Source organism: Galeopterus variegatus, unplaced genomic scaffold (genome assembly GCF_000696425.1).
Source record: "Galeopterus variegatus unplaced genomic scaffold, G_variegatus-3.0.2 Scaffold6372, whole genome shotgun sequence".
NCBI classification, from domain to species: Eukaryota; Metazoa; Chordata; class Mammalia; order Dermoptera; family Cynocephalidae; genus Galeopterus; species Galeopterus variegatus.
The window spans coordinates 59,943-132,031 of NW_007732483.1; the positions used below are offsets into that span (position 1 = coordinate 59,943).

At 43.4% G+C, this 72,089-nt stretch overlaps 1 protein-coding gene and 1 pseudogene across 2 annotated transcripts; both read right to left on the reverse strand.

Moving 5' to 3' along the window:
- Nucleotides 1-13,143: 13,143 nt before the first annotated feature.
- On the reverse strand, nucleotides 13,144-43,886 carry SLC14A1 (solute carrier family 14 (urea transporter), member 1 (Kidd blood group)). 2 transcript variants are annotated; one of them, XM_008590794.1, is made up of 10 exons: nucleotides 43,784-43,883; nucleotides 43,043-43,106; nucleotides 37,087-37,243; nucleotides 35,538-35,727; nucleotides 33,010-33,138; nucleotides 30,961-31,153; nucleotides 28,177-28,324; nucleotides 27,812-27,946; nucleotides 16,848-16,897; nucleotides 13,144-15,197 (listed from the first exon to the last, which is right to left on the reverse strand). In XM_008590794.1, the coding sequence occupies exons 3-10, from the start codon at nucleotides 37,220-37,222 to the stop codon at nucleotides 15,024-15,026; spliced, it is 1,155 nt and encodes a 384-aa protein (XP_008589016.1). In that variant the 5' UTR covers nucleotides 37,223-37,243; nucleotides 43,043-43,106; nucleotides 43,784-43,883; the 3' UTR covers nucleotides 13,144-15,023. The 2 variants fall into 2 exon arrangements, with proteins under 2 accessions (XP_008589016.1, XP_008589017.1); XM_008590795.1 differs by lacking the exon at nucleotides 43,043-43,106 and having other exon boundaries at nucleotides 43,784-43,886.
- Nucleotides 36,308-37,035, reverse strand: LOC103606202 (annotated as a pseudogene).
- Nucleotides 43,887-72,089: the final 28,203 nt, after the last annotated feature.

A 72,089-nucleotide genomic window follows, 5' to 3' on the forward strand; every position in this document is an offset into this window, starting at 1 on the left:
TGGGTCCTGTATTCTTTTCCTTGTTTCTTCCTGTTGTCTAGGTGAGCTTTCTTGTATCTCATTCAGTTTCCTTAGAATTATCACTCGAAATTCCTTGTCAGGCATTTCAAGGGCTTCTTGTTCTATAGGATCTAGAGCTTGAGAGTTATTACCCTTTGGTGGTGTACTTTCTTGATTTTTCATATTTCTGGTATCTTTCCTTTGATGTTCAGGCATTGTGGCAGGGGGTGTTACAGTCTACTAGTTTGACACAATTGTCTGGCTAGGATGTTGCCAGGGTTGCCACTTTGGTATGGCTACCTCAGTGTCTGCTCAGTTGGCCACTAGTACCTTGTGTGCATGGTTGCCTCGGGTCTTGGGACTCTCTGGGGAGCGACCTCTCTGGTCAGCATGCACTTGGCCGGGCTGCTGGGCCACATGCCAGCACTGCAGGGCGTGTGGTCTCTGCAGAGTTTCCACCTCCCCTGCTGGACGTCGCCCTGTTCCGCATGCACTCGGCTGGGCCAGGGGTGGAGTCGTGTGGCAGATGCGAGGCCTACCTGCTGGGTCGCAGGCCGGCACCACAGGGTGTGTGGTCTCTGCGGAGCTTCCACCTTCCCTGCTGGACATCTCCCTGTTCCACGTGCACTCGGCTGGGCTGGGGGTGGAGTCAGGTGGCGGATGTGAGGCCTACCTGCTTGGTCGTGGGCCGGGCCCCATAGGGCGTGTGGTCTCCGTTGTCTGGAATGCAGGTGTAATACCTGACCAAAAGGTGGCCTTGAGGATGGACTCAATGTACTAAGGATGGCAAAGCACAAAAGAGGAGCCTGGGTCCCTGGAGATATTATACAGCTTCCATTTCCATCCCAGACTAACTCCTTCCAGATGTCTGGGATGGCTAAATTGGTGAGGGGTATGCTGTGAATGCTCTCCGGTAGAGTTGCCATCCAGTCAGCGAGTTTCAGCTTGTTTTTACCCTGAGACTGCCCTCTAAGAATTTAAAGGTAACATTGGGAAGAGAAATACCACAGGCAGAGTTTTCATAAACCGTTCTATTATACTATTTTGGAGGTGCCACCAGAAATAGTGTAGATGGAGCACATGTTGACATCTTCAGTGTGAATGTCAGAAGAAATATTTAGGTGGTCAGTGGATGCTTTAGAGTGGAAGTGGGGCTTGAAGCCTACTTTGGAGGGCTAGGTAGACACTAGCTGGGTGGACAGGAGGAGAGGAGCCTTTCCAGGTTGGATGTGGAGTAGGAGAGAAGTGAGGTGAGGAATGGCATGACCAAGGTGGGTGGAGGGGAGGTTCACGTAGGTGGGAGGTATGTGTTGGCATGTGAAACCTCATCTCCAGCAGATACAGTCCTACCTTTGTATTTAGGGTGACTAGCCACCCTGATAAGACCAGAGGATGTGACACTCTCCTCCCTATCAGGCTTTGCCTGAGGTCTAGGACAGAGATTGAGTAATACAGTCCTGTATAAATTGTATAAATACAATTTTTCTGCCTCCTTCAGAGCCACTGAAGAGATAGTAACCCTTGGGTGGACACATGAGGTCCAAACTGAAAAACAGGAAGCTATCTGGGGTTTTATAGGCAGCCACGTAATGGAAGAGTAATGTTTGTCTTCTAGGGTAATCTTTCTGATTAAAAAGACCTGTTCAAACATAGTTAATGGTTTATTCAAACTCCAGTTAGGCAGGACTGAAGGAAATCACAGTTTCAATAGGTTCTTAGTTAATAATCAGAGCAGGGCTGGAAGAGAAGGATGGGATGTGGTGAGGGGAGCAGAAGAAAGAGGACTCCCAGGGGAGGTCTGATGTTTATGAACTGCTCTGAACAATACTTTATATACTAATGTTTTATTTATCCTAACAGATCTTTTATTCCCATAAATGTAATGGAACCTGTAATATCATGGCTTAAAAGGAAAAAAATGTCAATTTTCAAGTCAGAACATAGCAAGTGTTACTGCTATGGGAAGTGGGAGCATGTAGGCATCTTCTCACGTCCGGTGTAAAGTAGGTGGTCTTCTGGTTTGTGTAGTAGGCCAGGTACAGAAGATGGAGAAGAAACAGCAGGGAGACTGCTGGGTGTTTGGGCTTTGTCTTTGTAAGCCTCCTCTGCAGATGCTGTATTGATTTTTCTCCTTCTAGTCTTTACCTTGGAGAAAATGGAAGATGGAGAAGAAACAGCAGGGAGACTGCTGGGTGTTTGGGCTTTGTCTTTCTAAGCCTCCTCTGCAGATGCTGTATTGATTTTTCTCCTTCTAGTCTTTACCTTGGAGAAAATTCTTTTTTAAAAATACAAACACACCTGGAACACACCTTAATAGGGAGAGGGACAGTATGACAGGAAGGTGAAGAAAAGAGACGAGAGGGATAGGACAAGAGGGATTGTGAGGTTTGGGGCATCTTGGAGGTGGGAGGTCTGGGAGGGGTCTGCAGGAAGACACATGGTTATGGTGGATGTCTTAGTTTGATTTCTGCTGCTATAACAGAGTAACGTAGACTGGGTAATTATAAACAATAGAAGTTTTTTAGGCTTATGGTTCTGGAGGCTGGGAAATCCAAGAGCATGACACTGGCATCTGGCCAGGGCCTTCATGTTGTGCCATAACATGGTAGAAAGGTAGAAGGGAGCACTCAAGAGACAGGGAGAGCATAAGGGGTGGACACCTGTTTATAATGACCCACATGCATGATGACTAACCCACTCCTGTGATACCACATTAATCCATTCATGAGGGCTCTATTCTCATGACCCAGTCACTTCTTATTAAGCCTCACCTCCTGACACTGTTGCACTGGGGATTAAGTTTCCAACACATGGATTTGATGGGCACATTTAAACCATAGCAATAGAGGATCTTGAAGAGTACTGGTAGTTGGGAAAGGGCATTGACAAGAAACTTGGAGGGCACTGGACACAAACTTTGCCTAATGTGTGTCAGTAATAATAATACAACAAAGCATTAAGTGTCAACTGTGAGGATGAGGCTGTCTGAGACCTGGTGAGCATATCCCAGCTTTCTGTGGCTGCCTAACTCCAAAACTTGGTGACTTAAATCAACAACCACTTTGTTTATATCTGATGATTTTGTGGGTCAAAAATGAGGGTGGGGATCTGTGGGGTGATTCTTTTGTTTCACATGGAGTCTACAAAGGTCACTCAATGGCACTCTGCTGTTATTTTAAGGGGAAGAAGAGAAAAAAGTCAACCAATAAACACTTGTTGAGCATCTACTTAGCATGGTGGTTGAAGGCACAAGGTCTGGAGTCAGAATGTTATCATCTTTTCTCACCTACATGGCCTTGCAAGAGCCATTTAGCCTCTCAAAGTGTCAGTTTTTACATCTGTAGGACAGAAAAACCTCCTCATGGGGATATTATAAAGTTCAAATGAGATCATACAGGTGAGTGCTCATTAAACCTAAGTTGGTGCTGCTGTTTTGTTTTTATTTCTCTGGGAAAGATATCTTCCTCCAGGTGTGGGGGCATGAAGATGTGGCAGACGCAGTCCTATTCTCAAGCAGCTCAGTGAGACAACCACAGATAGATAATACAACAATGCTGTGACAAGTGCTGGCTTAATAGAGGAGCTTAGTGGAAGGGAGATGACTGTGATCCTAGAAGACTTCATGGCAGGTGAGCACATTTCAGATAGATGAGTCGGAGAAGGGCATTCAAGGCTGCAGGGAAGCAAACGAGACAAGGAGGGAAAGCTGAAGGGATGTAGTGGGGATATCAACTAGGTTCTTGCAGAGAAGTGGGGTTCGCTAAGCCTGGAAAGCAAGTGGAACAGACTAGAAGTTCTGAAATTCCATCCTAAGCCCTATATCCTGTTTGCCAGTTGCTTTTCATACTTTTCCTCTGAAATATTCTTTTTTTTTTTTTGTCTTTTTCGTGACCAGTAAGGGGATCGCAACCCTTGGTGTAGTGTTGCCCACACCGCGCTCAGCCAGCGAGCGCACCGGCCATCCCTATATAGGATCCGAACCCGCGGCAGGAGCGCCGCTGCACACCCAGCGCAGCACCCTCCCGAGTGTGCCACGGGGCCGGCCCCCTCTGAAATATTCTAAACAGGAGTTGGATGGAGTCCAAAGTAGCAGGCAAAACGTTTTGTGGAAGGCTCATGCTTTATGTCAGAAATTCATGCCATTTTTGTGTTTTGATCACCATCTTGTTTATTTTAAATTTCTTACTGTTGAGTAAAAGGGAAGAGCTGATGTGGGATCCTTTAGCTTCCCTTCCTCCAGGCACATCATCTCACACTACTGGGGGCTCCTGGTGTGAGACATAGGGCCATGTGGGGTTTGAATGGGCACAGAGTGGAATGAGAGCAATGTTTATAAGTAGTCATGGGAGGCGGGGACATGGAGACTGGTAGCAGTTGCTGGAGGAGAGGGCCCAGAAGCCTGAGATGAAGGGCTCACTAGAAGTGGCCAGAAGACACCTCAATGTTTACAAACCTAATTCCAAGTCTAGGTACCGTCACTTACTAGCTGGGTGACTTAGTGAAAGTGTAACCTTTCTCAACCCCAGAGCCCTTCCTTACTGGTACAATGAAACTTTATAACAGTGCCTACCTTGGGGTGTTCATGGGATTTGATTAAAGGTGATAAAGTACATAAAGTGTCTAATCGTTTTTGCACCTAACAGAGACTTAGGAAGTGTGAGCCTTCCCAATCTTTTTTTCCTGTTTTCTCTCTGCACCTCGCTGCCTCCCACCTCCAGCATGATGGAATGGCATTGGGGATACAGGGAAGGAAGGAATGGCTGTGTGTCCTTTTTCAAACCCTACCATAAATGTCTTGTGTTTCTAAGAGTAATTTAGCCTCAATTCTAGTTACCAAATCTGTAGGATGGGAAAACTTCCTCATGGGGTGGTTGTGAGGTTCAAATGAGATCACATGTGGGTACTCAATAAATACAAATCATTTAAATTATCCCAAGTGTCTCTCATCTTTAAAACAATCACCCTCCCTTTTCTCATCCTGTTCCGGTTGCTGCTTTCTTTTGAACTTTTTAAAGATTAGCCTCACCCAAGGTTTTCTGACTCACTGACCCCATTTCTTACCTTTCATCCTCTCTTAAATCCAAGACTCTCTGGATTTTCCTCCCACCTGTCTGAGTTCTGCCTCCCAAGGTCATCAGGGATCTCCTTGTTGTGGAATCTCATGGACAACTCTTGGAAGCAGTAGCCACTATTAACACTACCTTCTTGAAATCCGTTCTTTCTTTGGATCCTGTGGTACCCACTTTTCTTGTTTTCCTCCTTACTCTCCTCTCTCAGAGTTTGTTTCTTCTGTTGCAGCTTAAAGGCTAATTTTTGCTGGGGTCTATGCTCATCTTCTCACTCCTCATTCTCTCCTGGGGTCATTTTACTGACTCATGTTTTGAATTACCATCTGCCGCCAAATCACTTCTCCTAAGTCCCAGACCATTATGGTCACTGCGTCCAGGGATCCTCTACTTGGATTCCTCTGTACCAAACTTGTAGCTTCCTTCTTTTCTGTGTTTCACTTTTCAGTGAATTTCACCTCAGTTTGCCCAAGATGGTTATCTTTGACTACTCCCTTAGTCTTATTCTGCATGTGAAATCAATTACTGTCTTAATTTCATTGCCCAAAGTGCTTTAGAATCTTTTACTTTTATCCACCGCAGTGCCATTCTCTTGGGTCAGACCTCCGTCATCTCTTACCTAGCTTGCTGCCCTGGGCTTCTTACTGGTCTCTCTACTTGGAGTAGTATTCAGGCCATTGTCTGCGTGCAGCTGGAGTTTCTCCCCAGCCTTGGACTTTCCAGTGGTTCTCCATTGCCCTCAGGACAAAGATCACACTCCTTTACATGTTCACAGTGCAAGACACTCCTGCTGTGGCCTGTCACTACTTCCAGCCTTGCCTCTCACTACTCTTTGCTAGGCTCCAGCCAAACTGAACTGCCTGCAGTTCATGCACTACATGGATACCTTGCTTCCAGACCTTAGTGTTTGTTGGTTCTCCTGATCAGTATCCTCCAACTCTTCCAACTTGTTTTGTGACTAACACCTATTAAGCCTTCAGGGCTCAGCTTCACTGATGTCTCCTTTGGTAAGCCTTCCCTGAACCTGAACTCTTACAGCACCCTGTAAGTGTCTCTATGTTCTAGATCTGTCAAACTTGGGACCTCATTGTACTTTATTTTCATGGCAACGAGATATGAGACTGAAGAAACTCAAGAGGCAGAGACCTGTAAAATGCTTTCATTTTCTATCTATTCACTGTCAAATCTAATCTGAGTTAAACTCAGAGCATTAGGTACATTGCTTCCATTTGGTTCATGGTTCTTCAATGAACTGAGCTGTCTTGAGCCCAAGAGCTGTCATAGCTTGCTTAATGGTGGGGAAGATGTAGAGAGGTCTTCTTCATGTCCTTTAGCCAATCCCTGAGGATGTTACTCTAGCAAACAGGAGTAGGAGATGCTGACTCCTTTTTCTCTCTCTTTCTCTCTGGCAGAAATTATGGGCTCACAGTGACACAGAATCATGACATTTTCCCCCATGCAGTGTGGTCTGAGGGCTTAGAAAATCCATCTTTTTTTTGTTTGTTTAAAGTACCATTTACAATGTTGTTATTCCTCTTCTATACCAGCAACAGAACATGAATTTCCAGCCTTGAAGCACTTGAGTTAGTAATGCTTTTTTTTTTTTTGAAGAAATGATGCCTTCTTATTCTTCTTATTTTCTATGGCTCTGTCAGCTCTCATTTTATACCTGGATGTGTGGTGTCTCCTGAAACATTGCAAAAACTTTGCAAATAAACTTTCTCTTTTTTTCTTCAAATTTACTTATTTTAAAAAATGGACAAATAAAATTGTATTTATCATATACAATGTAATGTTTTGAAATATATATACATTATGGAATGGTTAAGTCTAGCTAATTGACAAATGCATTACTTCAGAATTATCATTTTTATGGTGGGAACATGGTTGGGAGGATATACAAACAGAATGAGAAAATATTGTAGAGGGCCATGGGTTTAAGAAAGTTTAGCTCAAATGTTAAGTGTTGGTTGATTAGTTGAGACTCTAAGTTGAAAGAACCGGTTATGCTTTCTACATTAGCTTAAGCAGAAAAGGTGAGGAAGCTCACAGAATCAGAGGAATACCTGCAGGAATCAGGGAATCCCTGGGGACCACAGGGACTGGGCCCAGGGACTTGAGGCTTTTAGAACACACTTTCTCTTTCTCTCTCTGCTTCTCTTAACCCATTACCTCCTTCTTTCCCACTCCAGGTGGTGTTTCTACACAGTGGGGAACACGGTTACTGACATCCTTGGACTCATGTTCCAATAGCTGGGCCACCAAGAAAGAAAGTTCTTCCCCACCAGCTCTGGCCAGAAGAATGAGATGGGCAGCTGCCATCAAGGACCACCCTGTATGAGTCACTGTGGCTGAGGAAAGTACAGTGAGTGCTCTGGCCTGGCTCTTGGCCTCTATCTGTGGTCAGGGCTTCAAGGTCTGTAACCAAATGGGTAAGGGTGGGAGGTGGGCAGAGACTGGCCAAAGACAACAGCCATCTTGCCGCCCAGCTCACACACCCACTTCTGCCCATGTACACAATTCAAAATGTTCCTGCTTAAAATAATACTGCACTGCTTTTACCTCCTTCTTCCAGAGACAACAGAGCTCACTGAATACCACTTATCCTTCTCCATTAGACCTGGATGTACACCCTGTGACCTCACGAAGGGACAAATGTGTCACCCCAAAGCACCCAATAGAGAACCATGATGGAGGAGAAACAAGGTAACGATAAAGACTCCATTTAAACAAGGGGGAAGGGAACAGCAGGTGACGGCCACTGGCCCAGAGGATGCCATATCCTGCTCATCAGGAGCAGTGAGGAAGCAGGCAGACATGTTTACTGACTCACTGCCCTGGCCGTGGGGTGTCCTCAGTCAGCCAGTGTGGCTTCCCTGCTGCAGCGGTCTCCCCGCATGGTTCACCGTGGTCACCCTGAGGAGCTCCAAGGAGGATTTTGCTGCTGAGGTTGTCCTGCCTTGAGGCCTACTCCCTCCTGGCATGAGCTCTGGGGCTTGGGGTGGACAATCATAAGTTCCTGCTTGCTCAGCCTAGCGTTTCTCTGGCAATACAGCTTTATAAAACCCTCATTGATTTCACTTGTTTGAATCTGGTCCCCAGGCTGGCAGCTCGGTCTCCTGGCTCATCCCTGCATCTCCACTTAATGGCTTTGTTGGCCTTTGCCTTAGATCTGGGGACCAGAGCTGACTTCCTGTCAGGCCCTCCCCTAACATTTGTAGGGCAGGAGCAAGAGCACATAAAAAGGTCCTTGGTCCACCCCACCTTCTCTTCTCAGCTCTGTCCTGCTCGGTGGGGCCCCATGCATGTGTGTGACAATGCGGTGGGCACACCAAAGCTCTGTTCTCCCCACCCTCCTCAGTTGCTCCAGACTCCAGGGCTTTCTGAATCTTCTGAACTTGCAGTTGCTTTTATGTAGGAGGGCCCATTAGAATCATCTGTAGTACCTTTAAAGATATGGATTCAGGAGGTTCTAGATAAGATGGAAACAACTTTTCAAAGGCCCTTATCTATAATTTTGATAAATGCCCCTGGTTGTGAAGCATTGTAGACCATTTATCAGGGGTGCCTGGGAATAGAATTTGCAAAATGGAGCCCATGGAAGAAATCCAGCTCCCAAATGTGCTTTGTCTGGCTAGTATTGTGTTAAAAAAAATCTGAATGTGAATGTGCAATCGGAATGTGAATGAGGATATACAATCTTCAGTTTGCTACAATCTCCACTATTCCCTATTGCCTTATACCCAGTTGCTTCATTTTTTCATTGCTTTTGACTGCTGAGCACTTGTGCATCCAGGTGAGAGTCATCTGTACTTGGGCACATTGGGAGGCGGCCCACTTGTCCCCAGGGTGCCACCCTAGCTCTGAATGTTTTAGATGCTCCTCTTCAGGTACTGCCTTCAGAAAAACTTCACACCACACACAAGAAAATCAGCCTCCTCACAATGTAAATGTGTCATGATTATTTAAAAAAAATGACCTACTCAAGGTGCATGAAATATAGCATTCCTGGAAAGGTATGAAATTTAATCTGAAATTGACATTTGGAGTCTTTGAACTGATGGATTTGAATCACCAAGCTCTGCCTCCACAATGTAACAGAGAAAAGGCTTCTTATCCATGCATTCTTTCAGAGAAGGATGAATTCTCTGATAGTTTGAGTTCCATCAGCTTGGTGCCATCTGAGTTGCCATGGAGACTTTGTAAACCACTAAAAGCTGGGGGATAGGGCACTGTCGAGGCCAGTGCTGCCTAATAGAAATATAATGTGAGCCAAAAAAGCAAGTTATACATGTAATTTTAAACTTTATAGTGCCCATATTAAAAAAAGTAAAAAAAAATTGTGAAATTACTTTTAATAATATATTTTATTTAATTCAATGTATCCAAAGGATTGTCATTTCAAAATTTAACCAATATAAAAATCATTAAAATATTCTACACTTTTTTATCCTAAGTGTTTGAAATCCACTGTGAACTTTACTTATAGGGTACATCTGCATTTGGACTAGCTTCATTTCAAGTGCTACGCGTGGCTAGTTGCTACCGTATTTGAAAGAACAGATCTAGGCTCTTATTCAGAGGCCAACATGTGGGTCTCACAATGCAGAAAGGCCTCCTTGTTGTGTTTGCCAGTTTCATGATCTGCTTGTGTGTGTGCTTGTTGGCCCAAGTTGCACTTGCACTTGGGCTACTGGCTCAGGTCCTAGTTGCCATTCTTTGCTGTGGTCTGAGGGGCTTAATTTTAGCCAGGTTTCCTGGAACTGTGCTGAATTTCCCCTGCACTTCACTTCTTCCCCTTGAAATCTTTGCCTGTCATTGCAATATAATTCAAGCTTTGATGGGCTAGGATCCAATGGTTCCAACCCAAACAGGAAACTTGCTTTCTCACTGTTTATTTGGAACCATAAACCAGAAAATGTTGAACACTTGTTTTTAGTGCTTCATTGAACTGGAACTGAATTAAAACTCAGTTATTTCCAGCAGGGCCTTGCAATGTGGTATGATTTATAGGCTTCAAACTGAGATCAAGAGAACTAATTAGAACACGAATGGACCCCAAGCTTCCCTTGCCTGTTATTATCACGTCTCATCCTTTGCTTAGAATCTTGTTAGAGGCTATCCAACTCTGTATAAGGCTGGAGTATACTAATGTACTCTGGGACTATTCCAGCAGGTATTCCTGAAAGCATCCCTGTGAAAAAGGTCTTGTCTTGGTTGAGATCTCTGTCCCAAACCTTTTTGTGAACCCCACAATAGACAGTCTTGCCTATCACAACAGGACTCTCTCTAGTCTGGGCACGTTGGTACTAATGTGGTGGTACAATATGCCAGTGCAGTAGACATGTTGGCTGCCTGTCCAGTAGCGGATTCCTTCTGTTTTGTTCCAATATGAAAGAGCTCATCTGTCACAGCAGAAGCTGACAGTACCAGATGCGTGCTTTCCCAGGCTCCTTTGCATCCAGAAATAGCCAAATAATTCAGTTCTGCCAAAAAGACATAAGTAAAGGTATTTTGGGGGAGCTTCTGAGAAAGATTTCCCTCCATGATAAAAAAAAAAAAAACCAAAAAATGAGAGAGAGACAGGAGAAGATGGCTCTCTTGCAAATTTAGTTGACTCCCTTCTTCTTTATGTGGTTGTGATGTTTGCAGCTGGGGCAGCCATTTCAGGACTGTGAGGCAGAAGTCTGGGGATGACAGTGGTGCCTTCTGGGGATGCTGAGAATGATGAGGAGGATAGAAGGAAATGGCACCCTTGGTGACATCGTTGAGCAGCTGCACCAAAACAGGAATGAACTTGTTTAAACTGCTTTTAGTCAGGTATTCTGTTACTTGTAGCCAAGAGCATCCTAACTGGCATGGATGCCTGGTATTTAATGATATATTCTTGTCATCTGTTTCCTACATGGAAGAGGTCACTGGAATGCTCTTTCTGCAGCCTTGTCACCCAGCTCTCTCTCACTCATCCTCATCACCACACTGTGTATTATAGTCACTCATATATTTGTCAGTTCACATCAAAAAGTTCTCATGAGACCATGACTGTCTGGTTGACTGTTGTCGTCCCAGCCCCTGTTAAGTAATAAGTAGTTATTCAGTAAATATTTGCCAATGAATGAATGAAGAGGACTGTCAGGGAGGTCGACTCCTCAGGATCTGGCTGTTGCCTAGAGGTGACAGAATGAGGTTAAGGACAGCACCCTGTCTCTGGCTTGTCTGCTTGGGTAGAGGGTGTTTCCTTTCCCCATGAGTCAGCATGGGAAGGAGAGCAGAAGGGCTGAAGAAGATGGGTTTGTCCTGGGTGTGTTGTGCTTTTGGCACAGTGCCTGTGGGCAGTTGAACATAAGGTCTGCACAGAGCGGGAGAAGGATGGGCCAGGCCGGCAGAGTGTGCAGCGTGAGGATAGATGCGACTCCTCGCGCTCCGTCTGATCGTGCAGCACAACTGTCTACGGTGTTGTCCAAGTTGCAAATCGGGAAGTCGTCCTCGAAACCTCCTTCCCCCTCATCCCCCTTAAGCCCCCTTCTCCTTCACTCTCACATCAACCCATCACCAACTTCTGATGATTCCACCTTCTGTCTCTGACACCCATGATCATCTCTCTGTCTCCCCTGTGACCTCTGGAGTCCAAGCCACCTCCACCACTTCTTTCCTGCACTACTGCGGTGCCCTCATTCATTTCCTGAATCCACTTCAATGCCCTTTCACTCGCCGTGCTCCAGCCACACCGTGTCCATTTTCTCCGGCCGTCATCCACACGCTTCCTTCCACTCCTCCCTCCACACCTCCACCTTCCTCCACCTCCCTGCTGCCTTTTCTTTAGGTCTCTGTCTAAATGTCACTGCCTCAGGGGACCTTCCCTGACCACCCCTCACCTCATCCACCTTAGAAGTTTAACTTTGTTGGAGCACCATGGGGTTTAATTTGGCTTCTGGTGACCTATACAGGCAAATAAAACTGTCTTATTATCGAAATCAGAATTATTAATTAAAATGAGAAATGTAAATATCGAGGACCACAAACTCATGTGTGGACAAGTATGGTTTTTTCCTCTGAAAGGCAAGTCTACACAGGAAGCCAAATAGCTTGTGAGTACAGGCTCAGACAAGGGGCATTAGTTGCTTGATCTAAATGTTTCAGTTTACTAAACCATGATACCCCAGGGCCATTTCCACCACAGAGATCTCCTTTGACATCTGTTCCTGTCATTCCCCCAACCTAGGGCTGAAGACCCTCTGCCTGTGTTTGCCTCCAACTCTTAAGCATCAGTGATTGACCTGCTACTTGGCTGGATGGACACAAGTTTGCTTTAGATAGGTTAACACCTACCAGGTTAATACTCAACAAGGTTAGGTCAGTTTGGGGAGCAATTTTTCTCTTTTATGTGACTTTGCATATGTCTGCTTTGATTGTTTGTATTTATTTTACAGTTTAATTTTAAGAACTGGAAAAGCAGACTCTACTTATGTTTCTTTCTTTAAAAGTCTATTGTTTATTCATTTATTAAGCCTTAGATTCCTTCAGGACGTGCATTGCTGATTGTTTTAGCAAATGGAACTCTGTAGCCCTGAAGCCACAAGTCCTTCTAATGGTCTTTGGGGCTGTACATGCAGGTTCAAGAAGGAAATGAAACTCTAAAGATTGTGCAGCCTTTTGGAAGAAACTCATTAGATAGGAAGAAGGCTGAAAACATTTGTACACGTCAACTATCAACATAATCAATTATCCATTGTTCTGTATTTACTAATCACAAAAATATTCTTGCACGTTTGTCTCTAATAAACCCCCTTGGAAATTCCTGATCTCCTGTGGAAATTACCTTTTGTGTCTGAGCATCTGTAACTGTCCTCAGTAATTCATTCTCATCCCTGAGTTGGGAGAACAATGTGTAGTTGAGAAGAGACCCAAGGGGATGGGCCTGTCAATCTGAAGTTGAACAAGGTATGCTCAACTACATATCTGGTGGATTACCAAGTAAAAGTAAGGAATAAGGATTCTAGCACATTGAAATATAAGCAATACATTCTTATGCATGTGACTGTTCATAAATATGATGTAAAACCACATTACACAAAACTGAGCTGTGAGTATAATTTATTCCTATACTTACAAAGAAATTTGTTATACAAACAATAGGAAAAAATACAAGTGTTCCCTAAGAAAATTCAATTTTAGGATAACACTTAGTAACAAAGTGTTGAGAGAATTAATACCATTTAAATTAGACAATGTTCCTATTTACAAGTCTGTGTGGGCACAAAGGGAGAAGACCCTGTAGTTAGCACACCAGAGCTCCATTCTGAAGATAAGCTTGGTCCACTGTAGAGGCCTCTGACTTACTCAGCCATGGCCCAGATTCTTTGCTGCTGGTGACCTTTGGTTATGTTTGCTTTATTTGTTTCCCCTAACTCTTATTTCAGAAATCCCTAACAAGGAAGATTTCAGCTCAAATACTGAAAATTTAGTTTTTCCACAGGAATATCCACAAATCTACGACAGCTGCAAATTCATGATTTCAAAAGGCTTTGGTCACAGGGTTTTTAAATTGCAACGTTTTAAATGTTTGTTTGTTTTCCTGAGAAAAGGAAGATGTGAACTTTGACTAAAATATTTGTAGGTTTACTTCCCTATGTGTGTTGATTCATTCAGCAAACTGTATAATGTGCACTGAGCACTGTAAAACCAAAAAGGAAATCATCTTTAGAATTCCAGTTTCACTTTTCCAGTCCACAAAACACTGCACCGATATGTACTGAAGTGGAAGGTAATAACTTTCCACCACCATCTTCAGCAAGTTTGGTCATAGAACCTCTATAGAACTGATGATTGGTAAATTAAAAAGAGGAAAACAGGAGAATTCCTTACCTGTGTTTCTGTTTGGTGGTTCAAGTACCATTGGATTCTGTGCAGAACATAATGAGTTGTTTTTTTTTTTAAGTAAGAAATTCAACAACTTCTAAAAATAACACCCATCAGCAATTTAACCTTAACCTCTAGTCTTTATAAGACATTCTCAGATGAATTAAAAATGTGACTTTAAAGGGTCCTTAGGGGTTGGTGACAATTTTATGCATTTGCGGCATTTACAAAATCAATTTAGGGGTTATAGTAAAAATAGCTGTGCTGAGTCTTTTATATATATGTAAGTTTTCTTTACTATCTAGGAATTGGTTAAGCTAGAATCTTCTCTTACTGTGTCTCATTAAAAACAAATCCTTTATCATAAGAAAAAATAATAATCTCTATCTAAAAAATCCTTTGCCATCTCTAAGAAAAGTGGCAACACAGAATAATTATGACTGACAAAATCCCTTTCTCTCTCCTGAAGCTCTGTTTACCTGAAAAAACCCTATCATCTCCCAGAAGAGAGTGCCACACACACAGTGAACAGCGTGGAGGCCATTCTCCTGAGGAAGTGGGGACCGAGCTCAGCCATCAGCCTGCGCCTCTGCAGTGTTGACCACAGCTGTAATGTGTAACTTGCATTGATTTGAAAAAGCCAAACTGCTTATCTGAGAATTCTGGGTTGACTTCAATTTGATCACTGTGAATTCTTTATGGCTTAGTTGGTTTATAGAGCTTAATTTTTAATATTGTTAATATCCTCTAGCCAGCCAAACACCAAGAATATCAATAAATGTCAATAATTAGTTCTGGCTTCATTTCTTCTTCCTGTTGAAGCATTTTGACTGTATGTACATTACAGTCTTAGCACTAACCCCCCAATGGGGTTTAAAATTCCACACTAAAGTACATCACCTAGATGAGGCTATCATATACTTGAGGATATTCCTGGAGTCAAAAAGAAAAATACAAAATGAGCATAAGAATAGATCGCTGACAGATTAGTACAAAAGTTGCTACTAGTGAAAAACAATAGTTTGCCAAGACCCTGGAAGTCAGCTGGCACGGTGAGTCAGAAATGACGTGCAGCCACAGCTGTGGATGGGGTCTCTCTCACAAAGGGCTTTCAACTGTCCTTTTCTTGGCTTGTAGGTAGAAGATGCGGTTTTCTTCAGGATAAGTGACTTTATTGAGGGGCATCCTGTAGATGTTGGGGTTTTGTGTGGTCAGCAAGAGGAACAGTAATGTGGCCAAACAGAAGGACCAGGTACAAGGTGGCAATCTGACCTGGAAAGGAGAGACACATGCTCCTTTGAGATCCAACCTGAAAGAAGTCCACTTTATTCTGTTCCCATTCAGCCCGGGGGATGAGTCAGCATGGGCATTGCTCTGCATGCTGCTTATGTCCACGGAGACTGAATCTAAGAGCTCAGGGCATGTAGCATTGAAATGCTTTCATCCATTCTTAGGGTGCTTAGTTATGTTTCTATCTTATATGTCTTTTCCTCCCTTATACATTCAGACGTCCTTCACCAGATGTGCAAAGATGACACTTGCCCAAGGAGATGATGCTTAGCAAAACACTGTGGCCCCTAACCGTTCATCACACCCACAAGGCCTTCTCTGTTAGCCCAGCCCACAGTGACCTCTCTGATCTTGACTTCCACCCAGTCTCAGTCTTGGACTCTACTTGCTTTACTTCTTTCTATTCTGTCTCCTGAAAAGACTCTAAGTTCCTTGACTCTGAGGAATATCTTTGTGCTGTCCATGGCAACCCACAAATTCTGAGCATACACCATTGGTTAGCTCTGGCCCTATGCATGGGCCCCCTGGGCTGTGACGGAGTGTAGGGATACACTAACATTACTGCACATCAGAATCATCTGGGGGAGTTAAAAAAAAACATAGGTGCTCTAGCATCATACCAGATCCACTCTATGAGAAATGCCAGGGTATCAGGCCTAAAGATCTGTATTTTTCAAAATCTCCCTAACTGACTCTGTTGTGTAGCCTGCCGAATTCTGGTCCATGGACCAAAGCCTATGAACCTTCTTTGTTGGGATGTGAAGGGCCCAACAATTGTCTAATGTACTCCCCATCAAGCATGTCTGTAATGGTGGGACTTTGGCTTTCCACAATTAAGATATTGTGTATCTAAAAGGACCCTCCCAGACAAACTCTCTAGGCTGCTGCTGAGAGGGCTAGATACTGCCTAGCTCATTAGCAGCCACGACCACATCAACATGGAGTGAGCTATGAGAAACTGGCCCTGCATCACCTGCAGTGGTGGGAGAGAAGAAGAAAAACATTCAGGGCATTGGGAAGTGGTGGATCCCGAAAGAGTTAGGGGTACTGGGCTCCTGAGGGGAGGGGAAGGAAAAGGTCAAAGGGAAGGAAGACATGCTGGAGAGGAAGCAGGAGGAGTGGTAAGAAGCACATAATGGGCAAAGGTTTGGCCTACTTAATAATAAGTCTTACTGATAACTGGCTTGAGATTTAAAAAAAGACAAGAGGTATGAAAACCATTGACTGGATTTAAAAAAGCAAAAACCTGTGGGTCTTTAGCCGATTATCCTTTTCCTCCCTTTCCTCATTTCTCAATGACTACATAGTCCTGGCTTTCTCTTTAAGTAAAAGATATTCTAAAGTCAACTTCTTATTATATAAATAGACTATGAACTTGATAATATGTTTTAAAACCTAAGTTTCATTCTTTAAACCAAACAATCTGATATTGGTAGTGAGTATAGTTGGGACTGAAGTTTACTGTGGTGCTGGAAGGTGAGAGGCCAGAGAACCCAGCAGAAGACAGAGCATTGGTTATCATGGTCATGGGTCATGGACACCACCCAGGTATCCAGATTTCAGGAGGGGTTTCCATATCATTGAAAGCTGGTCAATTATGCTGATGATCAAGTGAAATCAAAGCAAACTCACCCCAGCCATTAGGTGTGTCATGCTGGCTCCAAGGTAGGCAGTGAACAGGGCTACAAAAAGAAGAGAGAGAACAATGCTTGGTAGTTGTACTTTTAATCACAGGAAAGACCACCTTCCAATATAAATCACTTGGAATGTACACTTCTGCATTCCACCAGCAAGCCCAGTACCTTGTATGAGCTTAAGAGTCAGCAGCTCTGGGTTCAAATCCTGGTTCCACCACTTAGTAGCTTAGTAGACTCTGTTCTAAGCCTCCATTTCCTCATCTGTGCAATGAAAGTAATAGGAATCTCTCTCACAGGGTTAGTGTCAGCATGACAGGAAATAATGCTTGTGTTTAGCATGCAGTAAGTGGTCAGTAAGGGTGGTTTTTTTCCCCTTATCTAATAAAGGTAGTTTTTTTTGTGGTTACTATTTTGATGTTATTACTAATACTTAAGGGAAAGGCCTTTCATGGCAAACTTCTCTTTTGTTTTATCCAAGCATCACTGGATTAAGATGAAACTATGTTTCTTGAGGTAGAATGATTTCTATACAATCTCACTGCATCTAGGACTCTCATATTAATGGTTAAAATTCAGTTACGAAAAATCATGGTTTATAAAAATAGGAAGGTAACACCTCAGAAAACAGCAGAAACTGAACACAAACTTGGAATTCCTCCCCACGATAACATTTTTCTAAATACCATTAAGGTTGGCATACGATGAATAAACATCCTATGTTTTTATTTACTTTTTTTTTTTTTTAAAGATGACCGGTAAGGGGATCTTAACCCTTGACTTGGTGTTGTCAGCACCACGCTCACCCAAGTGAGCCACAGGCCGGCCCTATGGTTTTTATTTACTTTTTTTTTTTTTTAAAGATGACCGGTAAGGGGATCTTAACCCTTGACTTGGTGTTGTCAGCACCACGCTCACCCAAGTGAGCCACAGGCCGGCCCTATGGTTTTTATTTACTTTGAGTGAGCAAACATATCAGAGTGGGTAATTTGAGTATGTGCGACTTTCAACATAAAGCAACAAAAACACAGATCAAAATTAGTTAATCATCAATTCCTCAGTTTTGGTTGAAGAAGAGGCTCAAGGAGGCTCAGGGAAGCCCTTAGGTTTCACAGGGGCAGCCTGAAGAATGACGTTCATATGATGGCCACACAGCCGCTTGGGCCACTAGCAGTCACTGGGAGACACACTCCCTATCTAGTCTTTTTGTCCTGCGAGAAATCACATGCGCCACCCTGGGGTGTAGGGGTGTGGCAGGAAATGGTGTGAGGGACTCTGATCCTCGTATATTTCACTGTAGATTTCTGTCCTTTTATCAGTATTTTTTCTTTTTATCCTGATGTTTATTATTCAATAGTATACCGAATTCTTTCACATCTGAATTGTGTGGTGCTGGTGGGAAGGACTGGTCTTTGGAAACGTCCTGGTTTCAAATCCCAGCTCTGCCATTTTATTTGTTGTATAACAAATCTCTGAATTTCTCTGATTCGAATTTCATCACTTGTTAAAAGGCAGCTTGAAGATGTGCTCTACAGGGAAGCCCAATCTCAAATGACATCATGTATTTCCATAAACAGCAGCTATAAACTCATCCCTTTCGTCACGGGGTGGAGATACTGCTCTGAACAGGAGGGCACTCTTGGCTTGGGCTGGATAGGTTTCTCTCCTTGGTTTCATCAATTCTGTTCATTTAAAATAATTAATTAATTAATTAATTCAACAACTACTCACTGGCCCCCTGCAAAGCACCAGGGACACTGTGTCCCTGCTCTCTTGATTGAGTACCAGCTCTTCCCTGAGCATTGAGTACCTCCCTGAGCATGTGAGACCTGATTGCCATTTCTCCCTTTTTAATACCTTTGATACTTCTCAGGCTTGCTTTGGGCACTTTTACATCTCATAGTGTTATGCTCTCCATAGTAGAAGTGAGACTATTTAATGTGCACTCATCAATTAAGACTTGCTGAGAAGGACTGGGAAAGCCTTACGGTAGGGGGGAAATTCCGCACACTACAGTCAATTTGTAGGTAATGACCCTGACAGCATTCTTGGTAGCCGAGGGAGAGAAAAAGCGCTTGAGTACAGAAGGGAAGACTGGATTTCAGCTCTTGATGGACAATGTCCATTTCAAAGGGCTGCCATGTGAGTCCTACTATGATAATCTAATCATTAAAAAGAGATACAGAATGTTTATGGCTTCCACTGCTAAAGTAACAAAATTGAGAAATTCCCTGGCCATGCAGTTTCTGATTTAGAGGCAGAGATGACAGCACTGCCAGGTTCTATCAGAGTTTCCCAAGTCCTCTTCTCGATAAAGACATCATTAAAGAACTAGTAAAAGAACTTCTCTATAATAAATGTCAGGGTTTTTTTTTTGCCTTGGCTGACAAGGTTAGTCTTTTGTTTGGCAGTGTCAGGGTGATGCGGACAAGCTGAAAATTGCCATGGCACTTTACATTGAGATTTGCTTTATGAAAGGGGCTGGAGGTCTGTCTCAAAAATTCATGTGCAGAGATTAAAAGGATTGATAGTACTCAGTGTGGACCAAATGGACACCCTTACATGCTGTTGGTAGCAATGGAAATTGATATGGCTTTTTGGGATATGAATTTGGCATCTACTGAAATTAAAATAGGCATTCAATTTAACCTATCAATTCAGCTTCTATAAGTACATTTTACAGAAATATTAGTGCAAAGTATACAAGGATATTTGTACCAAGAATGTTCATTGTAATACTGTATAAAGTGGCTCCAAACTAGAAGCCATCTGAACTTCTTCCAGCAAGATGACGCTTGTCATATAAAGTATCCACATAGTGTCTATCTCCACTGCCTTGAGCAGCAGAGGTTCTGCATGCTGTGATGTAGAGCCCCTTTTGCTCACTCCCCGGACACACTGGGAGAGACGCCAGCTGAGCCCTGGGCTTCCACTGTCTACTCAGAGTCTCGTCGCCCAAACAGCTGACATCCTTAGGGAAATGCCATAACAGAAAGACAAGAAACTGAACAACCTATAGTAAATAATGTTTAATTAATGAACCAGAAATGAAAAACTCCAAAGATGATGTTATCAGCACCATGGATAGAGTAAAAAAAAATGATAGGTTGATCAACTGAACTGGAGGGCCTTTTGAAGAAATAAAGAGATGGAAAATATTAAGAAAAAATGAAAAGTTATGAAAAATTAAGATAAAAGTATTGTATTTAAATACTAGAAATTTCAGAAGGAAAGGGAATATAATTGGAGAGAAAACATTTGAAAAATTAAAAACTGATAATATCCTAGAATTAAAGGAATATGTGAGGGCTTACACTGACAGTGCCTAGTAGCATAGAAACGGAAAAAAACACACACACAAACAAAACACATCTAGACAGACAACAGTGAGAAACATATATATATATATATCTCATATGCACAGAGAAAATTCTGAGTCCAGAGAGAAAAATAAAATCACCTCTAACAAGAATCAGATTCTCTTCAGACATCTTAATAGCAATTCTGGCATAAGAAGAAAACAATGTAGTTTTTTTTTTTTTTTTAAATTATTTTTTTGTCTTTTGTCTTTTTCCGTGTCCGGCAACGGATCGCAACCCTCAGTGTTGCGCCCGTACCGGACCGGGGACCGGCAATGGGATCGCAACCCTCGGTGCTGCTCCCGCGCCTCACTCAGCCAGTGAGCGGGAACTGGTCTGTATGTGGGATCCGAACCCTCGGGTGGGAGCGCCGCCACGCTTCCCAAGCGGCGCACTTATCCAGTGCACCACCGGGCCGGCCCAAACAATGTAGTTTTTGAAGACAATTTTCAAAGTACTGAAAGAAAAAGAATTAAATCTAGAGTTTTGTAGCAGCTAGCCTAAAATTTAAATAAGGGTGAAATGAAGGTGTTCTCAGGCATACGGGATCTTAGAAGGTTTACCTTATAAAACCCTCTTTGAAGACACTTTTTTTTTAAAGCTGAGTTTTTACCAAGTCCCATTTAGATTTGGAGTTATTCAGATGCAAGAGAGCTAAGGTTGAAAACACTCTTTAAAGAAGAAATCCAGCAAGAAGACACACAAACGAAGAAGGATAGTACGAGCTGTGGGGTGTAAGGGTGAATAAGTGAGTTAATAAAGCTTCGAAGTTGCCTAATAAGCAAGTAACAAAAAATAAAAACGTACACTTACAACAAATCCAAAATGAAAATTTCGTATTAACATGATTTCAGCAGTTGTTAGGAAATGGGCCTTCCCAGATGAAGCAGGCTAAGGTGCCATGTCATATTTGGAGAGAAGACACAGGTACTGATAAGCTCAATAAATTGAGGGGGAAAATAAGCAAGATTGATTCATAATAAGTTGTGCAAAGCCACCAGAAAATCCTTTTTCCAGACCCTTAAGTCGTAGTGATCACCAAGTGCTAGACACAACTGGTGTTTTATATGCTTTACACATACAATGACTAATTCAATCCTCAGAACAATCCTGTCAGCTAGGTACTGTAACCTCCATTTTTTTTAAGATGAGGAAACTGAGTCACAAAAAGGTTAAGTAATTTGCTTAAGTTCATAAAGCTAATAAGTAGCAGAGTTGGGATTTGAATGCATGTGCTCTGCAGGGTCTGAGCTCGTAGCTAGTTTAACACACGGCTTTAACTGTTATGCTGCACTAGTAAAGAAAATTCTATCTAGCCAAAGGAAGGTAAGTGTGGTAGGCAGAATAATGCCCTTTCCCACGTCCACATCTTAATCCTCAGAAACTGAATATGTCATCTCACATGGCAGAAGGGACTTTGCTCCTGTGATTAAGTTAAAGACCTTGAGATGGGGAGATTATTCTAAATTACTCACTTTCTGCTTTATATTTTTTATATTGATTGAATTTTTGTTTTGTTTTATTTTGTACCATAAACTTGCACTACTTCTACAAGAAAGAAAATAATGACAAAGAAATGATAATTTTTTTACAAAGATGGTTATGCCAATTACCCTGATTTGATCATCACATATTGAATGCATGTATTGAAATATAATTCTGTATCCCATAAATATGTACAATTGATATATGTCAAGTAAAAAATAAATAAATTTATTAAAAAAATAACGGAGATATTCCCACTTTGGGGAAACACATGTACAAACATCTTTGGCTTCAATTCTCTCCATGGTCTGTCAAAACCTCATCAACATCTGGGCCCCAAATAGTTTCTGCTTAATCTTGGAGGATGTCCTCAGGCTGTCCCTATGCTGTCCTGTACCCTTTTCCACCAAACAGAATTCTTCCTCTCATTTTTTAGGACTTGTGGAAAAGCTGCCCTCTCCAAGAGTGCTTCTTGATGATTCTGAACTGAACGTTCACCCCAGAGAATACTGTACTATAGATTTCTCCTTGTTCTGCTACAAAAATCGTATGGTCTCCCTTGGGCTCCCTCCTTTACCTGGCTTCTACTGTCCACTGTAACTCTTTGTGCACAGGAACTGTAGGGGATCTAAAGCTTCTAAGCCCCATACTCCTCTAGTACTCTCTGGGTCTTATCATGAGTGTTTAATACATATTTGCTGCTACTGCCTACATGGAAAAATAAAGAAATGCAACCTAAATGAAGGTTTGAAACCCCAAACCAACCTCAGAATAAGGCTGGAAGATCATAGGATAAAAGGTTCTAACTCAGCTGAACTCAGGTGGCCATAATGGTCTGTCTTTGCCCCAAGGTTGAGAACAAATATGGAGAATGAACAAAAAGTCTTGACAGGACCATTAGGTGAAATAGCTGAGTAACTGTGAAGAAATTGACAAAAATGACATCTAAATGACAACACCATGGCAACCTGAGTTTTGTTGACCTTGTTACAGCATTAAATCACAATGGAATGAGCCTTTAGAACACCCAGGTCCCATTCTTCCTCCTGCCAATGCAGGAATCCATTCTAATTCCTGGTGGTCCAGCATTTCAGCAGCTGCTTAGATACCTTGTATCAGTTAATCTGGTGAAAAACTGACTCCGGACATATATTTCCACTAGATTAGAAGTAATTTCTCACATTCCACTATCCTTTCACCCATTTGTCCCCAAGGGAATGTCATTCCCTCCACTCTAGAACATTATCTTAAATGCTTTAACTGGTATTGAGTTAGGGATGCCAGAGGCAATAGGTGAATAAGCCACCTCTTATAATCAGCCTGGGAAACCCATTAGATTTTCAGATCCAAATCATATGAGGTCTGTTTTTACCTAAGGGGTTGCCTTAGGACAAAAATGCAACAAAAGGGCAGAGCAGTGTAGTGAGAGTAAGTCTGGAGGTTGTTGGTAAATGTGGATTCTAGGTTTGGATATACACTCAAGTGACTGAGCGCCCTTCAGCACATCCCTTAACCTGTCTGGCCTCAATTCCCCAACAATAAAATGAGAAGGTGGAGATGAGGTCTCCAGAACACCATCTAGTCTTGACAGGCTGAGTATGGCTCGAATACTGGGGGTCAGAAAGGGTTAATACAGCAGTTCTCAAAATGTGGTCCCCAGAGCAACACCATCAGCACCATCTGGGAATTTGTTAGAATTGCAAATTCTGCCCCCATCTCTAATACTGAATCAGAGACTGAGAGAGGGCATAGCAATTTGTGTTCTAACAAGCCTTCCAGGTGATTCTGATGCATGTTCAAAGTTGAGAATGGCTGAATTAATATGATTTTCAATGGGCCACATGTAATCCCACCTGATTCACTGGGGATATGGCTCTGTATTTAGCTTGAGTTATTTCCTTTTAGTTTCTTGGGTCCAACTATAAGTATGAAGAAAAGAGACAAGTCTAAGTTCCCATCCCCCAAAACACACATGTATTAATATGACTCAACAAGCTCCTCCTGTCTTCACAATAACCAGTGAGGTAGGCAGAGGTGACTGGGATATTCCCAGGGAGGGGATGTTCTGGTCACACACTTAGATAGGTAGGCCCAAACTAGAATCCCAGCCCTAATTTCTCACACAGTCCTTCTTAACTGCTTGTGCTTGATTTTGATCTCTTAGTCATGAGCAACCCTCCCCTCAGTTGCATGGGATACTCACCGCAGGCAAGAGCCAGGAGGTGAGCTTGCCAGGTGAGTGCCACGAACATTCCTCCCATTGCAATACAGGCCAGAGAGCTGTTGAAACCCCAGAGGCCAAAGTAGATGTCCTCAAATGGAGCTGCAAGACTGAGTCCTATTATGCAAGATGGGAGGGGTCAGAGCTTTGGACCAAAGGTGGGATGCTGTGGAGGGAGCCAGAGGGTGGGGGTGGNGGAGCGCCGCCACGCTTCCCAAGCGGCGCACTTATCCAGTGCACCACCGGGCCGGCCCAAACAATGTAGTTTTTGAAGACAATTTTCAAAGTACTGAAAGAAAAAGAATTAAATCTAGAGTTTTGTAGCAGCTAGCCTAAAATTTAAATAAGGGTGAAATGAAGGTGTTCTCAGGCATACGGGATCTTAGAAGGTTTACCTTATAAAACCCTCTTTGAAGACACTTTTTTTTTAAAGCTGAGTTTTTACCAAGTCCCATTTAGATTTGGAGTTATTCAGATGCAAGAGAGCTAAGGTTGAAAACACTCTTTAAAGAAGAAATCCAGCAAGAAGACACACAAACGAAGAAGGATAGTACGAGCTGTGGGGTGTAAGGGTGAATAAGTGAGTTAATAAAGCTTCGAAGTTGCCTAATAAGCAAGTAACAAAAAATAAAAACGTACACTTACAACAAATCCAAAATGAAAATTTCGTATTAACATGATTTCAGCAGTTGTTAGGAAATGGGCCTTCCCAGATGAAGCAGGCTAAGGTGCCATGTCATATTTGGAGAGAAGACACAGGTACTGATAAGCTCAATAAATTGAGGGGGAAAATAAGCAAGATTGATTCATAATAAGTTGTGCAAAGCCACCAGAAAATCCTTTTTCCAGACCCTTAAGTCGTAGTGATCACCAAGTGCTAGACACAACTGGTGTTTTATATGCTTTACACATACAATGACTAATTCAATCCTCAGAACAATCCTGTCAGCTAGGTACTGTAACCTCCATTTTTTTTAAGATGAGGAAACTGAGTCACAAAAAGGTTAAGTAATTTGCTTAAGTTCATAAAGCTAATAAGTAGCAGAGTTGGGATTTGAATGCATGTGCTCTGCAGGGTCTGAGCTCGTAGCTAGTTTAACACACGGCTTTAACTGTTATGCTGCACTAGTAAAGAAAATTCTATCTAGCCAAAGGAAGGTAAGTGTGGTAGGCAGAATAATGCCCTTTCCCACGTCCACATCTTAATCCTCAGAAACTGAATATGTCATCTCACATGGCAGAAGGGACTTTGCTGCTGTGATTAAGTTAAAGACCTTGAGATGGGGAGATTATTCTAAATTACTCACTTTCTGCTTTATATTTTTTATATTGATTGAATTTTTGTTTTGTTTTATTTTGTACCATAAACTTGCACTACTTCTACAAGAAAGAAAATAATGACAAAGAAATGATAATTTTTTTACAAAGATGGTTATGCCAATTACCCTGATTTGATCATCACATATTGAATGCATGTATTGAAATATAATTCTGTATCCCATAAATATGTACAATTGATATATGTCAAGTAAAAAATAAATAAATTTATTAAAAAAATAACGGAGATATTCCCACTTTGGGGAAACACATGTACAAACATCTTTGGCTTCAATTCTCTCCATGGTCTGTCAAAACCTCATCAACATCTGGGCCCCAAATAGTTTCTGCTTAATCTTGGAGGATGTCCTCAGGCTGTCCCTATGCTGTCCTGTACCCTTTTCCACCAAACAGAATTCTTCCTCTCATTTTTTAGGACTTGTGGAAAAGCTGCCCTCTCCAAGAGTGCTTCTTGATGATTCTGAACTGAACGTTCACCCCAGAGAATACTGTACTATAGATTTCTCCTTGTTCTGCTACAAAAATCGTATGGTCTCCCTTGGGCTCCCTCCTTTACCTGGCTTCTACTGTCCACTGTAACTCTTTGTGCACAGGAACTGTAGGGGATCTAAAGCTTCTAAGCCCCATACTCCTCTAGTACTCTCTGGGTCTTATCATGAGTGTTTAATACATATTTGCTGCTACTGCCTACATGGAAAAATAAAGAAATGCAACCTAAATGAAGGTTTGAAACCCCAAACCAACCTCAGAATAAGGCTGGAAGATCATAGGATAAAAGGTTCTAACTCAGCTGAACTCAGGTGGCCATAATGGTCTGTCTTTGCCCCAAGGTTGAGAACAAATATGGAGAATGAACAAAAAGTCTTGACAGGACCATTAGGTGAAATAGCTGAGTAACTGTGAAGAAATTGACAAAAATGACATCTAAATGACAACACCATGGCAACCTGAGTTTTGTTGACCTTGTTACAGCATTAAATCACAATGGAATGAGCCTTTAGAACACCCAGGTCCCATTCTTCCTCCTGCCAATGCAGGAATCCATTCTAATTCCTGGTGGTCCAGCATTTCAGCAGCTGCTTAGATACCTTGTATCAATTAATCTGGTGAAAAACTGACTCCGGACATATATTTCCACTAGATTAGAAGTAATTTCTAGGAATCCATTCTAATTCCTGGTGGTCCAGCATTTCAGCAGCTGCTTAGATACCTTGTATCAGTTAATCTGGTGAAAAACTGACTCCGGACATATATTTCCACTAGATTAGAAATAATTTCGAAGAAATTGACAAAAATGACATCTAAATGACAACACCATGGCAACCTGAGTTTTGTTGACCTTGTTACAGCATTAAATCACAATGGAATGAGCCTTTAGAACACCCAGGTCCCATTCTTCCTCCTGCCAATGCAGGAATCCATTCTAATTCCTGGTGGTCCAGCATTTCAGCAGCTGCTTAGATACCTTGTATCAATTAATCTGGTGAAAAACTGACTCCGGACATATATTTCCACTAGATTAGAAGTAATTTCTCACATTCCACTATCCTTTCACCCATTTGTCCCCAAGGGAATGTCATTCCCTCCACTCTAGAACATTATCTTAAATGCTTTAACTGGTATTGAGTTAGGGATGCCAGAGGCAATAGGTGAATAAGCCACCTCTTATAATCAGCCTGGGAAACCCATTAGATTTTCAGATCCAAATCATATGAGGTCTGTTTTTACCTAAGGGGTTGCCTTAGGACAAAAATGCAACAAAAGGGCAGAGCAGTGTAGTGAGAGTAAGTCTGGAGGTTGTTGGTAAATGTGGATTCTAGGTTTGGATATACACTCAAGTGACTGAGCGCCCTTCAGCACATCCCTTAACCTGTCTGGCCTCAATTCCCCAACAATAAAATGAGAAGGTGGAGATGAGGTCTCCAGAACACCATCTAGTCTTGACAGGCTGAGTATGGCTCGAATACTGGGGGTCAGAAAGGGTTAATACAGCAGTTCTCAAAATGTGGTCCCCAGAGCAACACCATCAGCACCATCTGGGAATTTGTTAGAATTGCAAATTCTGCCCCCATCTCTAATACTGAATCAGAGACTGAGAGAGGGCATAGCAATTTGTGTTCTAACAAGCCTTCCAGGTGATTCTGATGCATGTTCAAAGTTGAGAATGGCTGAATTAATATGATTTTCAATGGGCCACATGTAATCCCACCTGATTCACTGGGGATATGGCTCTGTATTTAGCTTGAGTTATTTCCTTTTAGTTTCTTGGGTCCAACTATAAGTATGAAGAAAAGAGACAAGTCTAAGTTCCCATCCCCCAAAACACACATGTATTAATATGACTCAACAAGCTCCTCCTGTCTTCACAATAACCAGTGAGGTAGGCAGAGGTGACTGGGATATTCCCAGGGAGGGGATGTTCTGGTCACACACTTAGATAGGTAGGCCCAAACTAGAATCCCAGCCCTAATTTCTCACACAGTCCTTCTTAACTGCTTGTGCTTGATTTTGATCTCTTAGTCATGAGCAACCCTCCCCTCAGTTGCATGGGATACTCACCGCAGGCAAGAGCCAGGAGGTGAGCTTGCCAGGTGAGTGCCACGAACATTCCTCCCATTGCAATACAGGCCAGAGAGCTGTTGAAACCCCAGAGGCCAAAGTAGATGTCCTCAAATGGAGCTGCAAGACTGAGTCCTATTATGCAAGATGGGAGGGGTCAGAGCTTTGGACCAAAGGTGGGATGCTGTGGAGGGAGCCAGAGGGTGGGGGTGGGTGGGTGGGGTGTGGGGTAGGGAGAAGCATCCCAAGAACTCCCATTGGACCCTAGGAAGCAAAGACCTCAAGAAAATCTGGAGCACAGAAGAAGCCTGAGACAATGCAGGGATGGAAGAAATGCTCAAATTTGGTAGGAGCCTTATCCTTACCTGCTGCTATCCCCAGCAACGACCCGATTGCAGCGTGCAGGCACATGAGCGGGGAGGAGAGGAGGATGGCACACAGGAGAATGCCCCCTGTCCACGGATTATCACAGCCGTATATCTGACCAACCCCCACTGGCACAGATTTCAGTAGCTGCACAAGCAATTAACAAAACGAGTCCACTAAAACAACTGAGCAGAAATCCTCAGGACCCCCACAAACTCATACAATGTAATTCTAGATTTAACATACCTTATCTTTCAAGATTAGTATTTCTACTTTTAAAGTTTTCTCTCTCTTTAATTACAGAAACATCCAAGTCATTCTTCAGCCCTATCCCCACGGATACACCAGCCCTTCCCTGGTGCACACTGAGCATGCCTTGTCAAAACTCCGCTACACTCTTGGCTGTGCCGCTTGAACTGACACTTGGCCTCGGTCGCTCATGAGCTCCCATGAGGTATCGCTGCTCCTGGCGGTGAGGACCTGCCACTCCTCACAGTGAGGATGGCAGAGACCAAAGCTTTCAGCTGTCCCTCAGTGTTTAGGACAACCCATCAATGCATCCTTACTTTCAATAGAAATATTATCACCGCCATGCAATTTGGTAATGCTAAGGCCAGAGACCCAAAACCGGGTTATCTTATCCACAATTTAGAAGCAATTATTGGCAAGTTGATGAATCAGGGCCATGTTCACCCTTCTGTTGTTAAGTGGAACAGGTATTAATTTAAACCAAGATATCTTCAGTTTATTCCAGTTGCTAACAACTGTCAATCAGGCCTTAAAACACAAAAACACATGCAAATGTTACAATTCTACTTTACGACTGAGGCCTGAACATAGCTTATGTGCTTGCAGAATGGCAGTTCTCAGGAAGGCACGGGGCTTGCCTCAAGCTAACAAATGAGAGTTCTTTACAACAAAGCTGCCAGGAGGCCAGAATAGGCATAATTACCTATGACACTTCCCTTTTGAGCAAGGCCGTTTCCTGAAAGACCCCTTCCACAGCTCCCTCTCTCACCCTTCCACCCTTTCTAGGTCCTATGGGTGCCTCCTGGAGCAGAGACTCTGACAGGGGGAGCCCCAGCTCTGGCACGAGGGGAGGGTCCCCTCCCCTCTTGTATTAGGCTGGGTCTGATGAGGGCTTCCACATGCAAGTGTGGTCCTTGCTCAGCACAGGGGACCATAGTGTGAGTCTGATTCCACCCTAAGATGGGTCCTAAATTCTTCCAGCCCAGGCTGGGGCTTCGTGTCTACACAAGATCACTTCCTCTTTCTCCTAGACCAGGGAACTTGGCACAGGCAAAGGCTATATAGGTTTTTATCTCAGCACTTGACAGCAGAACTCTCTATCCCTCTATCCCTGGCCATGGGGTGGGGGCAGGGGGTGGGTGAGATGGCAGATAAGTGTGCTGATGATGGGCTGGTGTTCAGAGTGAGGAGAAGGGCAGGACAACCTGCCCCAGATCAACACCGTCCAAAAGAACATGGCCATGGGGTGGGGGCAGGGGGTGGGTGAGATGGCAGATAAGTGTGCTGATGATGGGCTGATGTTCAGAGTGAGGAGAAGGGCAGGACAACCTGCCCCAGATCAACACCGTCCAAAAGAACCTTCTGAGATGATAAAATAGTCTATATATGTGCTGTCCAATACAGGAGGTACTAGCCATGTGTGACTACTGAGCACCTGAAATGTGGCCAGTGAGGCTGAGGAGCCAAATTTTAATTACTTTACATTTAAATCTAAATAGCCACATGGGACCAATGGCTGCTGTACTAGACAGTGCAATTCTAGATAAATACTATTTTATAATACTATTTCCATGGGTAGTTCTAATAAATCTTTGATTCTCCTTCTGAGTTATTTTCAAAAGCTTCCATTCATTTTCTGGCAAGAAGCTAAAGAAAAGGCTACTTGAGCTCTTCATGTGTTTCATAGCCTGATGGGAAGTCTTTTGCATATTAAAAAAGGTGTGGTTTCTTTGGTTTTCTTCTGATTTCAAGTGTTTTCTTGTTCTCAATAATCAAGAAACCTTAAACAGATTTATTAAATAAACATCAACAGGAAGAGCTGGAATTTGATTTGGGTTAACTAGGTTTTTAAAAATCCATGCTCTCTGAGTACCTGTCTATAAAGAGACACATAGTAAACGTCCTCAAACTCAGGCCCATGTCACAATCTGGGGAGTTTGTTAATACAAGTTCCCAGGCCCTACCCAGAGATTATGATTTAGAGGATCTGAGATGGAACCTGTTTTGGTATTTAAAAAAACTTCCTGGATGATTCTGATGCCTACCAAAGCTTGAGAACCCTGAATGATTGTACACATTCTATGAGATATACCATAAGAAAAAGCAAAATAGAGAGGTCCTGTAATGAGCTCCAAGAGTGAGCATCTAATTCTCTTGACTGGAGGAAGCAGATCATAGATTTATCCCCAGACTGAGGCCGCTGGCCTCAAGGGCTGGCTTCCATCATACCCACCCAAACAAAGGCCGAGCTCACAATAGAGTGTCTGATTTCCAATGTAGCTATAATCTGGAGTTAGCGCTGCAGATTTTTAAGGAAAAGAGGGGTAAAAATGAGTTTTGACTAAACGGTCATTTAAAAAATCCCTTAGACTCCAAAGCTTTGGAGTAGAAGAAATGCTTTAGATGACAATGGAAGGCAGAAAGGCCACCCTAGAGCTGAGTATCTTTAAGATGCTGATATCCATGGGCAATTAACCAGGAAGACATTGGGTGTCTTCCAGAGGCAGGGGAGACATGAAAAGATAGTATCTTACCTCCAGGGCACTGAGGTCAGACCAGCTGACATTGGGAACTGAAGTCACGGGCGTGAACAATTTGCTTGGAAAGAACAAATTGTAATGTCCAGTGGCTGAAAGGTACATTGACAACGCCATGTTGAAAGGGAGGGTGAAGACAGGTAGGTCCCATTTGCAGAATACAGAATTCAATGCGCTTAAGAAAACTGGGCTAAAAAAAGAACAGAACAGAAGAATACGCATGTGACAAGCCAGGCTGACAAACTGAGTCTCTACACTACGAAGGGGCTTTGTTTCATCTGCTGATAAGTCCCTAAAGTGTTGTGTTGGCAAACTTCCCACAAAAGAAAACCTGGGTAAATCCTATCACAGAGACAATGCATCTTACATAAAGTCAAAAATCAACTCTTAGCTTACCTAGCTTTTGAAAATTACACTCGGGGGTTGCTCAGAGTGAGTTATATATCAAAGTTTTACAAATATTTTTGAAGTACGTAAGACACATAAAATAAAATATTGTCTACATAGTTAAAGCCCCCCGTGTGACACTACTTGATCATATGTCCCTTCCTCCTCACCACAGGTAGCTACCATGCTGAGTGTGGCATATGTCATTTCCATGTGTCTGTTGTATATCTATTTTTGGAAAAGGTGAACAATTGTTCAAAGAAGGAGGCAGGTGATGTGGGTTAAGATCTTGCAGTCAGGGGGGTAGCGTTTACACCCTTGAGCTGCTGATAAACTGTGTGACCTTAGGCAAGGCATTCTTCCTCGGTTTCCTTGTCTGTAAACTGGGGGATGGGATTTCATGGTCCTTGTGTCCTGTGTCACTCTCACTTGTTGATGCAATCAAGGAGCCATCACTTGAAGATCAGAACTGCAGATTAACTGGACTGTGGGATGGGGAGTGGCAAGCACCCGCAGGGATGCCTCCTGCTCTGGAAACTGCTCTTCAGAGTGGGTCCCAAGTAACCTCCTGGGGGCTGGCAGGTCCTCCTCCACGTACCTGTGGGTACAACGAGGGTGGGCGGTCCTCCTGCAGACACTGTCCATAGTGGGCTATCCTTCTCATTGTGTGGATATCAGTATTTTATATTCTAAATACACTATAGAAAGAAGGAAATGTTTCCTTCATCATCTTATATTTAAGATGATATCAAGATACAAACTAGTTTGAAGGATTCAGGGTAAAGAAAAAAAAAATTCAGTAAAAAAATTTGTTGAAGGGGGCCCAGGCAGGTGGGTGACTGGAGTTCATCTAGGCGCAGTGGTTCTCAAAGTGGGGTCCCTGGACCACCACACCAGCATCACCTGGGAACTCATTAGAAATGAAAATTCTCAGGCCCCATCCCAGACCGACTGAATGAGAAACCCTAGAGATGGGGAGTAGCCCTCTGTGTTTTAACAAGCCCTCCAGGTGATTCTGATGGTGTTCAAGTTTGAGAACCCCTGCTGCAGGGAGTGGGTCTCAACTCTGGCTGTATTATAGAACCACCCAGGGAGACTTAAAATTCCCACTCTCCAGGCAATGGCCCAGACCAGTTATATCAGAATCTTGGTGGGTGTGCATGTGTGTGGGGCACATACATCAGTGTGTTTTAATGCTTCCCAGGAGGTGTCAGTGTTAGTCAGGGTTGAGTACTCCTGGATAAGGGGAAGATATTGTTGGATATGTAGGGGGATCAGCCATAAGGCCAAATAACTGGTTATATGGAAATACTTGTATACGCCTTTTAAAATAGTTGTTTCTGTTTCCTGTAGACATAACTTGAATCTAAAATTTTAAATTTTTTAAAAAAAATTGTGGTAAATAGATACCATTTTGACTATTTTTAAGTGTGCAATTCAGTAACATTAAGTACTTTCACATCATTGTACAAACATCACTGCCATCCATTCATAGAACATTTTTTTATCTGGCAAAATTGAAACTCTGTACCCATTAAACAGTAACTCCCATTCCCTCCTCCTCCCATAATTTTTTTTTTGGCGACTGACTGGTATGGGGATCTGAACCAGCCCCCATAATTTTTTAAAAAGGCATTTTGAAAACCAGGTCCAACTTACCAAGTCATGGACACAGCAGATACAGGGAACAACAGCCACCAGAAATAGTTTCCCTTGTCTGAGAAGACAGCCATGAGTATTCCCACCAGGGTGCCATTGTAGCCCTGCAGCCCGGCTGCTATTGTTGACCTGCGGGCAAGAGGCATGGCGTGGACCTTTCCCAGTGGACTTTGGTTGAACTTGCACATAAATAACACTTGTAACTTCCAGATCATATTCATGTTAGAAAATGAGATTATTCTTGGAAATTTATCTGTAAGCCTATGTAAGCATCACGCAAATACTAATCAAAGCATAAAGAAGTAAAATATGCATGGATAAAAATACAAATGTGCATGTAGAACCACTCCCTCCCCAGGTGTTACAGCTAAAGAGAGGCCTTTGTAACTTCCAGATCATATTCATGTTAGAAAATGAGATTATTCTTGGAAATTTATCTGTAAACCTATGTAAGCATCACACAAATACTAATCAAAGCATAAAGAAGTAAAATATGCATGGATAAAAATACAAATGTGCATGTAGAACCACTCCCTCCCCAGGTGTTACAGCTAAAGACAGGCCCCTCCCTCCCCAGGTGTTACAGCTAAAGACAGGCCCGCAGCGTCTGAGGCAGGGAGGGAGAATCTGCAGTCAACCCACTCTGCTTGCTTTTGGCCTTTCCTTTGGAAAGTTATTTCTTTTAAATCATTAAGGACTGCTGACTTGAACAGAATTTTTAGCATATAAAACCATTTCTTAAGTCTGATTTTTTGGTGAGAGATATAAGATTCCTGAAATGTAAATTAATTTTCTTAGTCTTTCATCTTATAAACATTAATTTTCCAACTTAGCATATGTTTTCATATTCCTGTGCTTTTATTTTGTCTCCAAACATACATTTTCAAGTTACTGTGAAGAAAAACCATTACTTTTCTTTCACTTGGCAAAGTACCCCATTTAATTATGTGCATATTTAGCACCTAATTCTTTCTGAGGTCCCTTTTTGCTTAGTATTTAACGTGTCTTCTAAAGGTTGTTATATGGGTAAGTTTCTACTCTGACCAAAATAGTCCCCATTTCATAATTGGAGCTAGAAGCCCTGAGTGAGAAATGGAAAGATTTCTGTAGAATAAACCCCAAGGCTGACAAGCCAGGCCCCCCAGGGCTCTGAGAGTTGGCAGTGTCTGCCATCATGAAGGTCACAGGGTCCACTTCCCAGGAACCTGGCACTCAAGAGCGATGTCTGCAGGGCATGGGGGAGTGAAGACGGTGAAGTGAGTCCAAGGGGAAGCGGATGCCATTTGTATTGGTATAACCCAGAAATTGGGACTACATGTGGTGACAGTGGAGAGCTATGCAAAGACTTGTCCTCTCAATAACCGACTTGGAGATTTAATGCTTGAGTTTCGTCAGTGGAAAATTAACTGCAACATCAATGAGTTGTGGATGCATAGTTAAAGCAGCAGGAAGACATGTGTTCACTTAAAACAGGATTGCCATTTTAATGCAGTCTTTCGGGACCCAGAAAAGTGAAAGATATTTGAAAACTAACACATGTAAATATCACCTGTCTTCTATATAACTCCTGACAAAGAAAATGGGATTGGTCGCGTTTTGCTGGAACAAAACAATGAAGGAATACTCAATACAGTACAATCCTATACCACATCCCCAAACTGGGAAGAACATTCTTGATGTGCATTGGAATAAAGTTCAACCTAAGATACAAAATCACCCTCCACAGGGAGCAAATCAGGCTCCTTGGGATTGATGGGAAAGTGGGGCGTTTCCTGAATCTCTCTCCAGAACCTCCTTAGGCAATTTACAGCAAGTTTTACAAGAGCTTAGCTGGGTATTGACCATCACTGGGGATTATGCATTGATCCTGGACATCTGGAAGACTGGCACCCTCCCTGAAGGAACTGGCTAGTCAGGAGCTGTCTATTGGTAGAAGTCAGCTCATCACTCCTTCAATGATAGATCAAGTACAAAGTACATGCTATTTTTAACCTAACATACATCAGAAGACTTCTTAAATGCTTCTTAAATCAGAACCTACTAACTTGGAGTTTATGGTTATTCATCTCTCCAGGAGCTGAGCTGACCTTTGCACTGTCTATGAAGAATGAGTTTGCTAAAGTAATCATGAGAACAAGATACAATGGGTTATTAAGCCACTAAAACTTTTCATGAACTCATATGAATTTTTGCACAAATAAAATGCTGATGACAAGTAATTTTATCAATCACAAAAGAGCTTCTCCTGGAAATTACTTGTAGCTTAGTTCTGGTTACCATGTACTGCCATGAGAATCTGGCATCTTCAGACTGGCCACTTACTCAAATACTGATAAATACTTACTCAAATCTTTATAAGAGACTATGAAGGATTCCCTGACCTCTGACTAAAGGCAAATATAAAGAGTTCTGTGGGATAAAAGTTGTTTCTCCTGGAAAAGGTGTGGCTTTATCACTGCTGCCCCTGGTCACTAGTCAGCTCCTGTGTCTCAGAAATGAGCTGAGCAGGCTTGGAAGGATGTGCCCACCTGTTTTGGCTGAGCAAGAGAGCTGTCAGAGTGGAGACCAATGTCCCCAAACAGCCATTGAGAGCCCACCAGGGGTTCTGGACCAGAAGTCCCATCAGAATCAGGATTCCACTGATGGGGTTGCTGACGAACACAACTTGGGATATGCCCCGAAGAACCCAGTCGACAAACTGGAGTATCACAGGTTTGTCTGGAAGAGAGGAAATGAACACAGCTGAGGAAGTGGCAAGACAAACGATGCTCCTGCCCAGCTCCAGCACACAGCCTGAGCACAATCATCAAAATCCCCTGGATTTTGAAACTTATTTTTTATATTCCTTTAAGCTTTTTCTCTCTGCACGCTTTACCCCTTTAGTGGCACTCAGATCCCTAAAAGCATCTGGCTTCTTTATGTACAACTCAAACTGTCACTACAAGAACCTGAGCTCCAGAAAGCATTTAATGCACTTATTGTGCTCAGAGGTACAATTGCTTAAGCCAAAGGAATGAATTGCCAATAGTAAAACTACCAATAGTAAAACTGAAATTACAGATGGAGCTAGGTGCCTTCCTTTAATATGAACAGGGCCCTGGTCTAACCACTATCTCCTTTAAAAAATTTTTTTTTTCAGGTTATAAATATTTTATTTTATTTTTTCAACACAGAGCAAGCTTGGCATGGATATGGGGCCATTTGATGTTTTTGTGACTAACAGGTTTCAGGGCTCTCTCTTATAGAATGTAAATGTACCTCTATACATATATATATGTAAATCTTATCAAAATTAAGCTTAGTCACTGAAAGAAGATTCACTCTCTGAACTTTCCTCTGCAGTTTTCTCACTTTCATCATGAGGCTCTGGAGCATCCAGTCTAGAAGAGCTGGGTCTGGTCCTTCTGATACCATTTTATTTTTTTTGCCACTGCTGGAATAACCCCTTGAGCTGTTTTGAGATATCTGGCATATCTAGGATCCTCGGCTGCATTTAAGATATTTTCTGCTGATATTTACAGTTAAGATGCTTCACTTTCCTGTGATCCAGAGTCTTGGGGACTGTTCTGCTGTGATTGCTTTAAAGTGGGTTTAGAATGTGATCCATTTGTGACACTTCAAGGAGATACTTCAAATGTGAATCATCTCAGCCCGGGGTAGATGACAACTTTGCATCTAAAACGTTGAGAGCTGTTTCAACTTGTTGGCTACAAAGAGAAAGGTCTGCCAGCTTCTCCTCACCAACCGTGGAAGAGTGGTCGAGGAACTGCACAGCATGCACCACAAGTTGCTTTAGAAATGCCACCATTCTTGTCTGTTGAATAGCTGGCACCGTGGTCAGGTCTGTGCCCGACCCCATGAGTGGAAGCCCATCCTCACCCACCTCCTCAGTGAGTGGGCTCCATTAAAAATTTTTGAAGAGGCTTTCAGGTTAGAAGATAAAAAATAAAAAAATGAAGGGTGAAGAGATAGATAAAAGGTTGGGGAATATAACCACGTATTTAAGTAGAAGTACCAGCAAGCCATTTCCCCCAAAGCCACGTCTCCCAACTCTTGGAAGGATGAAAGCATAAATACCTCTAAGCCAGCTGGCAAATTCTTTCATATCACCGGTGACATAACCAAGAGCCTTGGGGAGGCACTTCCTCCCTCGACATGGTGAAACCTGGTTTTTACGCCTGTCCAGTTTAACCACGGTGGCGCTGTCCTCCATGGTGTTCTCTTCCTCTGGCTCCTGAGGGAAGGACAGAGCCCATAAACATCTCTAACACAGATCACTTCAGATTGGCCAGCTTTGGGCCTGGGTTCAGTAGCCACAGATGTTAAGACTAAAGGTTTTCATCTGAACCATGATGTCCTATGGCACTAGGAAAGCACCATTTTCTTTCTGAAATATCATCATGGAGATTATTACCCAAACCCAAATCCCACGCTACCTTTATCATCAGTGCTGTTAATGTTACCATGACAAGGTTCTGGTCTTTAATTTCATAAGGTTCAGTTTCTAGTCCAACAAATGTTTATTGAGCACCTACTTCCCGTACTCAAGGAGCTCCGTCTAGTGGAGAAGACTGAGAAACAGTTAATATCAACAAAACAAGTCAAATAATATGAAGGTTCTGGTCTTTAATTTCATAAGGTTCAGTTTCTAGTCCAACAAATGTTTATTGAGCAGCTACTTCCCGTACTCAAGGAGCTCCGTCTAGTGGAGAAGACTGAGAAACAGTTAATGTCAACAAAACAAGTCAAATAATACGGAAAGAGCTAAAAGCAAGAGCCTAAAACTCAGGCTATCAATAAAAAGAGCAAGAAATCGGGTTACAAAGTGGCCTGCTCTCTGGTACAGACTGATCAGCTACTTTCCAAGACGAGGAGCCTTTTTAAATTAATTTTTTAATTTTTTGCCAAAAAAGTTTCATTTTTAAAAGTCTGAAAGGGAAGAAAAATATAAAACCGTTTGCGTGTATTGACACAGCGTAATAAACTCCCTTCCCCCACTCTCCAAGATTGCTTGAATTTGTCTTTACATCATGCAAGTGCCACAGATATTCTTTACTTTCGAAGTTTGTTATTTAAATATATAAAAACAGGCAAGAATGATATTTTACAAATATATAGAAACAGGGAAAGGTGGAAGTGGGCAAAGCTGTTGAAAACCAGAGTTGTAATGTAAGGATTGTATGATATAAGACTGTACAGGGCACAAGTATACTAAGCATGCCTCAGGAAAATACAAACAGTGTAACCATGACTGTGTTCACTATGGGACTATTCACTTTTCATGATAAGTAACAGGAAAGCACCACCATCACCAGAATATTGTACCCTCTCACCAGAATATTGTACGCTCTAGACAGAAATGATGGGCTCATGGTGTGGAAGGTAGATACAAAAGAATTCTATGCCCTAATCCCAGAGGTAGGCAGAAGCAGAAAGGCAGTGGTGAAACCACCTGGAGTGTGCAAAAACAGCCACCAGCACGGCCAGGTGAATATGAAGCGGGCCACTTTGTAACCTGATTTCTTGCTCCTTTTATTCATAGCCTGAGTTGTAAGCTCTTTCCATATTATTTGACTTGTTTTGTTGACATTAACTGTTTCTCAGTCTTCTCCACTAAACTGAGCTCCCTGAGTACGGGAAGTAGGTGCTCAATAAACATTTGTTGGACTAGAAACTGAACCTTATGAAATTAAAGACCAGAACCATCAAAACCCAGAAGATATATTTGTGGAATGTTGAAGCCACAGCCGCATAAGACATGACCAGAGATACACGGAAAGCCCCTGCAGATAAACCAGCTCATCTCCCTGTGGCCGGGCTGTGGACGAAGGATCCTCACAGCTGTTTCTGGTCCCATCATTGATCCATTCACCATATCCAACAAATAGCTATTAACAGATGATAAAGTTATGTCTATTTTTTAAATCCTGACTCTAGTTTTGGCTTCTATTAATCTCAGTATGCAAATCAATGTGGGTAACTGATTTATTATGGGGAAACAATTACACTTTGATTGCATTACCTCACTGCCCAACTAACCATCCTGCAGTTTAAACAATGTGACCATTAATCATTGCACAAAGTAACAGTTATTTATACAATGCATTCCAGACCAAGGTCCGTTTGGTCTTGGCAAAACAATGTTAGACACCAACATCTGTGAGATTTCCAACCAATCTTAAGTTGAAAAACACTGAAGGTCAGGAACCAAGACTAAGTCCACATGGGGCTCAGCTGACGCCATAGTTAAGGATGTAAAATTATTTGAATAAGTAAGCATTTATGAGAAACTGCCTTTTATTTCATAATCTAAGCAATGGTTATTGTTTATTTTCAGATATCTCCCTCTTTAAATCTCGAAACTGAAATATTGCTTGGTAAGCCCCTTCCTCAGCTACAGTGACCCATTTTCAAAGCCATGGCAGCTCATGAGAGGCATCAGGCTTCAGCCCAGGGTACGACAAGAAGCTCAAAGATACAAATGCTTTGAGTTTCTATAACGGAATGTGTCAGGTCCTAAAGTGGTGGCGTCCACAGAAAGCATTGAAGTGACATTTTCCATCAACTACAAAAACAGGTATATGGGCTATTCCAGAATGAGCAAATTCATGTTCTCAAAATTTCCAGCATGTATTTATTTATTTTAGAGGGTTTTAAATACCCTGTTGCCTAAGAGATTTTGGAGATACAGATTTGAAACCTGATAATATAACTGGTCAGACGTGATTGAGAACCTGAATGGCCTGAGCCACCCAAAGTTAAGTAAAGATTAAACTATTTTGTCCAAATCCACAGTCCAACATAAAGAAGGCTTATTGTGATTTGTGTCTCCCATATCCACATATTGGGATGGGTTGTAAGGCTATGATGTCCTAGAGAGAGGGGTCTTCCCACGGCTAGAGCAGACAGTTGCTGCTGTATCACAGTCCCCAGGAACCATTTATTCTGAAGTGCTGAGTCTTCTGGAGCCCCTGGGGGCACTGACTACTTGCTCAGAAATCAGGCATTAGGATTGGTTAGGAGAAATCAATAACTTAAAGTTATACCTCACCCTAAAATTTTATCACGCTGGCATACTTGCATTCCTGTAGGGAACTTTAGGAATCCACATGTCCCAACTAGGAAGGCAACACAAGGCTATGGATCTGCTGATGCTCAAACATCTCAGTCCTGACTAAGTGGCCCATTACATTTCCACTAAGAGGAGAGAACAATAAAATAGAAAGAACCCTAATAAAATAGAAGCAGGATAAATGTAAACCCCCAGACTACTTTTTCCTAGCTTTTCCACGGCTGTCACAACTCTGTAGTTCAATGGTCCAGCCTCTAAACCAAGGTGAGTGCCATGTGACTTTTGGGACCAAGATCCCTGTGTCTCTGGCTCAGCCCATAGCCGCACCACTCAGAGCTTACAGACCCCCACTTCCCAGGCTCTGCATAGCAAAGACACACCAGAGTTTGGAGCAGGTGCCCAGGTTCCTGAGACAGAGCTGCACGAAAGAAGCATACCTGTTCTTTTGGCCCATCAGCCAGTGCCAAGCATAGGTAGGTGAAGCCTCTGTGTGCTGCCTCCCCAGGTTTATTTCCAAAAAGGTCCATTCAAAAAGGACCATGACGGATGTCACCAGCACCACCAATCAAGGACCATCCATTCATCCTTCCTTTTTCTCCATCCATGACAAAGGGCAAAAATATGTGAATCAGCAGGACATGCAACCTGGCTCTGATGGAGGAGGTGGAATGCCCAGTGGGTTCCTGGTGGGGTAAGATGTGTCCCATACAGAGACCTCTAACACAGAAGGCAGACTTCCCCATCAGCAACAAGCTTGCAGAAGGGGGAGAGACGTGAGCTGAGTACAGCAGTGGAATGTTCATTTCATTGTGCTTAAAAAAAAAAATGTAGCAAACCATCCTGCATAGAGCCCAATGCCCTCATTTTGTTTTCGCAGAAGGCTGGTGGACCTGAAGTCTGTTTCAGAGGGAGAGGATAGGCTTCAGGCTGTGAAACGCTTGGGGCAAATTGTTAGCGGTCTATCTTGGGGAGAAACACCAACATAACATGTGGCTCCAGCCTTGCTCTTTATCCAATGTAAGAAGAAGAGTGCGGGCCGGCCCGGTGGCTCACTCGGGAGAGTGCGGTGCTGATAACACCAAGGCCCCGGGTTCGGATCCCATATAGGGATGGCCGGTTCGCTCACTGGCTGGGCGTGGTGCCGACAGCACCAAGTCAAGGGTTAAGATCCCCTTACCGGTCATCTTTTTTTAAAAAAAAAAAAAAGAAGAGTGCGTGGTATGGGATCTATTTTCTGCTGGGCGTGGTGCCGACAGCACCAAGTCAAGGGTTAAGATCCCCTTACCGGTCATCTTTTTTAAAAAAAAAAGAAGAGTGCGTGGTATGGGATCTATTTTCTGTAGTAAGACACTAGCCACACTTCCTGTGCACCACAAAAGCCCAGTCTAAGAGAATAATAAATGGTGTCTTTCTTATATCTAAATAAGAGTCCTTAAATATTGAACATTGCTTTGTTAATAATAAACAATTCCTAGTTGAATTCAATTCTTAGGGCGGCAACTTTTAATAAATTTTCTTTCTTTTTTTTAAACTTCCATAGCACCCAAGGATTTCATTCTTTCTTCAGAAGTCCAGTAAAGTTGTATGTGTGGTACATTATTTCTCCCCCTTTTATATATTGTATTTTTACTTTCTTCTATTGGCTTGGTCTGAAACCTGAAAACTTACCAGAGTGACTCAGAAAAACCCACACTGGTAAAATATTTCTGACATGTCTTAGAAAAAAATTGTGTGTGTGTGCACGGGCGTGTGTGTGTTTATCCATGGTAAACTTCCTGGCTAGTTATATTCCAAACTAATGTGTCTGAGGGTTGCATTATCTATATTTCTGTTTGATGAAGAACAATATTAAGAAATCCAGTGGTAGGGTTCTCATCCTACACAATGGTAGGATTCTCATCTTATACAAGGAAAGAAGAAAGAAAGAAGAATGAAAGAAAAAAGGAAAGAAAAAGACAAGCGGGGGCAGCGACATTCTCTCAGTGTAGATGCCTACACCTTCCACCTCTGCTCGGTGCCCGCCTTTCTCCTACCACCAGAATCACCCACACCTCAGAGCACCACATTCCTGAACTCAATATTAACATTTTCTTAGAGCCAAGAGACAGAAAAATTTGAGAGCTAGATTGGATTTTAGAGACCACATAGTTCAAGCCTTCATTTTATAGAAGAGAAAACTGAGGTTCAGAGTGGGGACCATCCGGGTTTACTCAGCAAGCAGCAGGCAGAATGGGCTTTATGGAATAGGTAAGCCCTGGTGGTTCTTCCAGTCTAGGGCCAGGCACATTAATGCTGCCCAGGATTCTGTTCAAGTACACAAACAGTAGAGGAGCTGCTTCTGTGGGCTGGGGTCTGCAGTGGGTGCTGGGGTCAGTGATGTACTAGACTGTACACAGCCTGTCTTTACAGCTGCCTAGAAATAACCCTGAAATGGGTTTGAACAGCAACAAAGAAAGGCTCTGCTATCCCCAATTTCTCTCTGTTCTCTTGCTCGAAGCAGCTACTCTGATGAATAAATATCTCCCCATGCCTCAAAGTGAGCCTCACTTTCCTGCTTCGCTGACACGTCCACAACAAAGCTGGTGTGTGCTGAAGTTAACATCCCAGGAATATTCTGGAAGCTGCGCCTGATGAGCCTTCCAACAGGAGTCAGAAAGCATTTCTCACAGCCCAGATCACTAGTGAAACAAGGTAGTGCTTGGCATTTTAATGTGAGGCAATACCAAGGTTTCAATTCAACCCATAGTCCCCATTTCATTACATGAAGGAAAACTCATTCTATTGTCAGCATATATCAGAAATTTGTACAATTGGAGAGGGCTGAAAGTCTTCAGTTTTTCATGCCTCCAGTATCACTTTGGAAAATAATACAAAGTTTTGGATCTGGATATAGAAGAAAGCATTTAACATTCATGCTCTATCATAATAAACTTTCAGCATTGATGCTTATTTGGTACTTACTATAATCTTTATTTTAGGTAGTTTTTGATTTTAAGTGGCAGGAGGTGCTCAGTTTTCTTTAAAGCTGTAATCAGAAATAGAGAAAATGCTGTCAGGTATTCCTGTCCCCTGATTAAAACACTTCCCTCCTTGGAAGACACTACTAGAAGCCTTGAATTCCACATGCTAAAAAGGGCAGCTGCAAGGACACTGCCACGTTCATGGCCTCAGTTGTAACCGACTAGTCCTCCTGATGGGTACAAAGCACACTCTCTTCAGCATGACAGCTCACGCAGAGGAGTCCACATACCCATAACTGGAGAGGACCATTTCCAAGACCCCAATTTTTTTCTTTGGAGTCATGTAGATACTTGTCTCCAACTTCACTTATTTCAAGATCACAGCCCCAAACTCCCAATACTGTTGATTAACTCAGAGTCGCTTAGCAACTCCAGTGAACACCTTGCTGAAAATCCTCTTCCACATCAGCTCAGGTGCTGCTTGTACTTTGCTTCAGAAATCATGAATAAAGACATTGCTTTTAAGCTGCCAGAAACAAGCCTGTGGCTTTGGTAAATTGCTTTCTAGTCTACCACAACTCTGACTTTGCTGCTTCTATTAAGTTCTGTCAATCTGAAATATACTTCTCCATTAAAAAAAAAAGAAAGAAAGGGAGAAAAGAGCAAGAATTAGAGAGGACTAAGAAGACAAGCCCTAAATAATGAACAGTTGGAAATTAATAGAAATGAGGAGGGGACTTACACTCCAGCTGGCTTCCCAGGGCAGAAGGCAACGGCTGATAAAGACCTGCAGGGCTCTATTAAAAGGGAGAGTGCTCCAGAGGAGATAGTGCTGGCGGGAGGCACCTAACAGTCTTATACCCAGAGCCCTGCTCTGCGGATCCATGGGCTCGGCTTTCTCCTCCCACTTCAGGCACCAGTGCCAAAGCAATGCTGAGGAACTGGTCCCCTGGATTTGGCGCCTGATGTCTCTCTCTTTCTCTGTTCTTGATATTGTGCCAACTGCTCTTTCTCCTCCCACTTCAGGCACCAGTGCCAAAGCAATGCTGAGGAACTGGTCCCCTGGATTCGGCGCCTGATGTCTCTCTCTTTCTCTGTTCTTGATATTGTGCCAACTGCTTTACCATTGTCTCCACCGCATTCCGAGGTCCTTGCCCAATGATAATCCTGCTCAAAAGCATCTTTTTCTTCTCCACCCTGTTTCTTCTAGCCCCTACCCTCACCCTGAAATATTTTTGGAAAGATTTGTCACTGAAAAGGATCAATGCTGTTATTTAAGCTAAAAACCATGTGACGGGTTGCTGCAGAATGGACTCAGGAGCTATGCAGCTGCTCCTGGGGTGGAATTTTCTTTTAGACTTGATGTAATTTCTGCACAGGTGCAAAAATCTGGCCAGGGCCTGGGGGGTGTAGTGAGAGCGTGGGGAGGATGAGGTGTGTGTGAGCTGTTTTCTGTAAACTAACTGCCTTTTTGCCCAGTGAGAAGAAAACAAAGATACAAATGTTTCCCTGGAACATCCTCTTTCTAGGTGAGAATCCCAGAACAAATTCTACTGCCTTTAAAAGTCAGGAGGCAAACATTCCATAGCAGGGGAGCCTAAAACTGAATTTTAAAATACCTTCCTTCCCTATCTTTTAAAATTTCAATTCTGTGGCTTGTTCTGTTATGGCAGAAATCTAACTCAGGTGTACGTCTATGAGCACACACACACACAAAACCCAGAGAACAAAAACCAAAGAAAACCATGCAGAAGTCATGGGTCTTCCCTTCATGTACGCTTCCCGCCCGCTTGTATGTGCAGAAGATAGTCCTTATCGGCCTTCAGCACAGCGGCCAACAAAAACCAAAGAAAACCATGCAGAAGTCATGGGTCTTCCCTTCATGTACGCTTCCCGCCTGCTTGTATGTGCAGAAGATAGTCCTTATCGGCCTTCAGCACAGCGGCCGGGACTCTCTGGCTCCAACCCCTGGACACTTGCCAGACCACAGGGTTCTTTGTCTGCTCGGGATCCCTTCCTTCCGGTGCCTCCCACGGGGGCTCTGGCCGGGTGGGTGTGTCTGGGGCCAGATAGAAAGCTCATAGGTTCAGGTCCATGATTAGAGTTTTGAGATTCAGGCAAATTTCCCTCCAACAATTTTTTCCTAGTAAAATAAGGAGAAAATAACCCCCCAGGGTTATTCTGAAGGAGAAAAGTCACAAGAGGACAGTGTGAGGAGCCTGCTTTGGGAATAAAAAGAATCACGTCAGTGCTTCCACAACTTTCTTATGCAAATGGGCCATAATCCCTGATAGTAATAATACTGATAATCTAATGCCGAGAACTGCCACAAGTGGCTAAGCATTCACCCTGTCTGCCAGCACTGTGCTAAGCGCTTTCCACACACCAGTCATTCCAACCATCACAAAAATCCTCTGAGGTGTGCACCATTGTTCCTACTTTGCAGGTGAGGAAACTGAGGCTTGGAGAGTTTAAATAATTTGTCCGATGTCTAACACCGAAATTTGTACTTTTAACCACTCTAATGCTGTCCAATATTTTCAACTTCTGCCCATGTTTGCTTTCATTAATTCATTCATTAACCCAGTTAACTCAGCCATCAACATGTATTTACAGTCTTCATCTCGAAGGGGCTCCACATGGCACTCACGTGCCCTTCTGCCTCAGTGGCCCTGGTTAGGGGCTAAGGGTAGGTAGTGAGTCTCAGTCCTTCTTGGCAGAACCACTTCCTCTCCCCCCATCCCTATAAAGCCACACCTTAAGTGCTGGTCACAAAATACAGCCTTGTCATATGGTATAACAAGACGTGTGGGATTCCAAGTCAAGTAAACCCAAGTTTGAATCCTGGCTTAGTCCCTTACTAGCTGTGTGACATTATGTATGTTATTCACCCTCTCTGAACCTCAGATTCCTCACTGTAAAGTGAGGTAAGTTTACTTCTTTTATGAGGGTGCGACAAAGGGTGACGTATGTAAAGCACCATGCCCTACATGTGGAGGTGCCGCCATTCTGATGTCAGCCCCTCTCAATCAGCAATGCATTGCCCTCAAGGATTCCAGAATGGGATCCTTCTCCCAGCTTGGACCACAGGGAAAGCTTCTTCTTGGCTTTGGCATCAGAAGGGGTGCAGTTATAAGTACAGAGGCAACCACTCGGCAAGAACCCTGGACCAGGCAGGTGGCTGGTGCAGGGCTTGCCAAATTCTCATAGTGCAAGATCCCAAGATGCTAGGGTCTGCTGCTGCCTGGTTGCTGTGGCTTTGGAGAGAACCCCTGGGCTGGAGATCAGAGAGACAATGGGGCCCCCAAGACTGACAGCATCCATTCGTTCTTGGTATTTTTAAATGGCCCCAATTGCACAAGTCAATGACTTTTTCTCAGTTCTTTCTCTAGTACCTCTTGGTATCATTTACGAAGCATTATTTGCTGCATGTTCATGCCCTACTGTGGTTTTCCTTGCCACGCCTTTCCTTAGTCTCTCCCACCACTTCTCTTTGTGTGGCCCTCTCTCTGTCCCTGTTCTCAGGGACTTCACCTTCCATCTCTCTATCAGGCTACAATCACAAGTAAACACAGACACAGTGTCCCTCCTCTTCCACTTTCTCCATGGAGTTTCTGCCCCTAGACTGTTCTTTCTCCTCTCCCCTACCCACACTCTGTCCAAATCTATTTGGATTTCCCAGTGGACTTCTGTGAACTTAAAGCAATTCATGTCTATATTCCTCACTGGGAATTGGGCCGCGAAGGGAAGGCGGGATGGCCTGGCATCACCATTGTGAATGTGGCTCTCTGCACCTGGGACCTGGGTTACTCACCTGGGGGCCTGGCTGGATGGGGTGAATGTGTCAAAGTGAGGCTGCTGTCTGGAGCTGGAGAGGTGGCAGCTGGCTCAGGCTCCTCACAGTTGTCCCAAGTGGAGACTTAATATCTGCTGGCTGCACAGTTTTGTCAGCTCAGCCTAATTTAAAGGACCCTTCACAGTTTTAAGAAATGCTCCCTATTACTATTCCTGTGCCTCAGCCAACAGCTAGAGAGGGATCCAAAGTCTCCTAGCCCTCACTCCTCCTCCTCACTCCTCCTCCTTCCTTACTGTTGGCATCTGGTTGTGTGGTGGTGAACTCCCGCAGTTTTTGTCTGTCTGGAAAATACACTATTTATCCCTCATTTCTGAAGAATAGCCTTGCTGGGAACAGTATTCTTGGCTGGCAGTTTTTTTTCTACTAGTATTTTCAATATATCATCACATTTTCTTCTGGTCTGCAGAATTTCTGTTGAGAAGTCTGCTGTTAGTCTGATAGGGGCTCCCTTTTAGGTGACTATATGCTTTTCTCTTGCTGTTTTTAGGATTTTCTCTTTGTCTTTGAGCTTTATCAGTCTAACTATAATGTGTCTTGCAGACGATCTTTTTGGATTGAATCTGTTGGGGGATCTTTGAGCCTCCTGGATCTGAAGGCCTATTTCTCTCCCTATACCTGGGGAGTTTTCCATTATTATTTTGTTGAATAGATTTTCAATGCCTTTTTCTTTCTCCTCCCCTTCTGGAACACCTATGACTTGAATGTCTGTGCATTTAAGATTGTCTGCTACCTCTCTTAGATTTTCTTCTTTTTAAAAAAATTCTTTTTTGATTTTATTGATGTGGCATATCACATTTATTGATTTGCATCCCTGGAATGAATCCCATTTGGTTATGATGTATAATTTTATGTATGTGTCGTATTCTATTAGCTAGTATTTTATTGAGGATTTTCGCATCTATATTCATCAAGGATATTGGCCTGTAATTTTCTTTTTTTGTTGTATCTTTGTCTGGTTTTGGTGTCAGGGTGATGTTTGCCTCATAGAATGAGTTTGGGTGAATGGCCTCTGTTTCAATGTTTTGAATAATTTGTAGAGAATTGGTATTAATTCTTCATTAAAGGTTTGGTAGAATTCTGCAGTGAAGCCGTTCGGTCTTGGGAATTTCTTTGTTGTGAGACTGCTGATAACAGCTTCAATCTCTTTGACTGTTATTGGTCTGTTCAGATTTTCTGTGTCTTCTTGGCTCAGTCTTGGTAGTTTGTGTGTGTATAGAAATTTATCCATTTCCTCCAGATTTTCAAATTTGTTGGCATATCGTTGTTTATAATAGTCTCTAATGATTCCTTTTATTTCTGAGGTATCAGTTGTAATATCACCTTTTTCATTTCTAATTTTTGTTATTTGTATCTTCTCTCTTCTTTTTTTTAGTTAGCCTTGCTAATGGTTTGTCAATTTTGTTTATATTTTCAAAAAAACAACCTTTTGTTTCATTGATCTCTATAGATGCTGAAAAAGCATTTGGCAGAATTCAACATTTGTTTATGATAAGGACTCTATAAATTGGGTATAGAAGGAAAGTATCTCAACACAATTAAAGCCATATATGACAAACCCACTGCCCATATTATCCTGAATGGGGAAAAGTTGAAAGCTTTTCCCTTAAGAACAGGAATTAGATAGACAAGGATTCCTATTCTCACTACTCTTATTCAACATAGTGTTGGAAGCACTAGCCAGAGCAATCAGGGAAGAGAAGGAAATAAAGGGCATCCAGTCTGGAAAAGATGAAGTCAAATTGTCCCTGTTTGCAGGTAGCATGATCCTATGTATTGAACAGCCTAAAACCTCTACAAAAAATTCTTAGAGTTGATAAAGGATTTCAGCAAAGTAGCAGGATACAAAATCAACACACAAAAATCAGTAGCATTTTTATACTACAACCGTGAACTAGCAGAAAAAGAAATCAAGAAAGCTAGCCCATTTAAAATAGTCACCAAAAAAATAAAATACCTAGGAACAAAGTTAACCAAGGATGTGAAAAATCTCTATGATGAGAACTACAAGCCACTGTTGAGAGAAATTAAAGAGGACACAAGAAGATGGAAAGATATCCTATGCTCTTGGATTGGAAGAATTAACATTATGAGAATCTCCGTTCTACCCAAAGTGATCTACAGATTCAATGCAATCCCCATCAAAATTCCAAAGACATTTTTCTCAGAAATGGAAAAAACAATCCTAACATTCATATGGAATAACAAAAGACCATGAATAGCCAAAGCAATCCTGAGCAAAAAAATAAAGCTGGAGGCATAACAATACCTAAATAAATTATACTACAAAGCTATAGTAACCAAAACAGCATGGTACTGGCATAAAAATAGACACACAGACCAATGGAACAGTATAGAGAATCCAAAAATCAACCCATACACCTACAGTCATCTGATCTTCAACAAAGGCACCAAGTCTAGACACTGGGAAAGAGACTGCCTCTTCAGCAAATGGTTCTGGGAAAACTGGATATTCATATGTAGGAGAATGAAACTAGACCCATACCTCTCACCATATACTAAAGTCAACTCAAAATGTATTAAAGAATTAAATACACATCCTGAAACAATTAAACTCCTTAAAGAAAACATACAGAAACACTCCAGGAGGTAGGATTGGGTACAGACTTCGTGAATATGACCCTAAAAGCACAGGTGACCAAAGGAAAAATAAACAAATGAGACTAGATCAAACTAAAAAACTTCTGCACAGCAAAAGAAGCAATTATCAGAGTGAAAAGACAACAACCAGAGTGGGAGAAAATATTTGCAAAACATACATCTGACAAAGGATTAATATTCAGGATATATAAGGAACTCAAGACAACTTAGTAAAAAAACAAGTAACACAATTAAAAAATGGGCAAAGGAGCTAAATAGGTATTTCTCAAAGGAAAATATATGAATGGGTAATAGACACATGAAAAAATGCTCAACATCACACAGCATTCAGGAAATGCAAATCAAAACCACACTGAGACACCATCTCACCCCAGCTAGGATGGCTAATATCCTAAAGACTGAGAATGATAAATGCTGGTGAGGTCACAGAGAAAAAGGAACCCTCCTACACTGTTAGTGGGAATGCAAAATGGTGCAATCTTTATGAAAAAAGTTATGGAGGTTCCTCAAACAATTACAGATAGATCTACCATATGATCCAGCTATTCCACTGCTGGGTATATACCCAGAGGAATGGAAATCATCACAACATAGGGATATCTGTATTCCCATATTTATTGCAGCACTATTTACAATAGCCAAGAGTTGGAACCAGCCCAAATGTCCATCCAGATGAGTGGATAAGGAAACTGTGGTATATTTACACAATGGAATACCACTCTGCTTTATAAAAAAATGAAGTGCTACCATTCAAAACAACATGGATGTACTTACAGAAAATTACATTAAGTAAAATAAGCCAGGCACAGAAAGGGAAATACCACATGTTCTCACTTATCTGTGGGAGCTAAAAATAAATAAATAAGTAAATATACAAACAAATAAATGGGGGGCAGGGGAAGAAGACACAACAATCACAATTCCTTGAACTTGTTAAGACAACTGAACAGATATGATGTTAATGGGGGAGGGGAGAGGGAGAGGGGGGGAAGGAGGAATTGGTAAAGGGACATCAAAATCAACTACCTTGTATATTGATAAAGTAAAATATAAAAAATTCTTTTTTCCTTTTTTGGTCTGCCTGAGTTATTTTGAATACACTATCTTCAGGATCAGAAATGCTTTCTTCTGCTTGCTCTAGCCTGCGGCTTAAAGTTTCAGTTGTGTTTTTTATTTTGTTGAATGAATTTTTCAGTTCCACGAGTTCTGCTGCATTGTTTTTTAAGGTATTAACTTTTTGTAAATTTCCTCCTTCATATCCTGGACTTTTTTTTCTTATTTCATTATGTTGTCTATCTGAGTCTTTTTGTATCTCAGTGAATTTCCTTAAGATTGTTGCTTGGAATTCCTTTTCAGTCATTTCAAGGGTTTCCTGCTCTAAAAGTCTGGCATTTGAGAATTACTGTATTCTTTTGGTGGTGTCATATTTTCTTGGATTTTTGTATTTCTAGTATCTCTGCATTGATGTCTAGTCATCTGGTAGAGCAGTGGCTTCTTCTATTACTCTGGAGTGAGCTATGAGGAGAGACATTCCTTTTCTTTTTCTAGTTTCCACTGGTGACTCTCCTTTTGTCAACATATTTGAGCATCTAGTGGGCTGCCTCCTCAGTGGCTGTGGCTACTGCTGTGGCATTGAGCTACTTTTGCAGCAGTCATGGCTATGGTGGGCCACCTGCATGGAAGTGGTGTTTTTCATGTGCTCTGTTGCCTGCTTCCAGGTGGAGAAGTCTGCCCTCAGCTCCTGCCCAGGACCCCTGGCATGCTGTCTTTCCTGCTTCTGAGTGGAAGGGCCTGCCCTCCAGGTACTAGTTTTGACTGATGAGATTGCCCTTCATCCATCAGCTTCTCCACTCACTTAGTATAGGAGGACTTGGGCTAACTCAGTGATTTTCAGTCTTGTCTGCACATTTGGATTACCTGGGGAGGTTTTAGAAAAATTCTGATAGAGGGTTCCTGTCCTAAAGACTTTAATGTAGTTAGTTTGAAGTGTGGGAGTTTTAAAAGTCTTCTTGGTGATTCTAATATGCAGGGAAATTTGAAAACCACTGGATGGAATCTGTTTAGTCCTAATTCTTTACCCTCCAAAACCAGGAAGTGTGTCTTAATAGGATCATACGAATTTTGGAGTTTAATAGACCAGGATCAAATTCCAGCCAGCAATAACACCCTAGGGAAAATTACTTCACCTTTCTGAGTCTTAATTCCATTATGAAATTAGTGGAGATTAATAATACCCACCTTGCCAAATATAAAGATTAAACAAGATTATAGCACATGAGGCATTCAAGCACAGGTAATTGTTATTATTATTCCCCCTAAAATAATTCCTGTCTCTGACTTCCTTTCTTCTGCCAATGGTACCATCATTATCACAGCTCTACTCAAAAAATGTTTGCTGAGTGACTACCAAATGGTGGAGCTGATCATCCTTCGTCACGAAGGAGAAAAGATTTAATTTCATTCACTGGTTAATGTTTTCAAGTTTTGCTACTCAACATGTGGTCCATAGGCCAGACACATCAACATCCCCCAGAACTTGTTTAGAAATGAGGAATCTCAGCCCTACCCAGAACTTCTGCATCAGAATCTGCATCCCCAGGGAATCTGTGTGCATATTACAGTTTGGGAAGCACCACTCTAAAGCATTCCTGTCTTTGAGACTTAGTGGAAAGAGATGAATTCAGGCTCCTGGAGTGGCGACAGAATACAAATTCCAATGTGTTGGTTGGAGATGCCATGGTGAGCCCAAGTGAGTCATGGTTACATTCCAGCTGGCAGCATGGAGCATGCTGTCACACGCTGTCACACACTGTCACATACCGGTTGAAGGCAGCATTCTAGGAGAAGCCCCACAATCCATTAGATTCCATTGAGTCACTCCATCAAATCCCTGCTTCTGCCTGGTGCTGGCTCCTTCACGTAGACTCGATGGGTACCTCATGGCCATCAGTTACCATGAGAGATGGTCACAGGTCACAGAAAGGTAATGCTCGCATGCACAGGTGCAGGACCTCCTCCAGCCCAGGGAGCCTGGCAGCAGCTCCTATGGTCCAGCCAGAGGCCTCTGCATCCTGCCCGCTCACGGGGACTGACATACTTTCTGCTGCAGTAGCAACTGCCAAAGGTCTCAAGGATCCCTAACCATTTTCCTGGGCCCCACCCCACCCCTTGCTTTTCCACCTTGGATTCCTTGGCCTTCTTTTACTTGCAGCTGGCTAATACAGCGATCAAACCCTGGACCTTGGTGTCTTCTTGACCTTTTAAACCCATGGCTCCTGCAATGATTCCCTTCCACCCTTAGTATATAACTCTTTTGGCCAAAAGGCCAAAGAAGCTGTGTGGAACTGTACTTTCCATAGCCTACATTACAACAAGAGACATGTCGAATATGCTTTTGCAAAGGACACCTGCCATCCCATTTGCTGTCCCTCCTGCCCCAGGGCAGGGGATGGTGTCTCCCATTAAGAGTCACTCAATGAACACTCAGGCTAGAGCTGCAGTTGCTGGCACTTATCTCCCAGAGTGTTTCTCTTTCTTCCATAGCATTTTTCATTATGTATAATGACATAATTTGTGAGTCTTTGCTTCACTGAGTGTGCCTGCTAGCCTGCAAGTGTCCTGAGGGCAGAGTCTGGGCTGGTCTTGTTCACTGCTATAGCCCTGGTTTCAGGCTCAGTTTCTGGCTCATGGAGAGTAGAGTTTCAATAGTTATTTGTTGAGTATATGGATGAATAAATGGGTTAATGACTCTGACTCTTGAAGGGCTAGAACGAGTTCTTGCATGGTACTGACATAGGGTATGTGTGTCTTTGGTATGGCAAGGGGGTGGGGTCGATTCTCCTGAAATTTAGCCCTTAGAGCAGGGCTGCAGCATCACAACTGGGGTGTGTAGTCAAGGGGGTGATGCTCCTGCCATCATGGACACACGTGGATGGCCCTTGCTCATCAGCTCCTGCCATAGGTCGACCAGCCATAGGCATAAATCACTCAGCACTCCAGCCTTGCAGGTCTACCCCTGTGGTCAGAGGCTTTGGCTTGCCTCTGGGACTGCCATGAAACTGGGGAGACCTGAGCCCTCGGCTCCAGGTGTGGCGAATGTCTAGTTCCAGGGACACTTGAGCCATTCGGAGGGTGGCAAACAGAAAAGAAGCCTGCGTTTCTGGGGCTTCCTTGGTAGAGATCAACGTGGATGACACAGGATAGTCCCGATCCCTGCTGCCAAACCCAGGCTTAGCCCACACTCAGGAGCCCTGGCATCCCCGTGGATTGGGTGTGGAGTATGGCCAGCTCCTCCACTCTTTACTTCGTGGTTAGGCTGCAAACTCATGATGCCCCGGCCAGTTCACCACTCTCCTACGGTCAGGGACTCAGTCTCTTCTCTCAGGCTGTAGCCCGTGCTCCGAGGCCCCCTTCCAGTTAGCTGCCATTTGTTCATCCCCAATTTCCCATCCTACTGCATATTTAGGTAAGTCCTCAGCACTCTGGGGGATGGTGTGAAGTGTAAAACAGGTTTTGCATCCCAGTGCAACAAAAAGACACAGGGAACATTAGTGTCAACATCAAGCCCGTATATGACCAATGGTGACAGTGGGAGGGATGTGATGCCTGTAAACTTTAATCAAGAACTGCCAGATTTTAAGGTGCTCTTAAATGATATTAGATAATATGCAATTAAGTGCTAAATTGGGGGCAGTCACGATTTAGGGTTAAAAGAGTGTGGATACTATCAGTAGTGTCTGGAGTAGGCAGAGGGAGCTTTACTAAAGATACGGGCCTAATAAGGCCCTTAACATTGAGTAGCATTTAGTGAAGGCAGGAAAAGAGGGAATGGCCTTCATGGCAGAGTCATGAGTATAAACCAAGAGAAGCATGGCTTGTTTATGGGGCTGTGACAGCCTTGTGATCGGTCAGACTGGTGGGTGTGTGCTGTGAGTCATGGCCCACGAACCTAGTCCTGCTGTGTGCACAGGAAAGCAATGTTCCTCTGTGTTTGCACAAGGCATCAGGATTGGCAGCGCATTCTGCATTGGCTTCCTCATGGGATATGCTACAATAACCAGGCATTGAGCCCCTACAGCCCCTACCCAAAACTCAGCATCCAATAAAACATAGGTAAGAAAAATGCTACATTATAAAAGGAAAGATGCAACTATAAATCTCTATGGCCATTAAAATGGTGAATTTTTGCACTAAGTTCTGTAATACGGGCAACATGAACTAGAATGCTTTGGGGTCCCTTGTACAAAATAATATCTTCAAGTAATAACTGTAAGAAACTGTAAGCAAACATTAAACATACAGCAATTTGATTTGCTTTCTTAAAATTTGGTAGAAATAAGCAAAATTTGCCTTCTTTCTATTTTCCACATATTTCTATGATTTCTCCATAATGATGGGAGGTTTCAAAACCTTCTGCTAGTCGAAAACCTCTTGAATTGTGGCCAATGCTTGACAACTGTTGCTGATGAGGATGTTTCTTTCACTGAGAAGCAGTTTTAAAAGCAGGCTGGACTTGAAATTTCTCTTTGTTACTCAGTTTTCCCCTGCTCAGTTAATATCTAAAATTCTGCCTGCTTTTAGATCAAATAAAAGCTACCAACAAACAAGAAATGGCAGTTGTCACTTTACAAAAGATGTGAAAACACCTGCCAAGTCATTAGTATTTTTTAACAAGTTATTTACAACTTGGGAGGGGGTGGTTCTCTGAAAATAAGAGTGTTGGAATAAGAGTTGCTGGGCTGGTTTTTTACAGAACTGCTAACACAGAAGACAGTTTTCCTGCCAAACAGGCTGATGTCAGAGACTTGCTGGAAGAGGGATTAAGGCACTGGAAAATGACATGTGGAAATTACAAAGGCAGCATTGAAGCCTGAAGGAAAGATGAGGTCTGCTTGATCACTAACTAGGTTTGTGGAGAGTGTCAGAAACCAGACAAATAAACAGATATAGTTCTAAAGTAATTGGAGATCAGGAAAGACTGAAGTCTGTGGACAGAAGAGTGTGATGATGAAGCAGCATTTATTTAGGGAGATTATCTGGGGGTGTCCACAGGGTGGCCTGAAGCTCAAAGCCTGGGAAGTTCACTGTGAGCTCACAGCCTGTGTGGCAAGACAGTACCACGGGGGAAAGGTCTGCAACATGAGATAATTTAGGATGAAAAAGAGCAACCAATAGGCATGAGGTGAAGGAAGATGAATCAAAAATGGCATAAGTGTCGGGGAAGAAGTGGAGCAACTGGAATTTACGTAGGCAGCTGGTAGAAATGTACGTTGACACCGCCAGGACCATACACACAAAAAATCTGTACATACATTCCCAACAAAAGGCATGCACAGAAAAGTGTAATACAGCAGTATTCATATTAGTCAAAAATGGGAAACAATCCAATCGCCCTTCTGTAGTAGAATGGATAAATAATCATGTATTTACACTGCAAGAGAATGAATGATCTACAGTTCCATGGCATGGTTATGAATGAATCTCACAGTGTTGAGTGAAAGAAGCCAGGCACAGAAGAGTGTAGACTGTATGATTCCATTTACACAAAGTTCAATAACAGACTAACGTGAGAGATGTCAGGATTTGTCACCACTGGAAGGGGGCACAAGGGGGACTTTTGGGGTGCTGATAATGTTTCTTGATCTGGGTGCTGGTTACCTGGCTGTGTCAGTCTGACTGTACACTTGTGATATGTGTACTTTAATGCAAGTCTATTATACTTCAATAAAAATATTTAAGTGACAGTATGAAATGGAGCAAAGACAATTGGGAGTCCACTTTGTGACACTGAGTTTGAGACGTCTGAACAGGCAGGTGGAAATACCCAGGAAGCAGTTGGAGATGCAGGACTCCAGTCTGGGTACAAACCCAGGGCTGGAGAGGTTGAATTTGGGGATCATTTATGCAGAAGTGACAGGGAAGGTGAGAGCACAGGCACATCTTCTGAGACAGTAGTGGAGCAGCTAGAGACAGCATTTATGAGCCTCGTCAGAAGGCAGAAGCTTATTTGGCGCTTCCCCATGCAAGGACTCTCTGCTTGGCTCTGCCAACCATAATTTCTGAGGTCAGACGAGACTGGGTGCATTCTGGATAGTATAGCCACAGACAAGTCATGATTTCTGTGCTTGAGGTCATATATTTTGAAGGGGTGGGGGGCAGATGCTCCTTCACCTTTTCAAGTGGCATCCTCTTTCTATCCAACACTGAGAAACTAGAGGGTTGGTGAGGTGAACTGTCCGGGGCTGGTGGGGGTGGAGCGAGGACACCAGCCCAGCCTTCCTCCTCCAGGGCACATGGTGCTCCGACACTGCAGCTGCCAACAGCAGAGGGTGACAAGGCACCTGAGCAGGTCGGCTGGCCCCACAGAAGGGCCTTGAAGGTCAGCCTGAGGGGGTGGTGGGCAACGTGCTGCCTTGAGCACAGGGACCTCTCGAGATACAGAAGAATGTGCTGGAATCTGTGCTCACACAGAGCAGTGACACAGGCTTGTGGTCCCTCTGCCTTGTGTTGGCTGCTGGGTTTGTGCTTTTCCTGTAAGCACGTCAGGCCAGAAGGTCAGAATGTCATTCCAAACACCTGAGTGATGCTGAAGGCCAAAGCGATGTGTCAAATAACAGAGCCTGTACCCTTCCTCTAATGGAAAACATCAGGGTGGGAGAGACGACCAAACACACATGAAACACCAAGGCATCTGCTGACATGCAGAGGAAGAAACACATGTCATGATATCACACACACACACACACACACACACAGACAGACACACACACACACGAACACACTCACAGCAAGGTCCCCACCATGAACTCTTAACCGTGACACATGGAGGGGCTGGAAGGGCAGAGAAGCTGGTTGGGGTGAGTGGAAGAAGCCCTCAGGACCCTCCCTCTGTAATGGGAGCTACCCCACCCCTCCATCTATAACTCTCATTACTCCTCAGTGGGACATTACATGGGTGAGACAGCTCCCCCTGAGTGCACGTGCCCTAGGACAGTGTCCTCTTCCCCACCCCAGCACCTTTACCTATGCTGTTCCTTCTAGGATGATACACTTGGGAGCCAGGTGGATTGAAATGCCGGTTCAGGGGCTTCCGCACATCATCATATGTAGATTTGGGACAAGTTCTGTTACCTCTTCCTTTTCTTTAAAATGGAATGACCCTCTCAACGGTATCAGTGAGATGGTATGTGTAAAGTTCCTATCAAAGAAACCAGGAGAGGCTTACAGGCAACTAATTATGGATGTTCTCCACTTCACTTCCATCCACATCTCCTTGGAATGTCCTTACAGTCAATGTGATCTTCTTCTCCAAACATCACTAGTTGTTTCACTTAATCAGATGGTGTACCAGCCTCCCTGAACCTGGCTCAGCCCCAGGGCTTGGGAGTGCCCTCTGTGGGGCCCAGGTTAGCTGAGTGTTTGTGTTTTTCTTAGGAAAGGAACACAGTGTCCCCAGATCCTCAGAGTGACTTCCTTGGAGGCATTTTGGCTTCTGTCACTTCTAAAATGTCTTTGAAAAACTAGTAACTACTTGTATATTTGAAATTTGATAGCCCATTTTAAAATCATAAGTTTAAATAGTTAGAAATGCAGTTTTAAATACAATCCTTGAGGGGCTTCTGGACGCTGGTAATATTCTGTTTCTTGACCTGGGTGTTGGTTGCATGGGTGTGTTCGTTTATGGGAAATTCATTGGCTAAATGGTACACTTATGATTTGTTCACTTTTCTGGATAGATGTCATACTTTAATAACACATAAAATGAAACAAAAAACAAAACACCCGACTTGTTACAGGCTGTCTGAGCCCAGAGCACTCCCTGCTCTGCCACTCAACCTCACGGTAGGCACACGACTGTAACGGAGTGACTCTAGCTCAGCATGAAGGCACTGGGCCAGAGTTTGTGGATCAGTCTAACAGGGCTGTTGAAGAGGTCAATCAAAAGTCCACCTCTGGTGGGCAGGAAGACCCCACCAACCCCTTGAAAGCCAGATCAGAGATATTAAAGGTGAGATATACACAAAATGCTGTGGAAGTGTTGAGAAAGGAAATTTAACTTGGCCTTGAGATCAGAGAAGTCCTTACAAAAGATGCTAGTGACATTTGAAATGGGTTTGGAAGACTGAGTAGGAGTGTTTCTGGTGGAAAAAATGGAAGAAAGAAATGACAAGAACAGCATAAACAAAGACAGAATAAAATTAAGGTGCATTGAGTATAAGGCTCAGAGAATATTCTAATGTGGAAGAGCTTCATGAGTGTGTGGCTGGTAAGAAATGAGGCTAAAGAAGTAAGCAGCAGCCAAGCGTGAGCACCTTGTCTGTCAAGCTCAGGAGTTTGGGCTTTATTCTCCAGGCAGGTGCAACTTCTGAAAAATGCTAAGTAGGAGGGTTTACCATTCCCTCTACCACCATCAGTGCTCCCACCAACTTCAACATCACCATCAGCACTGCCACCAACTCCATCTCCTTGACCATCACCACCTGTGCCACCGGAGTACCTATTACAATAATTGTCTTCACGGAATGAATTCTTGTAATGCTAATTATAGCACACTTAATTAGGGAACAAAACTTAAATTATACCTAATTTTTAAATACCTAGCATAGCTTAGACAAAGAGAGCTGAATGAGTTCAGTGTAAAGTTTGGGAACCGAGCTAATCAGTTTGAGGGAGGCTCCTCCTTTTTTATTTATTTTTCTTAGAACACAGTTTTTTAAAAAAAATTTAAATTATTTTAATTTAATTAATTAATTTATTTATCCAGGATAATCAGTATGTTCAACATTATGCAATGTAATCATTTTTTTGTGGCCTTTTACCAATTTCTCAGTAACCATCCTCCCACTCCCCCTTTCCCACCTCTAGTAGAGGCTCCTCTTTTTTGACTTGTGTTCTTCTGCTTACCATTGGTGTTGTAAAGTGTGCTGCAAGCGAAATAACAAGGTCAGGACCAAAAATTATAGAGGAGATGGAAAGGTTTCTGAGTATATGGATGAAAGATAGCCAAGGCTGAACTTAGATTTGTTAATAATGTGTTAATAATAAAATTCTAAAAAATCTTTTTGCAATTCAAGGTTTCTGGTTTTCTAGCAATGCAAATCACTACCTTATGATAGAATAAGAGCCAGGAGCTGATCAAGGAGCTTTGCCCCTATTATCTCATTTAACTGTTATAAGTTCATATTAATTCCTTGTTAGGATGAGAAAGTTGCACTCAGAGGTATTAGACAAATCCCCGAGGCCCTCACAACTAATAAGTGCTTTTCTTAGCAACAGTATGCTCTCATGAGATCCAATGTCCTTTTGAGCATCAGTGAATCAGATGGGGACAGTTAGGGAGACTAGACTGAGCCGAGAACCTGCAGTGAAAGAGGAAAGCAAGGAGCAAAGGGAGCCTTGCATGGCTTTTGGAGATGCTCTGGCACCCTCTGGTGACCATTTGGAGGTGTCATAAGCCAAGGAGCTCTCGGTGTGCCTGGGTTCAATGGTTACAGTTCAGTACAGACTACACAGTTGTGTCAACATGCCAAAGGGCACAGAACGGGCAGTGCAGATGGGGAAGGAAGGGAAGAGGTACAGGAAGAGCCACCTTGGTCCTAGATTCCAGTCAGCCTCTGTTCCCCATCTCTCTATGAACAACTGGGTCTCTTTCAATTCAAAGGTAAACTCGGTGTTCAAACTTTGATGTGCACAGGAACCACCGAGGAGCTTGAGGCTGCAGAGTCTGGGCTCCAGCCCCAGAGTTTCTGATTATTATGTCTGAAGGGGCCCCAGGACTCCGCAGTTTTGTGAATGCACCCAAGAGATTCTGTTGCAGGTGGTTCTTGGACTACATTTTCAAAAAACAAAGCTAAAAACAACACACTGTTTAATATTCACCTTTTAAAGAAATATGGATCCTTCAGAAGTAAACTACAAATGTGGCTTCTGCATCCAGTTGCTGAAAGGATTCCAGAGGAATTCACATGGTACTGTCTTATTTTTGCTCTGACCTGGTTAAAGATAAAAGATACAACTCTACAAAACACATAAACCTGAACCATCCTGGCAGCCCAGTTCTCAAAGATCAAGTTAAAACTATCCAGTAGTATTCAAATCATTAAATCTATTCTCAAAAAGAAGCGAATCCAAACTGGAGCTCTTTGGACGTGTGTGCGTAGAGACGTTAACCAGTGCACACACACAAGCCCTCTCTGATGAAGTAAGAATGAGTGTTTTATTACAGCACACTGGCATTAAAGTCTCTGTGCAGCCTATGGTAAAGGAAGATGTTTAACTTTATTCAGCTTAAGGTACCTGGACCTTCTTGGATCATATGACTTTCATTTTTTTTCCCCATTTTTTTGGGTTTACATATTTATTAAGACATATGACTCACCAGTTTTGGAAATTCTATCCTAGAACAAGAGGAATGTAAACTAAAGATTTTTCTGGGTTCTAAAAAAAATTCTTATATGTGGAAACAAATAGTTTTTTCAACAAACAGTGCTGGGAAAACTGATACCATATATGAAAATTAACCCAAAATGTATTAAAGGCCTAACTATAAGAGCTGAAACTTTGAAACTCTTCAGAGTTCTTGTGACTTCCCTAGCTCACACACTTTAATGCTCAGACCCTGTTTTCCTCTCTCTGTGGAAGCCCATCTGGTGCCCTGTCTCTTCTCTCAGATAACAGTCCCAGGACCGGGAGTCCAAATATCAACTGACTCAAGCAGCAGGGTTATCCTGTGCTCAGTGATATATTTAGTCCCCAAATTAAGTTGTGTCCAGATAATTATAAGATGAGGTTCCTGACTTCAGAATTTGTCACCTTATTGGGGAAATAAGGCCCATCCAGATGACAAGTGATACCAGGCAATATAAAAATTAAGTATTTAATTGTATGGTCAATATTACATTTTATGTTAAAATTATAGTTTTTAAATGACTATAGAAGCTATTAAGAAATTCATGCAGGAGGCAAACTGAAAATTTTCTGGGGAGAAATGCACAAACCACTCATATGTTCCTCACGTTATGCTGGACCGTTTTTCAGCTCTTTTCCCCCATTGTCAGCAAACTGTGGCTCTCTGGGCTGTTCGGGCAACTGTCATGACAGTGGGGAAGGAGGGTGGGTGAGGCCCACAGTGCGCATGGAGCCATCTGCAGCTACTCTTGGTGGATGGCAGCCACCTGCCACTCTCTGGGCTGTTCGGGCAACTGTCATGACAGTGGGGAAGGAGGGTGGGTGAGGCCCACAGCGCGCATGGAGCCATCTGCAGCTACTCTTGGTGGATGGCAGCCACCTGCCAGTCCCATCAGCCTGGCCTTTCTAGGAGAAGACCTTCCAAGCACTAGAATTTGCAGAATCACTCAACACTGGGAGAGCCTCCCCCGATCCTTGGCCACTCATGCAACTATGCCTTAGGCCGCTGTGTGAATCCTCCTCACATCCCCGTCCTGAGGCCTCCTCTCCCTACCCGCCTCCCTCAGACAACCAGGGGAATCAGCCTTCTCGAGTCACTTGAGATGCTCACAATGGTACAGATTCCTAGTACCCCACCACTACAGAATACTGATCTCTCAAGTCAGGGCCCCACAATCTGCATTTTGAACAAGGCTTACCTTGCTTAATACACACCTTCTGGAATTAACTCCAGCTTTACAAGGATGCTAAAGTATGGGTCCATTTGTCAGTAAATACTTACCAAGTATTTACCACATACCAAGGCCTGGGGATAGGGGCAGCGAGATACACACAATCTGGATCCTTACAGAGCACAGTGGGGAAGGTGGTTTATAGAGCCAGTTGTGGTTTGATGCACTGGGTAGGAAGCCACATCATGGAGGTGCCCCCCACTCATGTTGGGGTGAAATCCTGAGCTTCCAGGGGAGTGTAGAAGGGGAAAAGTTTGGCTGTTCTTTATGCTTTTCTACAGTAGTGTGTTTTGCTAGTTGCCTATGAGTATGGGTCTTCTGGGTCTTTCCTTTACTCCAGCTAGAAAATTCATGAACATTTTTGTTGCTAGGTGTCTTCCTGGCTTGATCCAGTCCCTGCACAATGGAGCCCAGATGTGCTGGACCTCCAGGGTGGCAGGTGCCATCTCTCTCTGTGTTTCCTTCTTCCCTTGGAGTACCCCCTCTCCTTATGAGGCCCCTTTGTGTGTATTGGGGTATTGTGTTGCTGTCTCATGCTGTCATGGGCAAGGAAGGAGTTTGAAAGAGAGAGAAGTAGTCCAGGGGAACTTTGATGCTGCTGCCATGGAGGAGGGAGCTCCAGTGGCCATCAAGAGCCCAGTGCAGGACTGGCTACATAATTCACCAGGCCTGGTGCAAAATATAAATGTGGGTCCACTTGTTCAAAAGGTATTAAGACTTGCAAGACAATGCCAGCAGAGCTCTCAATCATGTGCAGGTCCATGTAACCACATGGGTCACAGGCCCAGGAGGCTGGCCTGGGGTCCCTGTCCTGCCCTCTAGGTCCTCACCTCGGTCTTGTGTCCCAAGCTCTCTGTCTTGCCCTATGCCAGGATTTCCAGAAACTAGCTGGGCATCAGTGTCTCTCAGTGGGTGTAAAAACAAAACCTATACACAGATGAGCACAAGAGGATTCCACAGGTCTTTAGAGGGGCCAGGAGGACAGTTTAAATTTGCCCAGACCCAGAGGTTAAGAATTGCATGGGAACAGGCCACCTCTGACTCCAGAGACTGGGACAACCTCCACTTGACAAGACTATGCGGTCTGGGCCTCCTCTCACTTGAGAACTCTCTAGAGAATCTTCTCCCTGAAGCCTCCCCACAGCCCAGAGCCCCTCCACACCTTCTACTCAGGGGGGCCACCCTGGCTTCATATCGGCATCCTCTGGGGGGCTTTGAAAACCACTCCTGCCTGGGCCACTGCAGAGATTCTGAAGATGTGGGTCTGGGCTGTGGCCTGGACACCAGGCTTTTTCAATGCTCTGCTGCCTGATTTGCTACCTCCAGCCTCGTGGTGCTCCTTGCCATGTATGCTCAGGCCACACTAAGTGAGTCTCTTTCTCCAATATTATGGTGGATCCTCATGACTCAGACTGAGAGCCACCCCCCATCCCTGTGTCTGAACCATCCCTGGCCCCACCAGGGAGCTGGCAGAGGGGTGGAGCCTCACCCCACTGAAACCTGCCTGTTTTTCTTTCTCCCTATTCCAGTGAGCACTGCCTTGCCCGCCAGCACGCGCTTTCTCGATGTCTCTGCTTCTCTGCCTGCTTTGCCTCTTATCTCAGATGTCTACCTGCTTGGGGCTTCCTGCGTGCCAGACTAGTGGGATCTCCTTTTCTATTTGCACCACCTGCCTGCCTGCCTGCCACAGCTGCTGCTGTCACCACCTCCCCACCCTTTCCACCTTCTATCCCGCCCCAGGGAGCCCACGACCCATTCCATACCTGTGCACACAGCACGCCTGCTGCCTCTCACCTGTAGCCACATCTTTCTGCCAGGCCAGCACTACCTGCATCCGCAGTGCCTGACCGAGAGCAGTGTGATTGGAGCGGCTGCTGACAACCCCGCTGATTTACTTTTCCTTTCTAGGGTGAAGGCACTCACTCAGCGGCCTTCCGGGGCCAGTGCAAAATCCTGCTTGTATGCTCGGCCTACTAAGCCGGAGGTGTCTGGTTAGTGGTTTCATTTTCTTCATCTAGTCTCCTTTGGGGTGCAGTGCTGGCCCTCAACAACATTGACAAACAAACTGTGCTATTCATGCTCCTCCTGCCTCTAGGCACCCAGTGCTTCTCACTGCCAGGTGTCTGGTTAGTGGTTTCATTTTCTTCATCTAGTCTCCTTTGGGGTGCAGTGCTGGCCCCCAACAACATTGACAAACAAACTGTGCTATTCATGCTCCTCCTGCCTCTAGGCACCCAGTGCTTCTCACTGCTCCCCTGTCGGGCTCCCTGCCCCTTATCAAAACCCACCTGGGGACTGAGGATGGGGACTGAGGGCTTATTCTCTGGGAGTGACTCTGATTGGAAATAGGTGGCGACCTGGGAAACAGACACCATATTTGTTTTCATCACTGGCAGCACATTAAAATCATCCTAGGAGCTTTGAAAAAATACCTGTGCCTAGGCCCACTGCTGACTTAATTGGTCTGGGGTAGGGCAGCGCATCACAATCAGGTGATTCTAATTTAGCCAGTACTAAGGACCTATGCAATGATCTCGTAGTCTGGACCTTGAACCAGCAGCATCTTGTAACCCAAGAGTTTGTTAGAAACTCAGATTCTTGGCTTCACCCAGATCTATTGAATCTAAATCTTTGGATTGAGGCCCAGAGAATCTGTTTTAATAAATCCTGCAGATGATTCTTCTATGCACAAGAATTTGCAACCAGTGCATTACAACGTGCAATGAAGGGGAGGAGTGATTGGAGGCAGCATCCCATTTCTAAGACTATGCAAGTGGCTCTCAAAATGTGGGCCCCCAGACCCACAGCATCAGCATCATCTGAGAATTTGTTAGAAATGCAAAGTCTCAGGCCCTGTCCCAGACCTACTGAATTAAACTCTGTGAATGGGACTCAGTAATCTGTATTAAATAAGGTCTCTAGGTGATTCTGATACACACTCGAGTTTGAGAATGACTGACCTACCATCTACCTGCCTCACCTGAGACGGTTACATGGTTTGGGGCTCCAAGCTGTAGAAGCTCTCTAAGGAAAGGATGGTTGCAAAAGACTGTTTGCAGAGGCTTGAAGTTATTGCCAATAAAATGATGAATGCTTAGGGCTAGATGGCGTGCACTGTTCTGAGGAGTTCTTTTCCTGAACACCATTCATGCGTGTTGGGAGAAGACTACAGGCAGTAAATTTTGGAGGCAAGCTTCAGTCAGCTGGCCTGCCTGTAATTCTGTTTGTCTATTGTAAGTATGTAGTTGTGTGTGTGAAACAGATTTCAGATTCCAGCCAGAATGAGTGAATGGACTCTGTAGAGGGAGAGAGAGTGGGGATGGGAGTGAATTTCAGTCCATTACTCAATCGTCTATTTCTCAGGGCTACTATGTGCCACGACTGGGCTAGTTCTATGAAGGAGAGAGACAACAAAAACAACTGTATGTGTGCATGTGCATGTATGTATATATGTATATGTATGTAGCACACACTCTGCCCCACCCATTTTTAATTTTTTTCTGACAGAGTCGAGTTAACCACATGACTTAATCGCTGGCATATGATCTTCATTGGACCATGCAAGGCCCCTCTCTTGAATGTATGAAGGTGGGTATGTCCTTTTATTTTCATACCTCACTCTATTTTCCCTCTTGTATTCCAATGCACCTTTTTTGTTTGTATATGTGCTTGTAAAACATGTATTGTGTGCATGCTCAGATTTGTAGAGTTGGCTGATTTCTGTGGTGTAAATACTCCCACCGTGGCCAATTTCAAGCTATCAGTGTGGCGTCACTGGATGTCATTTGGAGAAATGTTCTCACTTGCACAATTGGCTCTCAGGAGCTGGTGGAGCTGGCTCCAGCTCTCCACCATCAAAGCTTGATTGAAGTGCTGAACTAGACCGACTCCTTTCGTATCCTGTAGACATCATACATATTCATAAGACAAATTCTTTCGAGCTGGTGGAGCTGGCTCCAGCTCTCCACCATCAAAGCTTGATTGAAGTGCTGAACTAGACTGACTCCTTTCGTATCCTGTAGACATCATACATATTCATAAGACAAATTCTTTCCCCCAATCTATTTCCACCTTGCTTAGTATCCTGGGCCAACTCAGCTTGCTTAATTGGCGAGGATACTGAAATACTTAGAACAGCTCAAGGGTTTTATTAGTGGTCAATAATCAGAACGGCATGCATGCAGAGGGTTTCCTGCTATTAATAAAACCAGATTATAACACTTTGGTGGAAAATGCATGAAAACTGGTACTTTAATAGTTCTGTCATCACTTAGAGGCTCTGGGGCAGCTGAGTGAGCTGTGAGCATAAACAGCCTTCTGGTGAAATTGCTGGGTGCTTAATCCTCAGAGAGCAGTAATTACATGGTCATTAAAATAAAGCCTGAGACCTTCTTGTCCTCAAGGTGTGATGACAAACTCAGAGGTAACCTCTGGAGTGTGACTCGTTCATCTTTCCTACGTGGAGGATTTGTTTCCATGGAGAAGGGCTCCATTTTCATGGTGAAGTCACCATGGACTAGATATGACCTGGGGGAGGAATATACAGCCTTGTGGTCTTGGGCTGGTAAAAGATGGCTGGGATTATGGGACCGACTGAGAAAAAATAAACATAGAAGCCAGCTTTTTCTGAAGGGTGGATTTTGATAAAATGTAACTTCTTCTTTAAAGGTACATTTATAGCAAGTCTGTCCCATCCACCTGGCTTCCTCCCCCAACCCTCTCTCATGTTCTCAATCCAGCATGCCAAACTGGAAGTGTGTGTGCGTGTGTGCGTGCGTGTGTGTGTGTGTGTGTGTGTGTGTGTGTGTGGAGGGGGGTGGTGGTCCCACTGCAGTACTATGAGAGGTTCATCCCCCTCCTCTGGGGAAGCGGTGGAAAGGCTGGGCCACGTGGCATCCCTCACAGGGGTTTTGTGGTTTAGGAGCTCAATGCTGTAACCGGGGTTACTAAATAACAAGAGTTACTGGCCATTCAAGAGTGGCTCAATTTGTAATTTTGGGGTACAAGGCTAAAAGATGATCCCCTAAAAAGTGAAATGGGTTATTAACAATTTGTGCTTCAACAGAAAACAATGTCCATGGTCAGTTCTGTATAATTCCCTCCACAAGCAAATCAAACCCTCTTCTGATAATTTTTAACCCATTCTCATCTCTTTTGAGACACAGGTTTGACTGTGAAAAATCCATCAAGTGGGCAATGTGTGAACCTGCGGGTCAGGCCCATTTTAAGAAAGCCCTGAGATCAACTTGCAAACTTAAACAGTTTAATGAGAGTATGATCATGAATGTTACAGAAGGAAACATACTTGTTTACAATATGATTTGAATGTTGATAAAGATCAGGTTTCATCTTAGGACATTTCTAGATATATTTCTGTTATGTACAGGAAGGCATATTGGCATTTCAGTGAATTTAGATTCCTAACCCCAGGTCTGGAGAGCATCTTCCTATGATCCAAGGATAAACCTCCATAGAATATTAACATCTTCCTGCCTCTTCTCTGGGTAACCCTTCCATCTTTCACTTAACTCAAAGTATTACTCATTGATCATCCTGATTTTTATCAGTTTGTAGGAGGTAAAGAAGAATCAACACTTCTGAGGTGGAAAGGACTTTTGATCTCTTCCTGTCATGAAACCAATTAAGAAATAGAGGCTGAGCCAAGAAGGACTTGCCCACCATGGTGGGAGCTCATTAGTGGCAGAGCTGGGGTGAGCCAGCCCTCTTGTCTTCCAGGCTGATGCACATTTCTTGGTACTGTGCTTTGCTACATTCAATGATTGAATTGGGTGACCACATCACCAATCTCTGTCCCCTTCTTGGTGACTACTCTTTAAAGATGTGGCATATTTTGCAGAAGAGGGTAAGTTCCCTTTAAAGGGAGCTCTTTGGGAGAAAGCTACAGATATAAAGTCTAAACTAATTATATCTTTCATAAGAGTTCAGAGATCCCTGAATGGTGACTACACACGTATTTCCCTTAGCTTGGGGGATAGTCATAGGACAGACAAAAGGGAAGGTTAAGTGGTCTTTAGCTTGGGGACCTGGATGGCCTACCAAAGGCTGAATTTATAGTGACATGTTTTGGAAAGGGCAACTTAGGAGACATCGTAGACCTGGTACTTTGTTATGGTTGATGCCCTTCTGTTTCTCTCCTGGGACAGGTAGTAAATGCGATTGGCCTCTGGGTAGGTGACTTTGCTCAGTGGCAGTTTGTAGATGGCAGGATTGTTGGTCGTCAGGAGCAGGAAGGTGAGCGCTGAGAGGCAGAAGGGCCAGGTGCAGGGTGGTAATCCAAACTGGGACAGAGGAACACAAGAGAAACATTGGTTACATCAGATGCTTGTGCTTGTTTAGTGAGCCCTTATCAATAACCTGCAGCTCTGGGTAGAGGAGGGGATGCTTTGTGAGCATTGATAAGAATACTTAATTGAAGACCAATATAAATAAAATCATGCCAGTGGTATCAGTCTGCCTTTTGTAGAAGACATGCTTTGTCTTGGGGTCTCTGGCCCGGCTATACTTTCACCTCTAAGAATTATGGCCATTCCATGCCTTCTCCCATCAGCCCCTGTTGAAGGAATGTCTTTGGCAGCCATTTTGTAGCTCAAGACCTTTTTCTCTTTGGTCATAGCTGATTGGACTAGAGACAGACACCTGACTCAAATGCATCTTCCCATAGGCAGGTCACATGGGCCAATAGGATCCCTTTCTTGAGAATTTGAAGTAAGAGGTACAGAGACTGTCCATAGGGCTCTTGAACTAAAGAGCTGGAGAACGAATTAGTGATGAGTGGCCATTTGAAGGCTGTGTGTGCAGCAGACAAAACCCATCACGGAGAGACACAGGGAAAGAGAGAGGACATGGAGAGATAGAGCTGTGGCATCCTCATCCCGGGGAGCTGGAGGGGAGACTAGGTGCCTCTCTTCTCAAGGGCCCTCTCACCCCCAGCTCCCTTTCTCATGATGTTGCCCTGTGTTTTATTCCTTGAGATGCCTTGAGGCTTTTTAATACTCCTCATTAGAGATAGCTTGAGCAGATAGTTTGTTAACAAAGAGTCTACCAACTTAATCATGAGGCAGATTAAATTATGCCCCTCTTCCCCAAATATCATTTTATTATAAACAGTAAAAACCTCAGGTAATGCCATGGGAGTAACAATGCCAGTCATGTGTGTGTCCAAAGATGGCACTGTTGGGTGGGACTTGGGGAAGAACGGCGATCACCTGGTACCAGAACTGAGGCCGTAAGGGGTACCCATGAGTGATAAATTCCACTCAAAGAGTCACTCCAAAGCCCTGCTAAGGCTGCACAAGGTACGTTGGGAAGTGCCCCTTGGAGTCCTGCAGTGAAAAGGACATGGTTGTGGCATTTCTCAGACCCAGCTCCAAATCTCAGCTCCTATCACCTTGTTACGGTCATTTAATCTTTCTGAGACCCATTTCCTCAATAGTAAAAGACGGTTAACAATTCCTGCTCAGAAAGTTGGTGCCTAGTACATGCTAAGTACTCAATAAATGGTCCTAAGTATGTGATCATGATCGTTAAGCCAATGGAGGCATTTCTGGAGACATGGGGCTTCATATACATGTGCCAGTTGGAAAACAAAAAAGTATAACTCATAAGTGCTCTTCTGAGGGCTTGAATGGTCTCATAAGTGTCATTCAACATTTTTATATCCTGTTCCTCAACGAGATTGGAGATTTCTTCAGTGTGAGTTAACCTGCACTGTTTTTTTTTCTTCCCCTCTGACAGTGGTCAGCAAAGCGTCATACACATAGTAAGCACACAAAAAGTAAACTTGATTTTGTTTTGAAAAATGTCTGTTGACCAGAAAAAAATGTCTGTCTGTTATACTATTGAGTGGTATAGTTTGTAACTTCTCTGCAAACAGAGGAAGGCCAATGACCACCAGAAACACCTGTGATCAGGAACCAATGCCTCCCAGTTTGCATCTCTTCCAGTGCCTTATCCAAGGAGGGCACATGCTACGTATTGATTGGATAAACACTGGGTGAATGGAAGAATGCAGAAAGAGATGTTAAAGCCTGGAGTGGACAGAGTTCAGAGGCCACACTCCATCCTCTTGTCCCCCCTCAGTGTTTCTGGTGGTCTAATATTTCCTACTGTGGAGGCTCACTGCCTTAGCGATCCATTCATTCAGTATTTCTTGAGAACCGATTATGTGCTGGGCACTGTAATAGGTACTAGAGATAAAGATAAGTATTTCCTACTGTGGAGGCTCACTGCCTTAGCGATCCATTCATTCAGTATTTCTTGAGAACCAATTATGTGCTGCGCACTGTAATAGGTACTAGAGATAAAGATAATAACATGATAGGGCCCCTCTTCTGAAGGATCCCACAGGCTGAAAGTGAAAGAGGACTGACGGGCACTAGGCTTGCCACAAAATTGTATATCAACTGTTGTAGCCAAGGTGTGTAAAAGATGCGATGGGGCCCAGCGGAGGGACTTAGTCCATTGGAGGAGACAGGAAAGTATTAGGGAAGGCTCCTTAGAAAATATCTCTGTATGCTAAGTCCAAACCACCCATTTTCACTAGCAGTGAGGGAGGGATATAGGCAGGTGTCCGTAGAATGCACAACCATCCACCCGCAGCATCACCAGGACTTTTCCTGGTGGACCAAGTGAGATGTGCCCTGCACCCTCATCTAAGAGGGGAGGCATCAACTGCAAGCTGAGCCCTGAGAATCTGTGCTGGGGCCTGGGCCAGCCCTGTGCCCCCCCCTCGCCCTTCCCCCCCCCTGCTGGGCCCAGACGAAGTTGGCGTTCTCTCTCGGACTGCTGCACCTGCCCAAGCTACCAGCTCTGTGTCTCTCTTCTTGACTAGGGAGTGACTCCCCTTCTTCCCTGAAGCCTTAGCTAGTGACACCCCCCACCAAGTGTGCAACTTGCTACAGGACAAACAAAATGTACCCTGGCTCTCAAGCTAGTTGGGCAGACGATCTATAAACACAAGTTAAATAATAAAGACTTAAAAATAGTTCTATAGGGTTATATAATAGAAAGGAGTTTGATTTATGAGATAATGCTCTTCGAATTGTCTTTCTCTAAGGAGCTCCTGGCCCACTGACAATGGGATTTAATTGACAACACTTGACATTTAAACTTGTGAGACCGAGCTCCTTCTGTCTAGTAGGTGCCAAGGTGAGTAGTGTGATTTGAAATAAGAGGGGTGAATTGGGGAAGGGTTCCTGGAAGAGGGGTTTTGAGCAGGCTTTGGGAAGCCAAGAGAATACCAGGAAGGTGTTGTGGGCACGTTCTTAGCCTAGGTTGACTCACCACAGATAACATGTTAGCCAGGGCAGCACCCAGGTAGGCCGCAAACAGTGCTGGAGAAAGAAGCAACAAGAAATGGTCCAGTAACTATTGGACAGTGACCCAAACTTAGTCTACATATTCCCTCCACATAAATTTTATGCCGCAAATACTCTCAGATTTAAAAAAATTGAGTTATGATTCCAGTGCTCGGCAGCTTTAAAAGTGTTAAAAGCCATGCAAATGCTGGCACAGCTAAGACAGCAGATGAACTTTGTTAAAAAGGGCCAGAATTTAGCTGTTATGGTTCTCTTGGGTCCTACCACCTTGCATTCCAGTAAAGGGACATTTAAAAGCATAAACCATAAATGGAAATTTTACCGTACAGCAAAGGCAAGTGAATCCCAGAACTCTCTACTGGAATATTTCATCACAAGTTATTATTAACATAATATGGGTTCCTAGGGAGAAGCAGCATTCTGTAAGCCTGAGGAAGACCAGATATGCCTTCTGCCTGGTTCTCTAGGCTCTGCAGAGGGCGCGACCCGGCCGGGCACTGGGAGGAACTGAGTGCCAGCAAGAAGTGAGAAGCTGTTAAAATGGACCAGCGTAATTGGGCTTTGCTTCTGAACCCTTAATTTTTCAACTGAGAGCAT

What these genes read in the sequence shown, in the direction of transcription:
- SLC14A1 (XM_008590795.1), bottom strand. Translation starts at nt 37,222, where the DNA reads ATGGAGGACAGCGCCACCGTGGTTAAACTGGACAGGCGTAAAAACCAG. An exon ending in TCTGCTGTGTCCATGACTTG is followed by an intron (nt 31,154 to 33,009) that starts GTAAGTTGGACC and finishes TTCTTTTTTTAG; the next exon opens with CCCAGTTTTCTTAAGCGCAT. An exon ending in TGACACACCTAATGGCTGGG is followed by an intron (nt 15,198 to 16,847) that starts GTGAGTTTGCTT and finishes TCTCCTTTCCAG; the next exon opens with GTCAGATTGCCACCTTGTAC.